Source organism: Cupressus sempervirens, chromosome 11, assembly GCF_028749045.1.
Source record: "Cupressus sempervirens isolate cs-2001-9-10 chromosome 11, ASM2874904v1, whole genome shotgun sequence".
In the NCBI taxonomy this organism is placed as follows: domain Eukaryota; kingdom Viridiplantae; phylum Streptophyta; class Pinopsida; order Cupressales; family Cupressaceae; genus Cupressus; species Cupressus sempervirens.
Genome location: NC_143128.1, coordinates 49,671,136 through 49,743,224, shown reverse-complemented (window position 1 = coordinate 49,743,224; position 72,089 = coordinate 49,671,136). Strand labels below are relative to the sequence as shown.

At 33.2% G+C, this 72,089-nt stretch overlaps 1 long non-coding RNA gene across 2 annotated transcripts; it reads right to left on the bottom strand.

Moving 5' to 3' along the window:
* Positions 1-27,386: 27,386 nt before the first annotated feature.
* Positions 27,387-48,577, bottom strand: LOC149528192 (uncharacterized). Of its 2 annotated transcripts, none has more exons than XR_016359267.1 (3): positions 48,523-48,577; positions 47,694-47,770; positions 27,387-27,438 (listed from the first exon to the last, which is right to left on the bottom strand). It is a non-coding gene; the product is annotated as an uncharacterized LOC149528192 (long non-coding RNA). The 2 variants fall into 2 exon arrangements; XR_016359266.1 differs by lacking the exon at positions 27,387-27,438 and adding an exon at positions 31,908-32,006.
* Between the last annotated feature and the right edge of the window lie 23,512 nt (positions 48,578-72,089).

Below are 72,089 nucleotides of genomic sequence, written 5' to 3'. Positions count from 1 at the left end.
CTTCTTGAATGAATTTCAATAGCCAAAACATAGTCCCAAAAAGAGGATCCCCACTCAACTTTTAGGATGTGGCATGCTTCATCCAAATTTTCTTGTCTGCATAGAGGGGGGAATCCATTCCATGAGTCTTCCCAAAACTTTACTTTCTCTCCACTGTGAATTTCCCAAGTAACATAATTACAAACAATATCCTTTGAAGACATCATAAAATTCCATATGGCTGAACCTAAAGGGGGATCAGACATAGTAAAAATTCTGGAAGGACTTGAGGAATCTAAATATTTTTCTTGCATGATTGAACAACATTTTGCATGAGATTTGGTATACATTTGCCACACAAGCTTGCCCCCAAAAGCCTTATTTCTAGTAGCAATATCATGCAACCCCACACCCCTAGATGCCTTATCATGAGACATTTCAAGTAGAGAGACAAGAGGAAGCTTCTTATTATCTGACAGATTTCCTTTCCATATAAAGTCTCTGATAATCTTTTGAATTTGCAAGATTATAGAAGAGGAAGCATTGAGAATTGACAAATAATAGTTTGGGATAGTTGTAAGGACAGCTTTAACTAACAAAATATGGCCTGACAAAGATAACCATCTAGCTTTCCAAGTAGAGATCCTAGCCCTAATTCTGTCAATGATAGGAAGCCAAAAAGTTGTCTTGTTTGCTCCCGTAAAAAAAGGAATTCCAAGATAAATGGATGGGAGGTGATCCACCGGGAAACCCAAAGTTGAAGAAATCCTCTGAGCCACTACATCATTAGTGTTGAAAATGAAAATTTTGGACTTGTTGGCATTGATTCTTTGACCAAAAACTTTTGAATATAGATCCAAGGCATATTTAATATGGCTAGCTTCCTTTACATTTGAAGTACCAAAAAGAAGAGTATCATCAGCAAATAGGGAGTGGGTAACAGTAATAGATGTAGGAGGAATCAAAATTCCTTGCCATAAGCCCAATTATGAAGATCTATTGATGAATCTGCTAAAAGCATCAGCCATAAGAATAAATAAAACTAGAGATAGTGGATCACCCTGACAAATCCCTTGAGAAGAGGGGAAAAAACCAATTGACTCTCCATTAATAATGGCTGCAAACCAGGCACCAGAAATACAATTTTTTATCCATCTGCACCACTTATCTGAAAAACTAAATTTGGAAATAACTTTAAAGAGGAATGGCCATCTTACCCTATCATAAGCCTTCATCATGTCAAGCTTGACCACAAACCTAGACAACTGATGAGAATTGATAGAATGAAGAGTCTCATGTGCAACAACAGCACCTTCCCATGTTTCTCTTCTTGGCACAAAACCACCTTGATCTAAAGAAGTGATATGAGGAATAAATTTCTGCAACCTCATGTATATAGCTTTAGTAATCAATTTATAAACCATGTTGCATAAAGAGATAGGCCTAAAGTCAGCAAAAGAAGTTGGCTGCTTAACTTTTGGAATAATAGCAATATTAGTTGAATTGAAGCTCTTGATCATCTTGGCATTCCTTCTTGACTCTTCAACCACTGCTAATAAATTAGAACCAATAAAATCCCAGCATTTTTGATAAAAAAGAGCTGTAAATCCATCAGGGCCTGGGGCTTTATCAGGTGGGAACGAAGATACCACTTTTTTAATTTCTTCCAGTGTGAAAGGGGCAAGCAACATCCTATTATGATCTGTTGTAATAAGATGGGGAATACAACTAATAAAATCATTAATCAGATTGTCATCAATAGGATCCAAATGAGGGGGAGCCAAGAGATTTGAAAAAAATTGAACACCTTCCTCCTTAATACCATTGTCATCTTCTATAAGATGACCAGATACTGAGTGCTTAATTGAAAAAATAGTGTTAACTGCCCTTTTAACTCTAGCAGTTTCATAAAAAAAATTTGTGTTCTTATCGCCATCTCTTAACCATAGTTCACGAGACTTTTGTCTCCAATAAATCTCCTCCCTATTGCAAAGCTCCTCCCATTCTTCTTTCAAGAATTTTTGCTCATGATATAAATCCGGACTAAGACCTTTTTGAATGATAACTGAATTTACCTTCTCAAGTTTTTTTGAGACATCTTATTTTTTCTTGAACACATTTTTAAAAACCTTTGCATTCCACTCCTTGATCATCCCTTTCATGTAACGAAGCTTTTTACAGAACTGAAGCATCTTAGGATCCCTAAAAGTTGGAGCATTAATCCACCAATGTTTTAAAAGCATAATAAAATTAGGATGCCTGAACCACATGTGTTGAAACTTAAAAGAGCTAACCCGATTAAGACATTGTGATATATTGTTCTTTGATATTACTAACTGGACTAGAAAATGATCTGATACAGCAAAAGGTAAGATTTTAGATTTAAAACTATAACTCAATAGCTTCCATGATTGTGAAAACAAGAACCTATCCAGTCTCTCACCAATTTCTAAAAAACCAATACGTCGATTAGTCCATGTGTATAATCCATTGTCAGGAAAAATGTCACTTAAGTTATTATCTTCTACAAATGAAGAAAAATCTTGGATAGTTCTAATGGGCAAACAAATTCCCCCTTTCTTTTTAGACATTGATAGTAATGCATTGAAATCCCCACCCAATATAAAATTCATTTCTCTTTCTTGCTTAATAAGATTCGTCAGTACAGCCCAAAGGTTCCTCTTATCATTTGTAGATGTGGGACCATATATGTTGAAGATAAAGAATTTCAAATCAAAGTGTTCAACTTTCAGCAACTTCCAATTGGAATCCTGCCCAATAAGAATACCATTAATACTTTTAGCATTCCATAAAATTGCTAAACCCCCAGAGGCCCCATGCCGCTATGCATGAACTGAAAGCCAATTAGTACATTTAGCCAATGTCTTATCAAAAACTTGCTCTGATAATTTAGTTTCTTAAAGAAGAATAATATCTCCTGTTGCAAAATCAAGCAACTGCTTGATCCTACCTCTTTTATCAAAGGAATTGATACCTCTGACATTCCACGTAATGATTTATATTGCTAACATGGAGAACCTCTCGTTCTCCTTGTCAATCTTTTGACTGATGAAAACTTATCATCAAGAGTGGATTGAATGCCAGCATCCACTTCCAGTAGCGTCTTTGCAGATTTTGGCTTTCTACCTCTCTTTTTTGGAGTCCTCCTCACTGTAGTGATAGTAGGGGATTGATCTAATGACAAATGAATTGAGAAATCAAAATACCCTCTATCTGTGTTATTGCCATTTTTTTGAGAGCTTTCTGATTCATGATCAATTGGATTCATCATATCTGCACCATTAAATTCATTCAAAATGTGGTCTTCTTCAGATAGATTAGCCGTCCTCATTTGAGATTCTACACACTCATTGATCTGGCAATAATCTAAAGGAAGCTCCAATTTATTTATATCATTCAAGTGATGGACTACTTCAAGATTAGAAGATGCTAACAATTTAGGTTGTATGAGAGCATTCATTTGACAATTGTCAAATGATTTTGGATATAGGGAATTAGATGTTCCTTCCTGTACTTCATTGGGACCTAGGAGATTATCCACATTCACCAGTTGAGTCGCATTTGGACAATGAGATTGATTAATAGATATTTTATCATCCAGGTGAAGAATTTCCATTATAGAAACTCCTTCCTCAATTGCAATTTCATGAATCAAATCATCTGCAAAAGTTGTTGAGAGAGCTGTGGCTATTTTAAAAAGTTGATGCTGGGGGATCTTCTTACCTTTTAGATCTTCTTACCTCCTCCCCTCTTAGTAAAAACCTTTCCAAAAATTTCCAATTAAATCATCTTTGATTATATTGTATTTCACTTTTAATAGATAATAAAAAATATTGGCTAAAATTTTCTAATGAATTACCCTTCACCTTAAATTGAGTTTTAAAAAAAGTAGTATTTAGATAAACCGGAGTTGGACCAAACTGGTCCATGTAAATAGTAGGATAGACTTCACATGCACTGATTCCTTTTGCATGAAAAGTTTTCAATATCTTCGTAGAAATGGATACATTGAATGACTGTTTCAGATTATTTTTCATTGCATCATTTATAAATGATATTTAATTTTATTTCAGCATTCTCTTATGGGGCATAACTATTGCACAAGCTGGAAGATGTAATGTGTTAGCACAACGTGCTATAGAAAAATGAAAATATCTATTGTCATTAGATATTTCTCTTCATATTATCATTCTCTTAATTTATTGATACTTGTTAATTTACATATAAAATCATCTCATCCATTTTTTCAAGCTCTCATATAGACTCTCTTCATTAAGATAGCCTCCAAGACAATAGAATTTATTCAAATGATAATCAAGAAAAATAAATAAAGATAAGTGTTTTCTTAAATTCTTGAAATACATCCCTTACAGTTATTTGATATATATCAATTATGCTCATTTTCTTTTGTTATTTTTTTTAATTGTTAGACTTCTTCTTGTAGATTTGAAAAGAAAAAGAGATTAATAGCCAATAATTAAGATTAAACATACAACTTCATAAGTATCAAAAAAATTGTTCACTCAATAAAGATTTAAAATAAATTTAAACAAAATGAGATTAAAAATATATAAATAACAAACCATACAAATGTAAGGAAGCAAAGGTGCGCAGAATCGCTTCCTACACTAATCTTTGAGAGGATGATTATGCAAATTCAAGTAACTATTGCAAAGATCTCAAGAAATGCATAATAACATAATCAAAATAAAAAAGAACACACAACACAATGATTACCATGGGGAAACCCTTCTGGGAGAAAAATCCCACCCTCAAAAACTCACACAATGTATTATCAAACCAAGATGATTACAATACACTTGCAATGCAAGTTCTTACAGGAGCGCATCACCACAACTTGAACTCAGAGAGACTCCTGGCACCATTCTTGCAAAATAAACTCAATTACACAAATACCTCCCCAAGCCCTCCTTTTATAGTGATTTTACAACCTGGAAACCACTTATGGTTTTACAAAACCATGAGCATAACTACCATGCCACATGTTACCCATTTTTGACAACAACCAGGTTAAAAATAGTAATCCCGTCCACAATTTTGTCTCTTAGTCTAGACCCCCATAAAAGTCACAAAATGAGTCATCAAGGCTCTAAAAATAGCCTACCTACATTCTACTAAGGAGAAGACTCATTTAACAACTTACTAACCACTTTCCAATGCATAAACAAGTGGAAAACTCCCACAAACTAATTCTGAAATTTTCCAAGAAAAGATTGCAAGGTTGAGACACATGTTTCTCAACATTCTCCCAATTGTCAAACACCTTGCAAGAGTTAGGGGATCTAAAATATCATGGACTTAATTGCTAGGGGCCGAGAGGCCCATAGACTCTGAACACCATCTAAATTTCTTTGTGCTCACAGGCTTAGTTAATGCATCAACAACATTCGCCAAAGTCTCTACCTTTTCCAGCTTCACCTTGCCATGCTTGACCATATCTCTCACAAAATGATATTGTACATCAATGTGCTTGGTCCTCACATAAAAATTTGGGTTCTTCTCTAGGAAAATTGCACTCTGGCTGTCACTATAAATTGTCACTGCACCCTATTTGAACTCTATATCTAAACACAATCTCTTTATCCAGATGGCTTCTTTGCAGGCATGAGTAGCTGCCATATACTCTGCCTCAGTAGTGGACAAAGCGACCATTGCTTGTCGCTTACTCATCCAACTGATTGCACCACCAAATAATGTAAACACATATGCACTGGTGGATCTTCTTCTATCAACATCACCAGCCCAATCTGAATCCACATAGCCTCGAATATCCAAGGAATGCTCACTTCCTATTCCATGAAAATATATTGAGTACTCTGGGGTACCTCGCAAGTATCTAAAAACTCTTTTTACTGCATTCCAATGTGCTCTTCCTGGATTAGACATATAACAGGAAAGTACTCCCACTGCTTGGGCAATGTCTGGTCTTGTACAAACTATAGGATACATCAAACTTCCAATAGCACTCTAATATGGTACTCGACTCATCTCTTCCATCTCCAATGGGGATATAGGACACTGTGAGCTAGAAGCTTTGTTCCGATAGTAACCGGAACACTCAATGGTCTTGAATCCTGCATATTGAATCTTTTCAAAATAGTACCAACATACTTACTTTGGCCTAGCCAAAGATTTTTGTTCCATCTATCTCTTATAATCTCCATTCCCAGAATGTGTCTAGCTGCACCAAGATCTTTCATTTCAAACTTTATTGAGAGTTGAGATTTTAACTCTGCAATCAAACCTTTTCCTTTGCCAATAAACAACATGTCATCGACATACAAGGCAATAACCAGAAAACCATCACCATCAGATTTGAAATATATATAGTGATAAGATTTAGATAGCACAAATCCCAAACTCAACACATATGTATCAAACTTCTGGTACCACATCCTAGGACTCTGTTTTAAACCATACAAGGATTTCTTCAATTTACAAACCAAGATACTTTTACCTTTCACCACATAGTGCTTTGGCTGTGACATGTGAATTTCTTCCTCCAAATCTCCATGAAGGAAAGCAGTTTTCACATCCATTTGCTCGATCTCTAGGTCATAAGCTACTGCAATAGAAAGCAAAAATCTAATGGATATCATTTTGGTTATTGGAGAAAAAATCTCACCATAATCTACTTCCTCAACCTGAGAGTAACCTTTTGCAACCAAACGTGCTTTATACTTCTCAATGCTTCCATCTGAACCCATCTTCTTTTTGAACACCCACTTACAACCAACAGGCTTTTGTCCTTTAGGAAATGGTACAAGGTCACACGTTCGATTCCTCTTAAGAGCTGCCATTTTTTCGTCCATAGCTATTTTCTAGGACTCTAAATCATTCATACCAAGAGCCTCTTCTACAAATCTCAGTTCATCAATGTTAGCATTCAATGCAAATATGCACCTCCAATCATTAGGAGAATACCCATACCTTTCAGGCGGTTTCCTTTGTCTAGTAGATCTTCGAACAAGATCAGGTTCAGGTTCAGGAGGTTTAGGTTCATGATTAGGTTCTCCCTCTTCCTTTGATGATTCAGAACTCGTAGAGCTCTCTTCAACATCTCATCTTTCTAAGGGCCTTGATTCAACTTTATCAGGTGTAGTAGGAAGTTGAATCACTTCTTTCTTTTCTTTAATTTTTTCTGGCTGCACTATAACAGAAGAAGGCTTAGTTCTCTAAAAATAACACTTCTAGAATAAAATACCTTTTGTGCAACAGGATCCCAAAGCTTGTATCCTTTCACACCATAACTATATCCGATGAAGATACATTTGACTGCATTGTTGTCCAATTTTGTTCACTTCTCCTTTGGCACATGAGCATATGCCTCACAACCAAACACTCTCAGATGTCTAAGTGAAGGCTTGTGGCCTGACCACGCTTCCATTGGTGTCTTATCAACAAGAGCTGATGTAGGAGACCTGTTTATCAAGTAGTAGGCAGTGGCTACAGCTTCAGCCCAGAACTTTTGTTCTAGTCCAACACCACTCAAGATACTCCTAGCCTTCTCCATCAAGGTCCTACTCATTCTTTCTGCAACTCCATTCTGCTGTGGAGAATACGGAGTTGTCTTCTCTCTTTTAATACCACAATATTTACAAAATGTGTCAAAAATATTGGAGCAAAATTCAACACCATTATTAGTTCTCAAGCATTTTATTTTCTTTCCTGTTTGCAATTCAACCATTGCTTTAAATTCTTTGAAACGACTGAAAACTTCAGCTTTACTCCTAAGGAAATAAACCCATGTTCTTCTACTAAAATCATCAATGAAAGAAACATAATAAACTAATCTACAAATAGAAGGAACATCAACTGGACCAAATACATCTGAATGAATTAGATCCAAAATACATGAAGACTTATGAGAACTCGAGTAAAACTGAATGCGATTTTGTTTACCATAGATACAATGCTCACAAAAATCAAACTCAAGATTGCAGTCATTCAACCCATCAACAAGGTTCTTATTTTTCAAGGTCCATAGACTCTTCTCACCTATGTGGCTGAGTCTCTAGTGCCATAACATAGTCTTCTCTGCAAGCAACTTTGATTCGGTAGATAGAGCACCCTTGGGTACCCAAAAACCATGACCATCTATTGAGAGAGAAACTCTCTCCTTCTCCAACTAAGTAGTCTTTTCCACAATCTTATCAGAAGTACTATTGCACTCGACTGTGCATGCATCAAGTTGGTGCAATGTACCCAATCTACTTCCTCTTGCTATTACCATGGCACCTCTCACCATTTTTAAACCTTCTTCAGAAAATTGTACATGCACACCCGCATCTATTAGCTTACTAACAGATAACAAATTCCTTGCTAGTCCAGGGATATGCAAGACACCATCAAATCTTCTAATTCTACCATCAAAATTTTTTACACGAATACTTCCACAACCAACAATATCAAGTACTGAATTATCACCCAAATACACCTTACCACCATCAAAATTTTCATACTTACTAAACCAGTTCCTATTAGGAGTCATGTGGAAAGATGCACTTGAATCTATTAACCATGCATTTTCACCTACATGAGTGGCCAAGGCTGCAATGAAAGCAACTCCATCTTCCTTCTTGGACTCAGAATTAGAATCTTGCTTCTTCTTCTTCTTCTTTTTCTTCTCCTCTTTGTAGTCCTTTCGAAAGTGTCCAGGTTTGCCGCAATTCCAGCAAATTGCCTTGGACTTACTAGGGGATTTTGATCTCCCCTTATTTTTGGAGTTAGAATGGCCATGCTGCTTTTCATTCTTGCCTCTTTCTTTTGGTCTTCCACAAACACTCAAAGCCTCTTTGGCATTCAGAGAGACCTTCCTTCTCATCTCCTCAAAAAGTAGAGAACATACAACGTCCTCCATCTTCAAGACAACAGAAGTGCTTCCTATAGCCATCACAAGACTATCCCATGAGTCTGGCAATGAACATAACAAGATTTGACACCTTTCTTCTTCATCCATTGGGACCCCTTCTTCCATTCTCAAGGAACACAACTTCTTCCTCAAGAAAATCTTATTCACAAGTGATTTTTCTTGATAGATCTCACTAATCTTTTTCCAAAGCTTCTTCACGGTAGGTTCTTCATGGACATTAATCAGAATTGAGTCTGCAAGACACAATATAATGAGGCCTTTAGCTTTTCTATCATTCACATCATATTGTGCGGCTAATGTCGGATCTGTGGGCCTCAGCTTGTTCTCATCAATCGCATCCCATAGATCCCAATCAATCAAAAGATCTTCCATCTTCAGCTTCCACATCTCAAAGTTTGTGCCAAAAAACTTTTCAACATCAATTCTCCCTGACATGCTTGCCATCTTTTCAATCCTACAACACAGAAATGAAATGCTTTACACAAGCTCCCACTCAAACCTTGATTAGCTCAAAAAACCCTGTACCCAACATATAGAACCAAAAATGGCCAGGCTTTGATACCACTTGTAAAGAAGTAAAGGTGCGTGGAATCACTTCCTACGCTAATCTTTGAGAGGATGATTATGCAAATTCAAGTAACTATTGCAAAGTTCTCAAGAAATGCATAATAACATAATTAGAATAACAAAGAACACACAACATAGTGATTACCGTGGGGAAACCCTACCGGGAAAAAAAACCCACCCTCCAAAACTCGCACAATGTATTATCAAACCAAGATGATTACAATACACTTGCAATGCAAGTTCTTACAGGAGCGCATCACCACAACTCGAACTTAGAGAGACTCCTAGCACCAGTCTTGCAAACTAAACTCAATTACACAAACACCTCCCCAAGCCCTCCTTTTATAGTGATTTTACAACCTGGAAACCACTTATGGTTTTACAAAACCATGAGCAAAACTACCATGCCACATGTTACCCATTTTTGACAACAACCAGGTTAAAAATAGTAATCCCGTCCACAATTTTGTCTCTTAGCCTAGACCCCCATAAAAGTCACAAAATGAGTCATCAAGGCTCTAAAAATAGCCTACCTATATTCTACTAAGGACAAGACTCATTTAACAACTCACTAACCACTTTCCAATGCATAAACAAGTGGAAAACTCCCACAAACTAATTCTGAAATTTTCCAAGAAAAGATTGCAAGGTTGAGACACATGTTTCTCAACAACAAATAGTATAGGCCACTTCAATATTTTCCTTTATCATATTTAATGTTTCTCTTTATTGACATTCCAAAAAGAAAGTCTAATACATAGAAATCTAATTTGAAAACTAAAGGGATATAATGAAGGAATGAACATGAAAGAGGGAAAAGAAGAGCCAATAACATATAAGTGGAGAGATATTCTAGTGGAGGAACCTATTGAACTGAGACTAATTGATGAATAGGTGCTTCAAGAAGAATATGTTTTATATAATATACATAAGATAGTCGAAATTGCAGCACAACTTAAAATATTTGAGAAGGTCAAGTTAAGAAAAGCATTTTAGTAGAGTTGAAGAAGAATATTCATGAATTTGATGAAGTTGAAAAAATGGAGTAAGAGAAAGGAGTTACTCAACACTTGTTGAATTTTCTTAGAGCAATTATAGAAATTAAGGATTACTTACTAGAGGAATTATATAATAGTTTGGTGGAGAAAAGGTTAATTTATATTGAATAATATCAAAATATTAGAGAAGAATTTATAACTTTGGTTTCATGAGTGATGAGTAGCAAGGAGATGGATTATATGCACAATGCTAGAAGATAATTTATAACTAAGAAGACAATGAATATGTTAATGGAAGGCAATAATAAGGATGTTATTGTTGATAACAATGATATATTAATCAAATTAATCATTGAAAAAGACTAGAAGTACATGGAAGAAAGAAACCAAGGACTAAGAAAATAGAAGATAAATAATTTTCTTATAATCAAATCATTTCCATATTTAAAGAACTAGACACATTCATTATGATAATACCTATAACTATTGAGGCACATGATGACATTGATTTTTGGTGATCCAACCAATTTTATTAGTGCACAAGAATAAAAGAAAGTTTTTACACTAGAGGTAGAACTAAACATAATGAAGCATGATGCATTTGTTATAGAACTTGAAGATAATGTTCCAAATAAGGAAGAGGAAAAATGATAGCATACAAAATGAGATGATTTTAAAATCTTAAGGTTTGGGATATGTAGGAACAAAATATCAAACCAGAGATAAGACCATTTCAAAAAAAGTGATGCTGACACCCACTGTAAATAATACTATGCCCTGATAAGCAACAAATATATCAGTTTTATATCAATTTGGTTTTAGTAGGAAAATGGTATTATGATATGTTAAAAGGATAATTCTTCTAGATGACATCACCTTCGAAGGCAATTGGACAATTGTGTGTAGAGCTGGTTGATAAGATTAATGAGGAAATTAAGAATTTGGTTACATAATTTTGGAATATTAATACTCATTTTTCATTGAATAGTAAAGGTGTTATCAAATATAGGATTTCACATAATCAGTATGAACATCAACATCATCCAAAACATTGGTTGGATGCAACAGAACATATAATGTATGTGTCATTTTGTATTAAATATCTTAATATAAAAATTGGACAAATATTTGAAAGATATAAGCCATATTATGTAAGGTCAAATGAAGATTTTGAAACATTTTATTATATTAAATTTCATCTTGACTATTAGTTTGAATGTTTGTAGAATATATTTATGTTTTGAGGATTCTCTTCCTAGTAGAAAAAGACAATTCATCTTGTATATTTTATGGGAAAAAATAGACAATCCCATTGGTCAAACAAATTAGATAAAAGGAAAATGTGAAACATATGATAATTTGACTTTTTTTCTTTGAAAAATGAACAAACAATTAATGTAACAAATGTGAAAAATTGGAAGAGTTACAAATCTATAAATAATGAATAAAATGAGAAAGATTCAAAAGGTTATATTATGTTGAAAATAAGATAAATATTGGAACATCTATGGAGAAATTTTTTTTAAAAAATTGACCACACATTCATCACATGTACTTTGTAAAATAGAAAGGACACTGATTCCAAGTATTAAGACAATTTTCAACTTGAATATACTCTATAATTCATTGATTTTGTAGAAAACTATACCTTTGTTCATCAAAAAGTAATTCAATCAAAATATTATTTTTTTACAGCTTGCTAAAATTATCAAACATGTAAATTGATTTTAAAATAAAATGGAATGAATAATTTCTTCTGAATTGAACAAAATAATTGTTTGTATATTTTTGTATTTAAGATGTACTATTTTGTTTCAGTTATATCATGTGGTATTATAGCCAGGTGGAGAAGATGATCATTGGTTCATAAAGAAATGAGAAGTTGTTCATGGCTGAGTGCATGTGTGAAGTAAAGATCATAATATGATGGTGAAGGCTAGAACATCTAAGATGATCAGTTCAATTGAATAACACAAGTTTAATTTGTTTTTAATTTCATGAAAAGTAGGCACAAAAAGTAAAATTGGTGGATTTTTAAAAAAGGAAAATAATGCTCTTTTGAAATTTTGTAGAAAGTAGGGAAGAAAATGAATAATAAGAGGTAAAGATAAAAGTGTTAGATGAGATTTTTTTATAAAAATGAAGAATTGAAAGAAAATATTAAGTTTTTTCTGTTAAGAAAAAAAATGAAATTTTAGCAGAGAAACTGAAAAGATTAGAAGATGGAAAAAATGAGATTATGAAACCAAATGAAGATTTGGAAGATAGATGAAGAAATTAGAACAAGAAATTTCTTTCTACAAGAAAGAAATGTTATTTAGTTACATGTAGAGAATGAAAGTTTGAAGTAAAAGAAATTAGTAAGTAATGATTCTTTTAGTGTGTAAGGTATTTGAATTAATTATTTGATAAAGTTGATAATGAAAAAAATTATTGTAAACATATGTATGATGATGGTCATGTAAAATGTAATGACAATGCAAATAGTTTCAATTATTTTGACAATAATGTTGTGGAAGATTATGAAGAGAATGGGTTTCAAAGGTAAATGTTTGGGAAAATATAAACAGGGAATTATAAATCCAATTAAGAAAAAAGGAAGGCCAATCGATGAATAATAAATCACCTAAAGAAATGAGGAAAATGATATTCATATTGTGGTAGGAAATGAAATACATATAATAGATCTTGGAATCTACGTTCATGGTTGAAAAGTAATTGTAAAAATAGATGTTAGAATAAAGACACAAAGAATAAATGCAAAAAAACTATATTATGCATGGATTTATGGATCAAGATGGAAGAAGGAACTATAGGTACAATCAAAACTTTACTTATGTTTAAATGGTCAAGTGCGAGAGAACATGGAATTTATCAAAATTTGAATGTTTATGGTGGATTGAAAATGGTTTGAGTAAATTAAATTCATTGTCTAGTAAGAGGTCCACAGAATGTGATTTTCTAGGAGGTTTAGAAATAAGGTTTTAAATATTTTTTGCAATAGTTGGACAAAGACAAAGGCATTGGATGAGTAGTTTAAACTTTAGTTTGAGTAAAGTTTTTAGATTCCCTAGCACTTGCAGTAATTTCCTATCCTCAATATGATTTTAGAGATTTATTATTTGGTATACTGATGAGTTTTTGTGGTAAGTAGAAACCACTTAGAAATTTTTTTGATCATGAATGTAGAAGCTTTTGGTAAACTAAAAACCATTTAAGAATTGATTAATGAGGAGATGTGTATGTATCATCAACTAAACACCATTTAAGAATTGATTAATGAGGAGTTGTACATGTATATTGAGGTATAAATTAACGGGAAGTTTTGGAAAGAAATAATTTTTCCCTCATGCTTAGTTCAAACTAAAGTTTATTTGTTCATATTCATGTAAATTGATTCCTCCATCATGCATGGAGTCTACTAAATCTAAATTACACATCTAAGAACTCGGAGTTACAATTATAGTTTAGGTTATTTAAAAATAAAATCTACGAAGGGAAGTTACATGTACAATTCAATCATGGCTCATATATTCTATAAACTTTTTCCAAACTATGGATATATTCAATATTTAACAATATTTAGTCATGCATATATGATTGAACTAAAAAGTAAAGATAATAACAACATAATGCAACTCATAATACTAGGGAATACCTACCCAAGGAAAATCCTTACATGGGAATGGTACCTACAAAATGATCTACTAATCAAAAGTATTTTGTGAAAGATATTGACGTTGTTAGGATTTTATTACATCTGCCTAGTTTATATGTTCTTCTTAGAGGATAGGGCCTTTTGATAAGCCTCAACCCTATTAGGAGTTGGCATTACAATAATAAATTTTGTGTATGAAAGGTATAGATACAAAAACCTTTTGACATTATTGATATCTTGAATATCTAATTTGCACTTAGTGTCACTCTTTACAAGAATTTTCATATACTAACTTTTCTTTTCTATAACATAAAGTTTGAATAATATAAATTTCATTTCAATGTCAAAAGGCATCATACTACTTTGCATACAAAACTCTTCCCTTTATATCCAATTTTTCTATCCTGAAATCCTTTAACCTTCTTCCACACTTCCTAAAACAAAAAATTAATTTATTATAAGTTTTGGTTAACATATAGGATGTTTTACCATAATAGATATATAATTATTTTGGCTATTAAAAAAAAATCCTTAACTCAATTTACCAATGCCTTGCCTTTGTTTTATTTTTCTTGTACATGATTGCAACTGGTGAAACCCTAACAAATTTGTTCATATAGCTCATAATTACATGCACACTTGGGGATATGATCTTTAATTCCCTTACTACCTCTTCTTAACCACACACTTTCCAATTATGTCTCTATGAAGCTCACCAATTGAAAAGGTGTCTCTACTAACAATTAGCCTTTGTTACAGTTAAATAATTTTTGAACTTATCCAAAGCATAACTCCAAAATATGGCTACTAGATATAGCATATACATTTCCATAAATGAAAAGATCATAGTATCCCCTTAGTAAAAATTGCCCAACAATCTCCCCCTTTTTCGTTGATGGTAAGATATGGGAAAATTGGTTTAGTCTCAAAAATTTCAAACTTACTAAATGTGAAGTTCTTCACATGGCCATAAGAAATTTGAAAAAATGTAGATTATTTCTATTTTATAAAATATATTTCATTTTACATAAATGATCCCTCTTACATTATACCTTATGTATTCCTTTGCAATATATACAACTCCTAATTACATTATACAATTTTTATGCTACTACTCCCACTTTGACATAAATGAAAAAGGTGAGTACCAAAATTTATTTACAAGACAAACTTTGGAATTCTATCTTTTTCTCTTCAAGTTGACTGATTTGATAGGCTGTGATGCAATTGGCAAAGTTTGTCTTCAAATTTGTGGACTCCTTGTCCTATGTATATTGGACTACCTTTGATATTAATAATTAATGCACGTAAGCCATAGGATTCTATCTCCACTATATTTAGATCAAAAAATACTATACAAAATAGTTTTGTATCATGACTAACTTGTGATTTGGCTAGTGGAACTTCCAAGAGAGTGGTAAGTGGTTATCAAATGCATTCATTACCTCTTGTGCACTCTTTTCTAGGTATAATTCACTAATATTTACTAAGATGATGTTTGGCAACTTATTAGTTATCTTCTCAATAGTTTCTTGAGTCCTATTGATACCCTTACTTTTCTCAATATTTTTTCTTGTGGAAAATGTTGATTGTTGACTAAACATTTTAATCTCTACATCTCATGTGGTTTCCAAATCTATGCTGCTCATAATGTTAACTAATGGGGACCTGGATGAGATAGGTGTCTCATTACTAGGCTCCTTGGTCTAACAAGGTATAGTTGTAGATTATATCTAGCATCCTACTCTTTGGTCTTCTCTCCTACCTCTATTTTAGTTTTCTCCACCTTTTTCTATTTTTCTCTTACCCCTTGTGAAGATTCAATTTTATTACTGGGCTTTAAGATAGGCTTATTTTGTTAAGCTTATGCAACCTCCTTAGTTCATGGATACTCTTCTCACATCTCACCTCTTCTCTTCCATCTTATTTTTATCTAGAGTTGGAATAGTCTATAACATTGTTAGTTTCCAAATTTCCAAGACTCAACTCTGATTGAGTTTCAAATATGTCTATTGAAATATTTGGAAAAGTGTCTTCACTAGTGTCAACTATGATGATTGCTCCCCCTATCATTAAGTTTCCTTTCTCTTGATGTGGCATATCTATCTAAGAAATAATTTCTTCCTATTCAGGTTCATCCAAGATGGTTTCAATATCCTCTATCATTATTGTAGTCTATGGTGCTATTGTAAAAGTATACATCTTTGATGAACTAGGTGACACTATTATTGATGAAGATGTGATATCTTCATTTCCACCCTCTTTAATTTATTCTCTAGTCATAGGTTGACTTGGTATTTTATTAACAAGTTCTTTAGTATCCCATTTTACCTCTTCATCTAGGGCTCCCATGAGTCTCACAACTCTAATTTTGTCTTGCACAAGTAGATTCATTCTATGCATGATCCTTCCCATATGTACATGGCGTTCTTTATATCATAATATTTTCTAACAAATTCTCTCAAAGTTTCCTCTTCCTTTTTTTTTTTCAATCTAACTTAATTTAATCTGTCATATAGTTCTTTTAGAAGCTCTACATGAATGGTAAGTAAAAGCTTATTAAAATTAATCATGTATTGGATTAGGGTTACATCCAAATTTCTTTTCTTATAGGATGAGGGTGAAAGTACAAAGTTGTGTCACCTTTTATGCTGACTAATCAGAATGACTATATTTGAGTATTTCTATCTAAAACCCAATTTTTTTTCAAACATTTGATCTTGTTCAATTTATTCTAGCTAAGTTATATATGGTCTCACACTTTTCCATTTGGAAATGTCTATTAAATGCATGTTTTATAGTAGTCAGTACCAAATTACCAAAGAAATTAAATTATTTTAGAAAATTGACATTTGAATAGCTCTTACTATTTGTTATGATTAAACACAATTTTATAGAGCTCACAGTCAAGAATATTCTCATATAGAGTTCATAGTGTTTTAATCAGATATAATATATTGTAATTAAAAATTTCTACAAGTACACATTTTAACACTCAAGAAGATGTTGATTTTGAGAAAGAAAAAAATTAGTAAATCATATTAGAAAAATTTAAAAGTTATACGACATTCTAGAGGAGAGAGACCTCTTCAAGAATCTATAATTTTTCTTTTGGTTGGAATGGATTTATTTTCAAAAATGTGGTGGGAGATTAAAACTACTGATTTGAATAAGTTGAAATTTAAATCATTATAAAAGAGAAAATATAGGTTTAAAGTCAAATTTTATTTTTTATTGTTCTAGCTACATATATTATATATAGCATAATCTGAGATTGAAAGGAAATAAGTTTATTTCCTTGTAGTTTTGTGGTGGGAACTAGACCCCTAATTTCCAATGGTTTTCAACAACTAAAAAATTATCTTTAAAAAAATAGAAAATTTATCATTTCTTTTTGCAAATAATTAGTAAAAATTATAATCCTAAACTTCATCCATTTCTACTCATTTCATTAGTTACTTTATTTTCAATTTCTAAATAATAATATACGATTTATATCATTGAAGTTGAATAGCTATACTTTTGTTAGCCTTTTCCTTTGTAAAAGGGTGACATAGGTTTGTACTTTTACCCATGGGTATATGTCATAGTATTGTTTTAAATTACCTTCCTTTAAGATAGATTAATTCAAGTTTTCTATTCTAGATTTCCAATTTATCTTCCTTTTATTGATGCCCTCTTGTTGTTGTTGTTGTTGTTACACTTGGACTTTAGGTGGTGTGCCTTGTCCTCTCATTTTATTTCCTTCAAAAGTGTCTATCACCTTTCTTATTTTTCCGAGACTAGTGTTCACCTCTTAAATAACTATTTTGGGTCTAGATGTTTCTACTTTTTCTTGTTTTACACTAACTATTCTCGCTAATCTCCTTGTGCTAGTAGTTGTAGATGATTGAACATGAATTATGCTGACTTCTTTTTTCCTTTGCTTAATAAAGTGTGATAGATGGTCTTGATGGTGGTAATTCAAATTATGGTGTAGGTATAAATAATGGTGTAGTTCTTGGGCCCTCTTGAATTTCTTGTGGTTGAATAACTAGGGCATCTTTCTATCCAACTACTTCATCTTAGATAAAGTTTTTGTGAGATTAGTAAACTCTTGGTGTGTCATCTCTATTGATTTCAAAATATTATCCATTTAGCTATAAACCTTTTTAAATTTTTCTTTATTAATTATTCTCTTATAATTCATCCTCATATTCTCTTTTCAAGTACCAAACCTTAAATTTTAGGATCTAAATCAAAAGTTGGTGTCAATGTGCATATCCTTCAATTGCTTCCTCTATGATCTCATAGTTAAGTGGATCTACATGTATCACTCTAGGCATGACTGACTCCAAGATGGTGAAATCAGTATCTACCATAAAGCATAATTCATATTTCTACTTTTCAATCATAGATTTGGGAATCCTTGTCCTTGGCTTCATGATAGACTAAACAATTTTCACAATCATTTTTTTGTATTTGTCAAATTTATCCATAGAGTTCCCTCTATATAAATCTATTATCTTTTCCATTGTGAACTTATCATCATTACAATTAGAAATGTGTATATATGGAAATTTCCTAAAAAAGTTAAAAAATATATATAGATGATCAATGACTAAAAATTGAATTGAGTATTCTTGGATTTCATTATCTTGTTGAAATTATCTATCAATTAAATTTTCATAATTTTACATAAATTTACTTGAGTCTTTTATAAGCATAATGTATAGTGTGTATATACAAATTTGAATACCAATTCAACTCCTCTTAAACTTGTGCATAACATCAATATGATCTAGGTTCTCAAATCCTCCCTTATATGACATTTCCAATTTGTATATCTTTTCAAATTCATATGAAATGTTATTTTCTCTTAAAGTCTCATACTTGCAATGGTTATAGGTTTTGACGCCCTCTAAATATAAAAATACAAAACATATTTGAGAAAAGATTGCATTAGGGTCATCCTCGACAAGTAGAACATGAGTTTTATTCATCTATCTACCTCCATGATATCATGTAAAAATTATTATTCCATTTCAACGGCTTAAAATTTCAACCACTCTTCAAAACTTGACTTCACAAAAGTAGAATACCCATGACATTGTGATTATAGGGCTTTCCATGTGAATTGATGAAATCTTTCAGAAATATATATTAATTTTATTCTAAGTCATTCTCAAATACTCTTTTTTTATTTTATTTATCGATCATGATCAAATAGTTCAATTTTAACCATTAAATCCTTTATAAATTACTCTTGCATTAATTGTGTTGCTATGCAAGTCTAAAATTTTGTTATCCTTTACCAGTGATATGATTTCCTTTTGTGCACTCACACATAAACTCAAAATTACATGTTCTATTAGTTGTATCTTCCTATTATCCACATAATACTACTCTAAACTTCACAGAACCTAATTCAACCTATTAGGGGTTAAATAATTTTGTTATATCATTTTCACTTTACCTTTTATTTAATTGACTACATAGATATATAAGGGTTTGTCAGCTACTATCATTGACTTCATCTTATTATCAAATGAGTCATTTATATTTCTTTCTACCCATATTTGTGTGCTTATAGGTGTCTTGTCTTTAATAATTATTTTATTGAATTTCTATGCATGCTCTTTTACATTTTCTTGCTATCTTTCATTGTTGCCTTCATTCCTTCTATAATTATGAATCCTTTCATTAAGTGATTTCATTTTATTTTTCCTTGTATTGTTTCCAAATCCATTGAATCTAAAAAATATTGATGTATGTCCACGGTTGTTGTAATTATAACATGCTAATATGACATTGTTCCATATATCTAGGTCCTAATTGACTAATTTGTAATCTATAATCTCTAGCAACATTTCCAAAATTATTGTACTTATAACACATAACTTCATTTGTTATGACATCAGTTGTAACAATAGGTTTACTAGCTCCATGGTTAGTACCTTAATCAATACATACTATAATTCAATACAGGTTTCATACATTCATTAGCTCAATGTCCACAAGAAAATTAATAATAACAATAACCATAAAAAGAGTTAGTATACTTACCTGTACAATCCTTCTTCATGTGACCAATTTTATTGTATGCAAAGAATCTTGTATTAAATTATTTCCTCACTTATCTATGTTGTTAAGATTGTTTAGGTATTTAATTGTTAAGATCTTCTTGTCATTTTTGGTAGCTATAAATATTGAGTAGTACTAAGGTGGGGAGGTGAATTAGTACTTAACTATTTACTCTTTTTAAACACTTCCTTTCTTTTACTGATAATTACCTTTAACATTTAAGTAATAACATTATTCAGTTTGTTTAGTAAATTGATAGTTAAGAAATTTTACCAATAAAATGCAATAAGCTTTTAAACCAAAACATGAAACACACAATAGATTAATTTTGATATTGTTAAAAAAACTTGGTCAAAGGGAACAACTTATCATTGCATAGTAACAAGGTGCTCGATTAAGAGATTTACAATAATGTCCCTTTTAGAATAACTAAACTTTGTTAAAAGTTTCTAATACCCTACTAAGAGTATCAAGATTCTTATTAAAGACTATTATGTTAATATATTTTATCCCACTCTTATAGTGTTCACCCGATTAAAGGATTTACATAATGAGCTCAAAATAGAACATCGAAGGCCATTTTAAACACTACCTTGTAAAAGGATTTTAAAATATTTCTAATCAACTAATTAGGTATAAACAACAAGAGAATTACTTTTACTTTACTTTCTTCTTCTTGATAGGTATGTTGCTTCAACTCATTCTCCATCTTCCAATAAAATATCACTAATAATAGTTTGCAACAATACTACTTCAGTAACTTGTCTCTTGTTTTCAAATTATTCACTCTCTCTTTCTTTTTTCTTACTTCACAATTTTTATTTGATAACCTAATTAGATTTTTCTATTCTAGAATCTTCCATACACTTCTCTTGATCTCTATTAACTATTTTCATACTGTTGGATCTTTAGCTTCACTGATATGCTATGCCTCGATACGTTTGGCAATAACATGTATTACTTCAATAACATTCTTCTTATAGGACATAATATAATATAAATTTTTAACCAACAATGAGAACATTATTAAAATCATACCAGCAAGAATGTGTAGGATTTTGTCGTTAGTAACATCTCCCCCTTTAGCATTGGTTGCAAAACTATGTCTATCAAAATAATGCCAGTACTATGTACGTACAAACTCACCTCAATACTGCTAACTACTCCCTTTTTACTAACTTATCATGCTTTCATCATAGCCTTCACAATGTCTTCCTTTACTGGAGCAATTCTCCCTTATTTAAATAATATTATCTTCCATACATGTCTTTTAACTTCCAAACTTCTCCCACTTTGACAACAATGCCAAAGGTGTCATTATTGATTCATCCTTTACTTTGTGGATTCTGTATAATTCATTGCACTTGTTATACTCATCATTGTTGCATTCCATTTTTTTTTCTATAAATTTGAAATACTTGCAATGTGAGCTTTGACCTTTATTGTCTTCTCAAGTGTATATGTACTTGCTCCAGTTGATTGTTTATCTAAGAATACTTATGTCAGCTCCATTTTTTGTTGCACATGATTCATTTAGAATGAAAACTAGTAAAATTTTTCATCAATGTCATCTATCATCATTAGAATTATCTACATATCTTCAAATCCTTATATTATTACAATTTTCAAGTTGCTATGCCTTTCTAATAAAAATTTAATCACTTTAGTTAGTGTGTGCTTATTGGTTCCTAGCTATAATTTTGTAATCAGTTCTTCCTTCATAGCTTGATAATTCATTATTAATTCCGAAAATATTTGCAATTGTCTTCCACTTCCCATTTCCTTATGAACTCTTATTTTGGTAATAATTGTGATAGTGCATTCAACATTCTCTTAACTAGCTATGATCTTTTCTTGTCCTTCACTCTACTCAACAAATCTTCTCTTTCTTGTAATAGTCTCATGTAAAGCTTCACATTTTCATCATGCAATTTATAATAGGGCCTCTCTAATATTGTAAATGTACTTCCAGTATTGATTTGTGTCATATCCTACAACATCCATGCAACTTGTTGTTCTACAGATTTTTTTTGTTTCCTTGTATATTTCTCACTTGACTAATTTTTGCTTGCTTAGAGGTCATTACTCAGATAGTGGTAGTTTTTATTTTGTTTCTTCTCATGCTTCCTTGGTTTGATTGATAATCTCTTTAGACTTTGGTGTTTTATGCTATATATATTTTTGAGTTAAATTGTTTGCCTTTGTTTGCCTCTTGATTTAATGTGGATTATAGTCTTCTCTACTTGGGTTCTATTTTAGAGGAAGTTCTATAGATCAATAGTTTCTTTTAGATAGAGTTTATAGCTTCTACATGTTTTAGTGGTTTTCTTCATGATTCCCCTTGTTCCTATCTTCTAGAACAATTCCTCTAGTTGGAGGCTTCTACAGTCCTTCACTTGGTTTTCATCTATCTCATTTTGGAGTAGACCTTTTCCCATTGGGTTTTCTCTATTCCTCCATTTCATAGAGATTTTTTGTGATTGGCTACCTCATCAAGCCTTGTTTCCGGGACCCAACTTTGCTTTCAGCATTGCATTGCAGTTTACTTCCTCTTTCTACATTATTTGTAACTGTATTGTTGCTCTTCTTAAGAAGGGGTGTTAGAGAAAAAGGTAATTTAATTTTCTCAAAGGTCATTACTTAGATAGTGGTAGTTTATGGATATTGTTTTTTTACTACTTCAACTTTGTTTCCTTGTTCTTCGCTCACTCCTTCAAGTGTTTAACTCTTCTTGCCTTCATGATTTTCACTCAATACTTTATGTCCACCAATTTATTTTGATAATTCTTCCCCCAACTCCATCTTTCTTATAATTTCATACACAATATCTATAGGGATATCTTCAATGGTAAGGTCAATATATTCACTAACCTCCTCATTCAAATCATAGATTATTCCAATTAGTGGTAATTCTCTATATTATTTTTAGTAATATTGAAGATGATATTCCAATTTCTTTTATTATCTTCTTCAACAACTTTAACCATAACTACAAATATTTAGGCCTTTCTATAGTTTATTTAAAACTTCTTCTCATGTCCATCTAGTATCCTATCTATCTCTTCAACTAGGACATGTGGCTTTACAAAACTGTAACATTCTCTCTCGACCATCTTTTTCCAGTTTATGTACTATAGATTTAAAACTTCTTCTCATGTCCATCCAGTATTCTGTCTATCTCTTCAACTAGGACATGTGGCTTTACAAAATGTAACATTCTCTCTAGACCATCTCGTTCTAGTTTATGTGCATTGTTCCATTTGACTAAGATTATGTTAGATAGTTGCATTGGAATTTATCTTCTAACTTACTTGGCAAGTACGAACATTCGTACATACAATATTATACCTCCCTCAATTACCATATTTTCTTCATTGCTCCATTTACTAGATTTATAGTCAAAGATGGTTTTGATACTCCCATATTTCTTCATTCCCTATGCAATTCCTCCAATAATTATTTTAGGTATTCATTTTGGTTACCTCATAACTAATTGTGTTCTTGTCACTTATCTTTGTGTGCTTGCATGTGATCTTCCCGTGGTTTGACTTTGTGTTCTTCTCTTGGCTTGTGTAGTTGTTGATCTTGTGTGTCTCATGTGTTTGTATTTTGCTATCTATTTTTTAAAATTTATCTTTGCATATGTTAATGGTATATTTTCAATAGTTTTATGTATGTTGCTTCCTTCATCTTTAGACATATTTTCTTCTATAATTATTTTCTTATAATATTTTTTATATGTTTCAAATATTTTGACTCCTTCATCCTTAGTTTAAGCCAATCATTGCTCGATACTTCATAACCAAATGGTGTTACCCATACCAATCTAGGCTCTATAACTTTCATAATGCATAGATGGGTACTTTTTAGAAAGAAAAAAAAAATTGTAATTAATTACAACTTCTAATGGGATCTCATTTCTTTTGGTCATTTTCTCTTATAGTCCTCTAAAGTGAAACCATATTAGGCTATTTTAGTTTCTTTCTAAAGTTTCGAGAAATATATTGATTTTTGTGCACAATCAGCTCACCATCTAACTAGTTTACATTTCCTATGCAAGGAATTTTTTTTCATGTAGAAATATATACTAACCAATAAAGATCCATACTTTATTCCTTGTTTCTTAGTCTTTTTTAGGTTAAACATCAATTGATTTCTCAACATCTTATATGGATAAAACCTTGTGCCTTTAACAATGATTTCATATGCTACTTGTATGGAACCTCCTAGTATTTTGTTGGATTGATTAGCCTAATAGATCTTCCACACAATCACTAGATAAGTGAATATTATGCCTTTTTCCTTGATTGATATTCTATCAAATATTTTCTAATCTATTATGTATCTAACTAGTCCATCAATCAAAATTTTGAAGTCTAGGTCTTCTACACACTTGCATCCATTTCCTAGTAGTCCTATGACACCACTTCTAATTTGTTTGGTGATCTCCACTTTTCTATTTTTCAACCACAAATATTTTGTGTATCCTACTAAGTACTATTTTGATCCATTCTTTGTCAAGAGGTTTGGGTAGATGAATGATATGTTTTAGAAAAAGTTCATCATTTCATGGTTCCTTTGGTATTGAACAACTCTTTATACACCATTCTAATTTCTACATTTCCAAATTTGAGTTGCTTGTTTTGAAGATATATGGTTACACCTTTTATCTATAATACTATTTCCATTATATCTATTTTTTCTATCTTTTCTGCCTTTAACCTTCTTGTACACTTCCCAAAACATAAAATTACTTTGTGATCAGTTAGGATTAACATCGGATATTTCATCCCATAATATCTTAGTAATAATTTTGGTAACCAAAATAAAGCCCTAACATAGTTTGCCAATTCCTTGCCTCTATTTTGCTCTTCGTGTACATGACTGCAGTTGGTAAAACTCTAATAACTCTTTATGTATAGCTGATTATGACATGCACAGTTTAGGATATGATCTCCAATGCTTGCACTACATCATGTTAACTATGCATGTTTTCAATTCTTCCTTTGTGAAGCTCACCAATCAGAAAGGTGTCTCTCTTGACATCTAACCTTTGTTACACTTAGACAATTTTCTAAGTTATCTTCTACAAAGCATAACTCTAAGTCTTTCCCGCTAGATATAGCATATTTTTTCCACAAATGAAAACCTCAAAGTATCCCCTTAGCTAAATTGCAAAGAGTCTCCCCCTTTGGCATTGATGAAACCATATGTGAAAATTGATAGCATATGTTTCCTTAAAAGTTTATTTATTCATATTAATACACAAACATTCCTCCATCAAGCAAGGATTCAATTGAATCTAAACCACACCCTATCAATGCATGTAGATGCATTTAAAATAAAATGCTTATAGTTTAGTTTATTTAAAAATAAAATCTACAAAGAACAGTTACATGTGCAGTTCAATCATAGATCACATGTATAAGTTTGTAGGTTTAGAACCTTGTAGAAGGCTTTAATTCTATTAGATTACTTATATAAATTCTTGTAATATAATTGATTTTAAATAGAATGGAATAAAGAATTTTTTCTATTCTGTAGTAGAGTTGTACCAAAATAATTGTGTATATATTTTTGTGTTTAAGATGTGAAGTGAGTAATTTTTCTATTTTTTCTTGTACTCCTTTGTTTCCCTTCTATCAAAATGGAAACAAGATGCTAAGATAGAATATTGGAAAATATTAGTTGTAATAAAAAAAAAAAATCAATAGTATTAGTAGATGATTTCTCTTCTAATTTGATAAACATAATGAAGAGAAAATGGATTGATAATCACCTACTTTTTACAAATTAAAAGAGAATACAAAAGAGTCCAATCTGAATGAACCTATCTAGTAAATATCTTATAAGTTCTAAACTCCTATAAAGAAGAAGCATGTACACTCATTTACGATTGTTCATGTAATAAAGAAATACCCTATCACTAAGAGTGGGAGAAAATAATTCATTATATTATTAAAGTAATGATGTCCCCTTCCTTATAGTTGAAGTTTACAATTAAAAAAAATATTTTCCTTGATTAATCATTATAGCATTGAATATCATGAATTGGAACAACCAATTTAAGTCCTAATTAAATAAACTTAGAATTTACTCAGAGTTGGTTGTACCCACATTTCATCAACATCATTCATATTAAATGAACCAATCAAGCTGTTGAGATCATATATATACAACTTCAATTCAAATGCCTTAGAGAATAGCCCTTAACCTAGAGTCAAGCAACAAGGTGAGATGTTGAACCCCAAAAAATTAAAAATCCTTGGCCAAGGTATAAGTTAATGGCTCTCATAATTGGGACAGGTGATCAAATGATGTCGTGCTATACTAGTAAATCGCTACAGGGCATGATGGACAACGTTGTGCGTGACTCTACAACAAATTCCTAGGAGCATTGACAATAACATCTACGATCCATTGTGGAGAGCTAGGTCTAATTCACACCATGAAGTAGAGAAGGGGGATTAAACATAGTCCATGGTTAGGTGCTGAAATGCTCCATTAAGACCTTTTTCCCCTCATCGAGATACGAGAATGAAATATAGGAAACATGTGATCATACAAGACTCTCGTTAAACTAGCTCTCAATCACTTTCTAAAGATTAGTTTGAATCTTTTATTTCTATTTTTTATAAAATATCACATGTTATCTCTTTATTGTTAAAGAAACAGTTAAATTTTGTAAGCATGCCCTTGTTTAAATTGTATTCCTCATGTTATTTCCTTTCATCATAAATAATAATCACAATTGAAAATTATCATATTAATAAATTTTTCCTCAACTCAAATACCTAAATAAATACATTAAAAAATTAGTCAACTATTTATTATTATTATTATCAAATTTATAGTTGCTATAGTGAGAACTTATTATTATCTATATATTTGTTATCATTATCTGGGACAAATAAACCAATATAAAGAAACGGGCACAATGTGATGTCCTGAAGCACAACAGAATGAGTGTCCACATGGAGTAGTCACAAGGATTATAAATTATCTTCAAGCATATTATACAGTCAAATGCTGCACTCTGACTTATTCTTCTTGCATAGGAATCCTGTTGTAAATATCAGCAAGGTTAAATGATGGAAACTATCAACACTAAGGTTATTGGAAGAAGAAGATAGCTAGAAACTACTAAAGTCAAATATCATTTAGTTTACCAATTAATAAAAGTAAGACTTGTTAAAGAAATTGAGCACCTTGAATGATTAACTTGAAGTCTAGATCTTCCCTTGCATCACTATACCATTCTAATTGCAACAAATGGAATATTAGATTCAATAGAAATTGGAGTGAACAAAATGAAAACAGGTCAGATTGATTATGTCAGTCACACATTAACCATATGGTTATTCCAATTTCATCCATTATTCTCAAACATCTAAATTTAATCAGCTAAGTTTTGGAATAGATGCATTTTTTTCAAGAAAAGCATTGTAAGTTGGAAGAAATTATTTATATGGTGAGGCTGTCCCTAATAATAACTACATAGGATATTCATAGTAATGTTGTTAATTTATTATTGAGAGGGTTAATGCATACAAATCATAATAGAAACTCTATGAAATAATTAATATTAATCAAAGATATTTTAAAGTTACAATTACTGAAGAAGGTGATCATAAAATTTACAATAAATATGTAATTCTACTACTAGCATATATGTTATTACATATGCATTGTGTCAATTAGAAATATCAGGGAAGGGAATGATAGTAGTTGAGATTGGGCACGTGACATAATAGGATCATATCTTGTGCATTTTCGAATGCCAACTTGAACAATTTCTAAGAAGTAAATACTAATTCCTTCACAGAACTCCTACATCAGCTTTTCTTGACATAGCATGATGTCCAATCTGAAGAACAAAATCAATCAATTTAGGTAGATATGGAGTACCCAAAAGAAAAACCTTGCTATGAAGCATAAATAGTATTACAATAATTGAAAGTACTGATCAAAAAATATTATAATAATTGAAAGAATATAAATAGGCAATAAAAAGTTGGATAATTAATTCTTAAAAGCAAGTCATCTAACAATCTTGGATTCAGAACATATTGAACTTCAAAATAACAAAATTCAAGGGAAGCACTACAAAACTCATAGATAATGACTCTTTAATGAAAACTTTAATGACTCTTCAATGAAAACTTGTTAGTGTCATTTCAGTATACTCAATTCCTTATCTGAGCAGCAACATTATTTTGGATATATAGATAATGACTCTTTATTGAAAACTTTAATGACTCTTCAATGAAAACTTGTTAGTGTCATTTCAGTATACTCAATTCCTTATCTGAGCAGCAACATTATTTTGGATATAAGATATATTCAGAGTCATTCCTTATGTTTTGGGTGTAAACATGAGTGATTCCTAAGAACAAGTACACTAGTCCCATCTCATTCCATTTTTATAAATAAATGTATCCATTTTAGTATGCAAACCAATTAATTCAGATGAGTATATGTAGTAGTTGAACTTAAAATGTTGCTTTGACTTTGAAGCATAAATAATTAACCAAAAGAATATAAATATGCAATTAATTAAGAAGAAGAATTCTTTGCTTTGGATAAGCCACCAAATAATCTTGGATTTAGCACATAGAACATAGTGAAGTCTTATGGAAGTGTTGGCGCGCAATGAAAAGCCTCAACGAGTACAAGAGCAGGCGTACAAATGATATGATAAGGGAACTCGAGTCTGCTGTATCTGAACTGAAGAAGGTGATGGAGGGTGAGGATTCAAATGAAATACCGACCATGGTTGATGCAGCGACTAGATAAACCATGATAATAGGACAACATTTGCAGTCATTTGGTTCGTACTTGATGCAGATTAGAGGAGGTCAAGAAAAGCACAAGATCCCATATTTGAAAAGGGATCGCAGATTAGGATTGATAATTATTGTTAGGTAAATGACCATATTTTAGCATACAAGAGTCTCTAGGATTTAAAGCTACTAATCAGAACAGGTATTTAGTGAAGTTTATGCTTTAGTAGGATATGATGTTGATTATCTAGAACTCAGTCATAACAGAGAATTTTTTCAAGTGGAAGACTAATTTTTCTTTTCTTTTTAAATTTTAAGTTGAATAAGAGCATTAAAAGCCAAAACTATTTTGTAGAAATGATTCGTTAAAATATATATACATAATAAATATAATCAAGAGACGAGAGATGTCTAGAGTTCATAGTAATAATTTTTACCATGAAGTTTTAGAATACTGATTGAAAGTCTGCTAATTCAATTATTCTGCAAATATTCTCCAAGTTAGTTTTTAATATCAAACTGTTGAAGAAAGGGGTTATTGATGAGAATTGTAAGTTTTCAGAATTGTAAGTTTTCAGTAGATTCATTTATCCTAAATGAAATATTATGAATATAATAGGTGATATTTTCTAATACTACTGAAATATCCTAGTCTAAAATAATCATACAAATCTACAAATCTGACCTTAAATTTTCCCATAAGAAATGAGGCAAACAAAATGGTAAAAATGTTGGAATGAGTAATTTCCCCCTCAAATGGAATGTAAAATCATGATAGAAGATTCTAGAAATTCCTGGATAGACGAATAGAGTTAGGTAAAGTTTTGGAAGTCGTAGATAATTCTAGAAAAGTCTATTTGTTCTATGTCAGTCAAATTTAGATGTTTCTAAAAATGATCTAAGACCTCTATAATTTCTCCTCAAATGAATTGTAAAATAATAATAGAGGATTTTAGAAATTCTAATAGGATTACCAGGTAAAGTTTTGGAAGTCAAGACAATTCTAGAAAAGTCTATTTGTATTTTTTCGGCTAATTTAGATGTTTCTAGAAATGATCTAAGACCTCTATAAATAGAGGCATCATGTAATGTTATTGATATGGGAAAAATGGTGAAGGAAATATAATATTTATTTTTGTGCACAACACATTGTGTTGTTTTGTATTACATCTTTCATATTGGTATGAGAGCTATTGTGTGTTTCTACAAGTGATACACACAACAGCTCTAATACCAATATGAATGATGTAACATAGAACAACACAATGTGCTGCCACACAAAAAAATATATTATATTTCCTTCACCATTTTTCCCATATCAATAACATTACATGATGCCTTTATTTATAGAGGTCTTAGATCATTTCTTGAAACATCTAAATTAGGTGAAAAAATACAAATAGACTTTTCTAAAATTATCTTGACTTCCATAACTTTACCTAACCCTATTTGGTAATCTTCTTGGAATTTCTAGAATCCTCTATTATTCTTTTACAATTCATTTGAGGGGAAATTACACATTTCAACACTCCCCCTTAATTTCAACCTCAAATGTTATTACATACAAATTCCAAATCCTTTCTTTTGCCTAATACCAAAATGCCATTTTTCAATAATCTTCATATCTGCTAATGCCTTTGTTAATACATGCCTATCGCTTGCCTCATATGTCACAAATGCCGATAATCATTTTCCTCTTTGATGCCTTGCTCTAATCTACTTCCCAATGCTACTGTACTTCTTCTTACTCTTGAACATTTGTACCTAAATAAACCTTTGAACATTCTTGCAATTCTTTGCCAACTTGATCCTTAGCTCCATCCAAAATCCATTTTTAAGTACTTGTCCATACAAATATTTTTACACTCCCTATTCCAACACATATTTTCACTATGACTCTTTAAGCCACAAATATTACATGGATGACAATACCAACACTTGTCTTCTGTGTGTCCTTTCCTATTACAATTTGAACATTGTATATATTTTTTACCTTGAACAAATTTTCTTGAACTCATGACATCATTTCTTTCATCTGCTGCATATCCTAGTCCTTCATATTTTTGTCTCACTATTGGTAGAATGGATTCTATGATTCCTTGTTCATTTTGTCCTAGTCCTTTACCTTTGTAATCCATTTTTTTCATGATATTCCAACCAACATTCTTTTTATCGAAATTGGTAGTATTTGATGCCGCATTTTCACACTCTTTCTTACATTCTTTATCACAAACAACTGCAATAGATTCATACTTTTCTAATGGTGAATTCAAGTCATATGTACTACATGAAACATCATATACTAATTTTTTCTTCACATGTGTATTTCTTTCAATAATTGATTGATTTAGTTTATCCCTTAACAACTCATTCTCTTCTTTTGGTCTCTTCATTTTGTACTCTAATTCGTCATTTCTTTTCTTAACATCATCAAACATCTTTAACTTTTTTTCTAATTTTTAATCTCTCTATTTGTCATCATCATATACTTTTAATGTTTCTTCTAATTTCTCATTTTTCTATTTAGTTTTGATAAATTCCTTTTCTAAATCTTGAATTTGACACAAATACTCATAATTTTGTTTTCCAACTTCTTTAAAATCCTTTTATCAAATTTGAATTTGACTCTTTAACATTATCAATTCTTCTTCCAAACTATCTTTTTCCTTCTTTACTCTTTTTCCAACTTTCCCCATTGAAACACAAGACTTTAACACACTTTGCTTTGTCTTTTAGAAAATTCTAAATATCTTTTTACTTCTAGAATTAAATCTTCAAACAACTTGAAATAATCCCTTTAGACAACTAGACTTCTCACTTCTTATTAACACCTTTTTCTGATTATGATCTTCCTTTCTTTTAAAGGCAATAGGATAATTTTTCAAATACCATTAAATAATTATAAGAATGTGCACCATACCTTTTTTGCCAACTTTCCCTCTTTCCTTCTTAACACTTCCTGTGTGGTCTTCTTCAAAACAATTATCTTTCTCATAACACAAACAATCCTCCTCCATTTAGTAGCACAACACACCTATCACAATCTGAAATTTTGTACAACCTTCTATCCAATCAGGCTCTGATACCACTTGTAGAAACACACAACAACTCTGATACCAATATGAAAGATGTAATATAGAACAACACAATGTGCAACTACACAAAAAAAAATTATATTTCCTTCACTGTTTTGCCCATATCAATAACATTACATGATGCCTCTATTTATAGAGGTCTTAGAGGATCATGTAATGTAATTGATATGGACAAAATTTTTAATGAAATGTATTACTGCTGCAACACATTGAGTATCTTTCCATTTTAGTTTATTTCGTCCATCCATCTTTCACAAAGTGTATCAGAGTTGCCATGGGTTTCTACAATTGGTATTAGAGATAATTTAAGATCTTGGTCCACCTTCTACAAGTGGTATCAGAGCTAGGGCAAGAAAATCCTGTCACCATTTTTGACAGATGAATTAGTAGAAGTTTTGAAATGAGTAATTTCCCTCTCAAATGAAATATAAAATCATAGTAGAGGATTCTAGAAATTCCTAGATAGACGAATAGGGTTAGGTAAAGTTCTAGAAGTCACAACTAATTCTAGAAAAAATCTATTTTTTCTATGTCGATCAATTTAGATGTTTCCAAAAATGATCTAAGACCTCTATAAATAAAAACATCATGTAATGTAATTGATATGCACAAAATAGTCAATGAAATGTATTAGAGCTGCAACACATTGAGTATCTTTCCATTTTAGTTTATTTTGTCCATCTGCCTTTCACAAGGTGTATCAAAGTTGTCATGGTTTTCTACAATTGGTATCAGAGATAATTTAACCTTCATATCTGTTAAAGATCATGGAAAGGTAAATATTTTAGAGCACAAGGATTAAAATCCTAGAGAGTTGAAGATTACAAAGTCAATGGCTGAAAATTGTTGGTAAGATTTGAGCTTGTGTAAAGCTTTATTAATATTTTTTGTTGAGAAGTTAAGATAGCAATGTAGATAAGGCTAAAAATGAATGATTGTTTAAAGTTATAGTTCTATGAAGAGGAAAATGCATGACTTTATTTGTTTCAGATGTGTTATTATACTAGTTTGTAGAAAATGAATGAATGAATTTTCATGTGTTAATTGGTGAAAGGGGTAAATATTTATTTGTGACAAAAGCTTTGAAGAAGTTCATAAAGAAATCTTTAAAGGATACAATAGTGGATTTTTGAAAAAGGATAAAGTTTGTTTAATCTCTTTTATTTCAATGGGAAGAGTTGGTAGAGTTCAAAAAGAGAAGACAAAGAAATTAGAAGAAGAATTAGTAATGGTGAAGAAACAAAATGTAAGATTATTGTGTGAAAAATATATTTTGTAAAAGAAATTGGAAAAAAGAAGAAATGAAATGGGAGAAGAAAAGTCTAAATTGTTAAATGAAATTAGTGTCCATATAGAAGCAATTGAAGAGCTAGAGGATAGGTTAAAATTTTTGGAAGAAGTACATAATTGGTAAGTCAAAGAAACATGTAAGCTTAGAGAGAAAAATAAAGAATTAGAAGAAAAGTTAAATTTGTCTGATGATGCTGAGAAAAAGAACAAAATTTTACAAGAAAATGTGAAGAAATTGGAAGCGGAAAATATTATGTTAAAGAAGGAATTGTTTACTTTGAAACAAGAGAAACAATGTTTGAATGTGAAACCATTTGTAAGTGATGTATCATGTGACACAAATGATTTGTGTGATTATGCAATTGAGAAATGTGATTTTGCTAAAGCTAAAAGTGTTTGTGATGAAAAGTGTAAGAAAGAAAATGATATGAAGTTTTTAGATTTTGTTTGTTATGATAATAATAGTGTTGGTTTGGAAATTATGAAAAAAATGGGTTTCAAAGGTTTGGAAATTCTAAATATCATATTTTTAGAAACATGTTAAAGATGTGTTGTTGCATATTAGCATCGTGATGTTATGCTATGCTAATAAACTAATTGTTAATAAATTAATATTTTGACACTTCCACAATGTTTTGATTGGTTCTCTTCCACTTTTTTCACAATTGATGATCTGACAAAATTTAAATAGGAAATAGTTCTTACATATGGTATTAGAGCCGGGTTTAAACCTAGGCCCTTAGGCTACTATGCTAATTGTGCCTATGTTTGATAGGCATTTGAATTATCACCATGGCCAGAAGATCTAAATTGAAAAGTGGGTCCAATAGTGGTGCACAGGTGGAGGAACCTACTGAGAGATTAGATCAAATAATGGTATTGTTGACCCAATAGGCAATTTTTTTATAGAAACAAGGCCAAAGGATGGATAACCTAGAGCATGAGGCTCGAGGTAGACACACTAAAGAAGAGGCAAGGAAGTGTGATGAAGATTAGTGCTCTAAAGCCCTATGTAAACAAGAAGTGAAATTGAGAAAGAAACATGAGGACAAGCAGTTGGCTGAGGCTCTTAGGACATCTAAGATAGAGGCAAAGGCAGAAGCTAACCATCAAAGTGCTCTCCTTAATTCTAATAGGATTCAAATAGCAACTGACTTGAGCAAAGATCTCAAAAAAGTGACTCCACCTATGTTTCATGGTAAAGCTTCTAGGGAAGATGCTAACTCATGGATTACTAGCATGGAGAAGTACTCCCTAATTTGAAACTAAATAGGAAAGTTTAGAGTAGTTTGGGCCACCTATCAGCTAATGGGTGAGGCAGCTACATGGTGGAAAAATGTCATGGCTGAAAAGAAGCTCTAGCATGGGGAGGTAACCTAGGAATAATTCTTACAGCTTTTCTACAAATGATGGTTACCTCAATTGTACTATGACAAGAAAATAATAGTCTTCTACAAATTAGTTCAAGGGAACATGAATGTTACATAGTATCATGAGTGCTTTTGTCATTTGGTAAAGTATGTTTGTCAGTATTAGCATGATGAGCTATTTAGAACTTAGACTTTGTATTGTGTAAGGCCCTTAAGAAGTAATAGAGGTTGAAGAATGATTCTTCATATAAATCCTTCAACCCAAACTATAAAAGGAAGTTCTAGGATAATAGGTCATATCAAGATAACAAGGGTTATCAGAATGATAGGCCAAAGGGAAATGGAAAGAAGCAACAAATTAGAAACATGAAGGATAAATGACAAAAGAATTTCAACAAGAATAAGGAAAAATGTAATTACAAAAAAAACCAAAATCCTATAAATGGAAGTGGAAGGAATTGAAATAACCGAGGTGATCAAAATAGGAATGAGGATAGAAGAGGCCCTAGAGTAGGCTATTATGTATGTAGCGATAACCATTTTGCTACTAAGTTCCCACAACAAGACAATAAGGACGAATTTCCTCTACAACAACACATTCATTCTACAATTGATCATAGACAGGTAGATTATTAGGCCACTCCTATGCAAATGACTACCCTATCTCTATCCTTATAGATACTGGTGCTACTAAATATTTTGTAGATCCTAAAATTGTAGCCAAGATACCTGTTAGGGCTGGTTTTATTGATGAACCTTGGACTATAGAGTATGGTAACACGGTTGAACACAAGGTAAAGCAATACTTATTTTTTAGCGAGTTGGAACTCCCTAGCATCTGAACATAGGTCAACTTGTATGTAGCGCCTTTGGGCTCATATGATGTCATCCTAGGCATCAACTAGTTAAGTAAGCATAAGGCTTTGGTAGACTATCAGGATAAGGTTATTAAATGTCTTGATGACACAAGGTATTTAATGACACTAAATGGTGTCAAATGACCTTCGGAGTTGAGGCAAATTTCAGCAATGCAGTTGAAGAAAGTCGAGAGGAAAGGATGTTACTTATATGTTTCCCATGTTAAGAGTCTAGAAGAGACTTCACCTCAATTGGAAGATCATCCTATTTTACATAAATTAAAAGATGTGTTTCCAAATGATATGCCTGAACTACCCCCTAAGAGGGAATTCAATTTCTCCATAGATCTTGTGCCTGGAGAAAAACCTCAATCAAAGGTTCCCTATCATATGACTTCTACAAAAATGTATGAGTTGTATACTCAGGTATAGGAAGTCTTGGATAAATCTTTCATTTTCCCTAGTGTATCGTTGTGGGGAGCTCCTGTAATCTTTATCAAGGGGAAGGATGATACCTTAAGGTTGTATATTAATTACCTCATGTTGAATAAGGTATCCATAAAGAATCAATATCCTCTTCCAAGGATTGATGAACTTTTTGATAAAATGAAGGGATCAACTATATTCTACAAAATTGATTTGAGATCCAAATACCATTAGCTTTGGATTCAGGAGGAAGACATATCTAAGACAACATTTAGAAGAAGATATGGGCATTATGAGTTTGTAGTCTTAACTTTTGGACTGACAAACACACCTACTGCTTTCATGAACCTGATGAACAGTGTTTTTAGAGATTATCTTGATAAATTCATGGAGATATTTATAGATGATATACTAATATACTCCAAAAATTTAGAATAGCACAAAGAACATTTGTGCATAGTATTGCAACATCTAAGAGACAAGAAACTATATGGAAAACTCTCTACGTGCTCCTTTAATCAAACAGAGATCCACTACTTGAGACACATTTTGTTAGAAAAAGGCATAGCAGTGGACTCCACAAAGATCAAAGCCATCTTGAATGGCCAAATTTGGAGAATGTAAGCAAAGTTAGGAGCTTTATGGATCTTGCTAGGTATTATCAAAAATTGTTTGAGAGATTTTCTCATATAGTAGCACCAATTACATCTCTTTAGCGCAAGGATAAAATATTTGAGTGGACGAAAGTGTGTGAGAAAGCTTTTCAATTACATAAGAAAAGGCTTACTATAGCTCCTATATTGATTATACCAGACCCAAAGGGACATTTTGTTGTCACCACAAATTCTTACAATGATGGGCTTGGGGGTGTATTGATGCAGGATGGTAAGGTTGTTGCCTACGAGTCTAGGAAACTCAAATCGCATGAAGTAAATTATGCTCCTCATGATTTAGAGTTGGTTATGATAGTACATGCCTTGAAAATGTGGCAACATTACTTGTTGGGGAAGCCATTTGAGCTCAAAACTTATCATTATCATATGGGGTTGAGGAACATTTTCACTAAACCTAACTTGAATGCTTGATGGAGACAGTGGCTCGAATTCCATAGTGAATATGATTTCAGTATTGAGTATATTAAAGAAAAAGAGAATACAGTAGCTGATGCACTTAGTCATAGGAGACATATTGCTGCTATATCTACATCTTGAAATCCTATGAGAGAGTATATTCTTTAGTACCTTCCTAGAGATGCCCATTATGAATGGGTGAAGTTAGTCTTGTACATTGATGCTTCTGACTCATGGTTTCAAGATTATTTTTTTGATGAAGATGGTGTGCTTAAATACAAAAATAAGATTTATGTTCCCAACCATGAAGGGCTATAGAATGTTGTACTTGAGGAGATGCATTGCACTCCATTTTTAGGGAACATAGGGGTAAACAAAATTATGGTTGATTTGAGTCTTTTATACTTTTGGCCACAACTCAAACAAGATGTGACAAAATATGTGGCCCAATGTTTGGAATATCAGTGTGTCAAGGCTAAGCATGCCCATCTGGTAGGTCTTCTATACCTCCATGAGATTCCATAGTATAAATGGTAGGTTATCAGTATGGATTTTGTACAAGGCTTACCCATGACTTGATATAGGCATGATGTCATTTTGGTTGTGGTTGACAAATTAACAAAAGTTGCCCACTTCATTCCTAGCAGTATGAAGGATAGATCTTCAGTATTAGCAATAAAGTTTGTTTAGGAATTTTCTAACTACATGGTATTCTAGAGACCATTATTTCTGACTAGGACACCTAAATGACTTCAAGGTTTTGGACAACCTTGAACTTTTCTCTAGGTACACACATGGATTTCAATACAAAATACCACCCTAAGACTGATGGACAGATAGAGAGGGTAAATCAGCTGCTCGAAGATTTGTTACACATGTACTACATGTATCAACAGTAAAAATTGGTGGAGTATCTTCCATTGGTAAATTTTTCTTATAATAACTCCTACTATTCTTCCTTGGGTATGGCTCCATTTGAGGCTCTCTACAAATGGAAATGTCACACTCCTATCAATTGGGATAGGGTTGAAGACAAGGTTATTGTGGTTCCTAAGATGCTAAGAGAGATGGAAGAGTGGGTGATTTTAATTTGTAGTGAATAGAAAGAGGTAGCAGATTAACAGAAGAGTTATAATGACAAGAAACACACCTTCCATCAATTTCAAACTAGGGACAAAGTGTATCTAAGGGTTAGGCCACAAAAGAGTTCAATCTCATTCAGCAAGAGTTCAAAGCTTGCCCTAAGATTTGTTAGTTCGTTCAAGCTCTTAGAAGTTTTCAACCCAATTGCTTATTAGCTTGCTCTACCACCTGCTTTGGCCTAAATTCATAATGTTTTATATGTGTCTTTTCTTAAACCCTATGATTCTAAGATATCTCATGTTCTTGACTAGCATGCATTGCAGGTATAGGATCTAGGGGTGACGGTAGTTCAACCCACGTGTATCATTGAGCAACATACCCTTAGGGTATGAGATAGAGATCTACTTCAATACAAGGTCCAATGGGACTAATTTAGTGTGGATAGTGCCACTTGGGAAGATGCAAAGGATTTACAAAAATCTTTGCCCCATCTTTTTGTATAGCTATTTTATTTCAGAATGGATAATAGTTTTGGTATGTGTATACTAAATTTTGTTCTGAAAGCTATTAGGATGATGTCATTTCCTAGTGTGGAAGGATGTCATGTCTTGCCCTAGGATCATTTTCTTTTCTTGCTTATGTGGTAGTTAGTCAAATTTTAACTTGGTCAAAGATGGTCTAATCGTAATTTCAGATAATGAAAGCTAACATCTTAAATTTACCAAAATGAAATGAATTATTTTAATATGAAAATGCATGATATATTAGGTTATGATGATGATGTAATAAGATGTGTTCTTATATGTTGTGAATTAATAGCAATATGATTAATGCTAATGTTTTATTTATTGATGATGATATAATTAGGATGTAATATATTTTTATGATGGATACTGACTCATTTTTGGTTGTGAGTGTTTGAGTGGATGCAAGGATCATCACAATGAGAGTGTGGTTGAGGTAGAGAGGGCTAGATTCTCAGAAGGGGATGCGTCAGATGGCATGCTGCCACACACACACATCACGTAGAATCTCGTGTGTTTGTTTATATTTTTTGTTACATTCCTAAAACTAACCTTGAAGTTTAGAATGAAATTTAGATAAATCATTTGATTAGTTTAATGGAAGATGTTTAGATTAATTTTTAATTTAATAAACTACTAACAAATGAGTTTTTATGTTCATTCAGATATAAATAAAAAGTTCCTTTTTTATATTGAATAGGGACTTAGAAGTATTTCATTTTAAAAAAAAAATGTATATAGATATTTGTGTTCATTAAACAATATGTTTATGTGTTCATTAAATAATATGTGTGCATGTGTTCATTAAAACAAAAACTTGTTTTTGTTAGACCAAAATCTTTATTTCTTAAAAATTTCTAAAACAACAAAAACAAAAACTTATCTATTGCAAGAGGAAAAATATTGTATAAGGAAGCGTTTGGGAAAAATGTTGGATAGCAAACTGGAGAGCATTTTTTTCTTTTTCTTTGTCCTTAGCAAAAAATAGAGAACACATTAAATCTTAGTTTTCCTTATGTGGTACCTAAACTTGGGTAGCGACGATGACAACTCAAGAAGAAAGGATTGGAACCAATGGGAAGAAAACACAGGTTGCTTTCTTCTTTCTTGTTTCTCTTTGTATTTATTGTTGAGTGTGAATGTGAATCTTGTTATTTGAAAGATGTCTTTGGAAATTTAATCTTGTTACTAGGATGTCAAATTGAAAATTAAATGCTTACTGTTGGAATCTTGAATATTTAATCTTCAAATTAAACCCTAGCTATTTTTAGCAAAATTGTGCCCTCTTTGTAACTTCAGTCCAGACTCATCTTAAGTCTGAATTCATTTTGCTACTATTGGAAATAAATCTTGCTTCTAGTTTTCTAATTTTATTTTTGAATGAACCTTGATTTTGATACCCTAGTGTTTGGTAATCTTGTACCGCATAATTACATCTTAGTCAATGCATAGGACCTACCATGGTCTTGTGAATCAAAGAGGAAAAATGAAAACTGATGGTAGTTGAACTTGAGACTTTTTCAGACCATTTTATGTTGTTTATTGGAATCATGTGCAATGTGTTTTTCTCCTTTAAAAACCTTGCTCAGCCGTAGATTGCCAATCAAAGAATATTTAAATTGACATGGGGTTCCTGAATCAAAACCCTACCCAACCCAATTTGATTTCTTTGGAAATTTAATTCTATTCCTTTCAAATGCAATCATCAGTTATTGTCATCTTTTCTATCTTTGTCAGTTTGTAATGGCTACTGAATGGTATGCAACAAGTTCCTTCATGTGGAAGGATAGATAATCCCTATTTCATTTTGTGAAAATAGTTCTATGTGCTTGATGAGGATAGTATATGCATATGGTTGCTATAATTACTTTTATTAGCAAACACAATTCCATTTGGGGTCTATGTCTATAAAGAAATTTGACTTTTTGTAATGCAATATTAGTTGGTTACTTAGAATTTTGAGTGCTAATATCAATATATGTTAAAAACACTTAGTAAATTTATATGTTGAAAACACTTAGCTTTTATTATTATTGGAAATTCCTACCCTTTTCAAATGGGTGCAGACATTGAATCTTGGGTGTTATTACAATTCATCTCCACACATCTATGAAGTTAAAATCTAGAAATTATAGAGTGACACAAGTGTATGTGCATTTTTGATAGAGCCAGACTATTCCCACTAATTGTTGATTATATTTCTAGTACTTAACTTTTCCAATAGTAAAAATTTCTTAGATTATATTAGATCTTTTAATAAAGACACATTTTATTCTTCTATGCTGAAAAGAATAAACCTATGAGTGTTATATAGTGGCAATAGATTAATCACTTCAAGACCTAGACTAAAATTCTGTGGTAAAACAAATCTTCTATTTGAAATGAAAATATTGCTCTTCTTCTAGAATTACATAATAAAAACAATAATCTTTAACATCTTGTTGTAATTCAGTGTGTGTGGGCATGTATTTTCCTTCATGGCTAGGTGTAATGTAGAAATTATGGGAAAGATAGATAGATACTTCACATTTAGTTTCTTCTATATGCTAGTTTTGTAGAATAGATGCATATGTGAGTATGTCACTATGCCTATTTGGTTTTACTACATATGTGTAGATGTGTAGTTTTATTTTATTCCTTGCTACATTTCGTGATTAGGCTACTAGGCACATGATTGCATGTAGTGTGTTTCACGGCCACACTAGATCCATCCGATCGATCTTGTTCTAGGAAGCTAGGCTTCTTGTGCTAAGGTCATAGAATTCTTCATGTTAGGAAGAATCCCGAGGGAGTATTCACTCTATGGTTGAAGAGGTTAAAACACCTAAGCTACACTCTTATCTCAGATAGTAGATGGACAATGTCCTACGACTTTGGAGATAGGATCCTAAAGAACACAACAAGAAAGGTTAACTTAGTTTTGATTATATTTGTTCATTATTTTGATGTACTAATATATGTAATTATAATTTGAGAGCTATGTAAAGTAATGCATTATAAATTCATGTGAGTTGGATCAGTAACTATGGTATTATATTTCTGTCATAAGCATGAGATGTGATTAGTTATCACCATTATTGATGTAATTTTGAACATCATATTTTTAAAAACATGTTAAAGATGTGTTATTGTAGATCAGCTTCTTGATGTTATGCTCTACTAATAAACTAATTGTTAGTAAATAAATAATTTGACTTTTCCACAATGTTTTGATTGGTTCTCTTCTGCATTTTCTACAATTGATGATGTGGGAAAATTTAAATAGGACATGGTTCTTACACACTAATATAATTGTATTTTATTTCCATTGTTTTAAAGTGATTTAAGGGGTTTTAATTCTTTTTGTGCTTTGAAATAAATGTTGAATGGTAGGACGATGGATTTGTTTTAGTGGACCAGAGGAATCCTGGCAAAGAAGAACCCAAGGCTTCTAATACGTAGCCATAAAGGCATTTTTGTAATTGAAAAGAATGATCGCATGTGAAATTTGTGTTACATATTAAATAATAAATGTTTTCTATTTTTAGATAAAGAAATGTTTAGTACAATTTTTCTATATTTTAATTAATTTTGAAAAAATCTTAAATTTTAAATTTTGTATATAATCAATTTTTTAAGTCTTTAGTTTTAAGATGTAATTGAAAACAAGAGCTTTGAATGGTTAAATAAACAAATATGAGTGAAAGGTTATAATTATAAGATTTAATTAGATAGCATTTCTCTCACTACTTTTTTTACTGTGAATGCTAAAAAATTGAAAGAAAAAATGAAGTTGGATATTAATCATTAGCATAAATGCAACTTCTTGTGCATATATTCACAAATTCAGACAAAGTTTATGGGACCAAGTTCTTGAAAACTATTTTTTGGATGTTAAACATTTAAGCAGATAATTTGTATTGCAAATTTAAATCCTCAAGAAATAGTAAGTTAAAATAAACTTATATTGTAGTATCTAATACAATGTTACTTATTGAGCCCTTAATACATTTGTTCATTGATGACAACAGTAGGCTTTAATATTGGCCTATGTTCCCCCCCAAAAAAATAGAATTTATAAATAAGTATGATTTTAGAATTTTTGAAATACTTTTTCATTGAAGTTAATAAATATTCCTTTAAATTGAATTCAATATATGATTTTTAAGGTTGGTAGCTCTTAGAAAAGTAAGAGAGCTAATTATGTAGTGAAACTTATTCAAGATGTAAAGCACATGAAAAAAATAATTGTTCAACTAGAACAACTAACTAGAACTTGCACCTTTGATGGTGCAAGGGGTTACGTTAATAGTCTTATGTACTTCTGAGTATTTTCTTGAGTATGTTCTTTATGTAATATGTTTGATTCAGTTGTGTTGTTTTGATTTATTGTCACACTGAAAATACAAATGCTTTTTCTAAAGAACTATCTAATATAGGCACTCGTCTTTTTGCTTGCATATAATTGTATATGGATTGCTTTTCATTTTTTAGTATCTTTCAAAAGTAAAAGCAGGTTAGATATGAAGATCGTCTATTTTTTTTTACTCTAGATACAGCTGAAAAATGAGTCCTTATCTTTTAATTCCACTGAGTCATCGCCACTCCATGGTGGTCCATTGTAGTTTTCAAAACAAAAAACAACATACATGGACATGTTTGGTGGTTTGGTACCTATTATGTAGACAATATTGTGATTTCAACAATCGCTCCATTGACGAGTCTTTCTCATATCCAAATGTTTGTTGTAAGCATTAAATTTCTTTTTAATATACACATCAACTCATTTCCCTTCCTTATGTCTATCTTATCTTACCCCTTTCTTTACCATTTTCCTCTCATTATTTATATTTCATTTTCTCTATTTATCTTTTATCTTCTCTGTGTATCTATCTATAATATACTATTTATCACCTGACATATCCCTATCAAATTATATCTCTTCATCTGCCCACTCTCTTGTCTCCTCTTCCTATTTCTCTCCCTCTCATATCCTTCTTGTTTCCCTTCCCACCCTCATATGCACACTCTCTCTTACTATTTCTCCCTCCCTCTAATAATCATTTTGTAAATGATTTGGATAACCTAGCCTTCTAAAATGCACTCAATATATCATCTTCATAAAACTTTCTTTTTCTAATAGGCTTTATATCTGCATGTGACCTTGTTTTCTTTCTTGAATAAATATGTATGCTTAGTTTATTTTGTGTATCTCTAACCTTGGTTCACTAGTTCTTTGTAGTCATGAGAAATAATTGTAGCAAAGATCTTAGTTATATTCAGAAGACAAAGATCATCTAAGGGAGAATGATATACTATATTATTATAAAGGCATGCATTCGTAGATTTTAGATATTAACATGCATATCAAAAAAAATTCCCTCGTAGTGAATGCCTAAAGACTCCAGAAGACTCCCTAGAAAGTTAATAATCCAATGAGTGACAATGATAATAGTATGATTAATGAAAATGTGTACGAAAGTGAGCCTTGGGAACTCTTAGGTAATTCAAACAATAAAATAGTCAAATTTATATACAAGGTATCCAATATATTTTCTGTATTTGATTTTGTCCATCCTTTTATTGTTAATGTGTAGAGAAACTATCTAAATAAATACCAAGAAGAAGTATGCAAAAGATAAAAATTCAAAAGGTGATATTTAAAAAAAAATTCTTAACATAATAGATAATTTATAAAACATATTAAATTAAAAATTATAAATCTCAACCAATTAATTTTAACACAAAAATAATAGTCACCTAAATTTTAATTATAAATCTTAATATTACAAAAATTAATTTCAATTTAAAAACTTCTAAATATAATAACAATATATATTTAATAAAATAACATTAAAATAATTTAATATTAATTCAAATGAAATAATATGAAATAATCTTTAAAATATACAATAGGCAAGAGCCTATAACACAACAGTAAATTGTAGGCTCTTGAGTTCAAATCTACTCACTAAATGTAATTGTGTAAGGAAAAAAACTCACAACTATCACCTAGATTTCAAATTAACAAATAATTATATATTTAATATTATAGTCTCAATCCTATGTTGAATACAATTTATATTTTTGGCTTCCATTCATTCCTCTATTTCCCAACAACTTGGTAATGGATGACTATCGCTCGATATTTAATGTGTATTTAATTATTCCTTCTCTTCATTATACTTATCTATGCCTCAAACTATTATTTCCTATACAAAATGGATAGCATAGATATTTGAAATCAACAATTTAAAATTGTTATCTCATCATCTATATTTTTTATCTCCATCTCTCTCTATAATTATGTATCTCTCTGTTTCTATATCCATATCTCTCTCTAATTTGTACCCTCTCCCTATCTAACTCCATATCCTTTCTTTATATCTTTCTTATACACATATACACTTTTTCCTCTGCCCCAATCTCTATCTTATCATACCCCTTTCTTTAAGTTTTAACTCTCAATATCTATATTTTATTTTCTCAATTTCTCTTTGATATTCTTAATATAACTATCTATATACTATCTATCACCTCAAATATCTTTATTATATCTCTTCATCCCCTAACCCCACTCTCTCCTCTTCATCTACCTCTCCCTCCTCCTTCCTATTGCTTTGCCCCTCTCTCTCTCTCCTCTCTCAGTGCAAAACTTTTCACCTCTCTATCTCTCTTTATATTATTCATCTTATTCATTCTCTTCGGCCTCTATCTCCTTATCCTCCCATATATCCATGTTCACCCAATATATAATATAATACTTCTATAAAAAAAAAAAAAAATAAACACTTATAAATCTGCTCTAGTTATCAAATGTATCAATATTTAATTTGTCAAAATATTTCATCTTATCTTCTTAAGATTTCTACATATATACTTTTAATATTGATTTATCTAACCTTAAATTTAAACTCATCACATTCATAAATATTAAAATATACTATAGTTCTTAATTAGAATTTTTATTATAAAAGTTAAGATCAAAGTTAAATCTAACATCATTGTTAGTAGGTACCTCTAAATTTGAATATTTTTAATGGAATGCTCTGGCTCTGAATTAGGTCTAATGAGTTTTGAATAAAGCATGTTACCACTCTAGAATTAATTATAACTATAATAACTTTAACATTTTCTATTCTCACTATTACTTTTTAAAAAATTATAATATTATTACAATTTAAATACTATTGTAGTTTTAAGATATTATGTTATATTATAGTTCAATCTATTTACATTCATCCTTGCCCAGGATTACTTGCTTAAATGACTGAATCACCCACTGTATCACTAGACTGCTTAATCTGATGTGTAAGGAACTGGATCAAGGTAAACGAAAGGTGCCCCTACCAATAATTTTATGCGTTAGTTAGTTACTTTGCTCTAGCTTTTGGCTTAGCTACCTATGTCTCTGCATATGGATATACTACTGTAAGGTATGCTACTGGCCCATATATTTTAGGGCTGCTTATATGTATGCTTTTCGATCTGTCAATGAAACTGCTGCCCTCTAAACTATCTATAGTCGTGGCTACTATTGGTGGTTAATAAACTGGGCGGTGTCAACTAACTATGATTTCGTGGTGCTGGAATAAGCAGCTTTTAGCAAGTAGTCTGCATGTAGAGTAACGAACGTGCTAGTCAGAGCCCACCCAACTATTAAGCCCTCCTACCCCTGTGCATGCATAGGGGGGCGTCGGTTCTTCCTGAATGATATCAGAAGTAGAGGCACACCCACATGTCGATCAACAGGTCAGTTCACAAAGAGCCGGGCGGGAAAAAACAAAATGTTGAACTACATTTAGAAAAGAGATTGAGGATGCATTTCTAAGGATATAGGGTAAAATCTCATACTTGGCAAAAGGGGATGGACTAGTAGTTGGCCATAAGATTGTGAAGTTGAATAGTATAATCAATGGCATACTCAACATCAAAGTGGATTATTGGTGCTATAGAGGAGCAATTGTTGATTTGGTAGACAACCCTAGAAGGTAGAAACTTTTGATGACTATATATGCAAAAAGACTCCAAACTTCATGTTTAGGGTCTTCCTAAGATTGAGAAAAATTCTTTTGATTTGAGCTATGAATTGGGCTTCTTAATTGTTGACATAGTAGAAGATATTCTTGTAATATTTGAACCTTGGTTTATGACTCTATTGGTAGAAATACCCACCTTCACACCACAAGGTGTCCCCAAAATTTTGTGGTAGATTATTTTTACCTAACCTACAACTTGGACTTTTGAATTCTTGGAAAGTTTAAAAACTAAAGGAGAGTATGAATCAATGTTTACCTTTGTTGAGCATTATAAAGCTAGAGAAACTTAAACATCTCCATACATTAATGTAACATATTACAAAGATCTTTACACAATTTTAGATTAGAGAAAATGGAAGGAGGGGAAATCTATTATATCAAATTATATTAGTTTGTGGGTAGGTGAATCCAAAAACTTGATGAGTCTTAGGTATGTGGATAGTTGTATCCACAAACTATGGATAGTTGAATCTATAAACTATTTATTGATTGTTGAATATTTTTTATATAATGAGAACATTTTCTATAAGTTATGAGCAGTTTGGATTGATCCATTTACAGTTATGTCTATAGAAATATGTGAAATGGTACTTAGTGATTCTTGAATAAAAAAACTAATATATTATTTAAAAATTAACTAATCTCAAATTTTTAAATGTAAATTAACTTTTGATAAATATATTATGATTTTAATCAAAATTTAAATATAAAAATAAAGCATAACCATAAAATTAATAATATGAACAACATATGAGTTTATAAAAAAAACTTATGTTTCTAATCAATTAAAGATTAAAAAAATCTTACTATTTGTATATTTAATTGAATTTATCTTGAACATTCTATTATAATTGATTCCAAAATATCATTATAAATATTAATTATTTTCTAATATTCTAAAGTTTAGAAAAAAACATAACTTATTAATATAATTAGAAAATATTCAATTTAGAAGTTTAAAATATTATTTTTTCCTATAATCATAAAATGAGACTTACCTGTAGTACCACTTTTCTATCTTTCCAATTTTGTTTATTCTTGAATAAAGTCACCAAATAAATCTTAAGTTATTTTCCTGAAATATAAACCAGATAAGTTTTCAATATTCTTGACTATAAAGCATATATTTATAAAGAAAATCTTTTATTATGTTTGACCATAATTTAAACACATTTTTAGTTGTAGCATAAATTTCAAATATACTACAGAAATAAATAACAGTAAAAAAGACTACAAAAGATTAAAAAGAACTAAATAATTATAAAGAAAATTAAAACACAATAACACATTATTTTTTATCATCCCCATCCCTATATCATAAACTAAACAAAGTTAAGACAATAAAGTATTGAAAAGTTGTGACTGATTTACCAAAACATTCTGCTGGATGACAAGTTTGTCAAGAAAATCATCATCCTTAATTATTAAGATGACAAGTTTATCAAGATACCCAAAAAAACAACATCACCCAATAGCTCCATGATAAATATTTGTTCCATATAACAAAGCTTTTTTCCGAACTAGTTGACATTAGATTGAAGCATAACAAAACCAGCCTCCAAAGAATCACTAATTACACTAATTCTATCTATGATGAGTTGAAACTATAAGTTGACCCATCTAAACATATTAATTATAGTTTTAAGCCAGAAATTTATGGTAAAACCTCAACAAATTTCGTAGAAAATATGTGAACGCCAACTTCACATTCCGATCAACAGAAAAGTCCACAAATGCATATTTACATTTCTAAGAAAATATATGTATTCAAAACAAATTGACATAAAACCCATTATCTAAAATCTTAGCAGAAGAATAAAATTATACCATATTTTCACCCTAGATACGGATCTGGCAGCCCATCACCAGAAAACCCAAAAGCAGAGAAATCGGTGGTAATTAAAATGAGAACTCAGCAAACTCTGAATTTTCTGATGATGTTAAGGTTTCAAATAAAATGCAAATATTGCAAGAGCACATCCCTGTAGTGCTCACCATAAATTTAGAAGAGCAAAAGAATCACAAAATTTAGATGACTGACTACCAGATAACCGAATAGAAAAACCAACTTCACATTCCGATCAATAGAAAAGCCCTCAACTACACATTTGCATTTCTAGGAAAATATATGTATTAAAAGCAAACTGGCATAAAACCCATAATCTAAAATCTTTAGTGTAAGAATATAATTATACCATATTTTCACGCTAGGCGCGGATCTCGCAACCTATGGCAAGAAAACCCTAAAGAAGACAAATGGGTGGTAGTTAAATGAGAACTCAGCAAACTCTGAATATTTTTTTTCTGTTGAATATTCTGATGATAAAATGTAAATATTGCAAAAGCGCTATCCGCGTAGTGATCACCATGAATTTAGAAGAGCAAACAAATCACAAAATTCATATAACTCAAAATTTACGGCACACACTAGATGACTGACTACCAGATAACTGAATATTTGCTCATGCTTTGCACACTGGAGAATGTTAATGAACCTGAAATATAATACTCACATGCAGCTTATGTGACCGTGATCACCTTCTTCACAAACTTTTTTTTGAGTAGATGTTAAATGGAATGTTAATGATCTTTATCAGTAAGCAGACGCAGCTAATGTGAACATAAATGGCTTTCCAAGTTCATTGTTTTGTATATGGATAGAGTTTATATATATATAGAGAGAGAAAATCAAGAGATATCAAGAGTTCAATTTTAATTTTTAATTATTTAAAAAAAGCTAGTAGCATCAACATATATAAATGGTTCAATTTAGTTAATAAAATATTCATTTTTGTTTATCCTGTCTTTCTTAGATGAACATACTTAAATATCACACATTAAGCAAAACATTAAGTTTAGAAAAAAAATTTCAACTTTTACTATTAACACTTTTAGCCTAGCAATCAAGGCTCAGTATGTGATGTTTAAGCCGTCCCCTCTTAGACACACACCTATACCTCTTGCAATTATTCTCTCTATCTCTATCTCTATCTCTCTATCTATTGCATTCCCTAATTATTTTCTTTACCTATAATCTCTCTTTCTCCCCTTTTTCTCTCTACTTCGTCTTTCTTTATCTCATTCTAACCATATCTCCACCTTAATTAACACACACACACGCGCGCACATGCACACATCCAACTTACATATTTGACCCTCTCTCTCTCTTCTCTTACTCTATATCACTTTGCACATCTCTCTGCCATAAATAAATATTCTCTCTTCCCCCTCCCAAATGTTTCCATCTATTCCATCTCTCTCTCTCTCAGGCCCTAATTACTCTCTTTCTATCTCTAGCTCATCTCTTTACTTATTTCCGTCCAATCATCACTTCACTATAGTTTGTGTATCCCATCTTTCTATGCCACCCCCTTCTCTCTCTCTATCATCTCTCCACCCTATTATATCTACCCTTATCCCTTTCTCCCCATCTCAAAATCTCTTCCTCCTAATGAGCATATTTTTTGTTCCTCTCTCTCTCTCCCCCCCTCCTCTACATATACACATATCAATATCTTTTCTTGTTTTAATCCCTAATTATTGTCATCCAAAAACTCTATTTCATCTCTCTCCCTATAGCCTCTCCCTCTTACTCCCTTCTTCCCCTGCTCTTACCATATATTTAAATTAATTACCATATATCTCTCTCTCACTAATAATTGACCTTTAGTCTATAGTAATTATTGTTTCTCTCTACATCATCTCTTAGCTTCTCCCCCTCCAGCTATCACTTTCCTATAATCATAATCTCTCTCTATCCCTCTCTTTTTATTTCTCACTAATTACACTTTTTCATTCTCTCCCTCCCTTTGCCAACCATATGATCCCCCTAATCTCCCTCTTCCCTCTATTCAAAATTCTAGTTATCCTCCTTTATCTATATCAATAACTCAAGTCATTTATTATCTTCCCTTTCTTCAACTCTCTCACATGCCTCTCTTCTAATTTAACCTTCCTCACTCTACTATGTTTTGAATTATATTGAATTTACTAAAACAGATGGATAATCAAAACCAATCATATATTTTGAAAGAAAAAATAAAAATAAAAATTCTTTCATTGTTTTTAGGAACTCTACACATGTTACGAAAACAATCATTCAGGTTGACTTGGAAAGATCAAGCAACGTCTTTACAAAAGAAAGATTGGTTATTGCGAAGTAATTGGAGTTCTTGTGTGACAGCGCTCCCGTAATTTTTTCAATTGGTTCTATCTATTTATGCAGACTATCAAGAAATGTTAAATTGTTTGGGCCCTATTAACCATATTTCAGTCGGTTAATGGAATCAAAATCAAAATAAGTTGAATATAATTGTACATACTGAATAGACAGTGGAAAAGAGCATTGAATAATAGTGGGTAAGAGCATTGGATTTAGAAGAAAAGTTGCGAGTTAAAATGGTTTATATGTCTTCTTTCATAGAAATTATAATTATCATTCCTTTTAAATCCTGCACTAACCATCCTGTGGAATTTGCACCATTAAAACTGAATAACAACTTAGAAACTAAAATCGTAGACGTCTTTCTTTCAACTAAATCAACACTGCTTAAGGTTTAAAAAGGCACAGTGATGCATCATCTCCGTTGATTGTCTTCCTGCAACCCCTACACAACTAAGGCAACATTGTAAGGGTAACAAGACTTCACACAACTAGAATCTCAATGACGAGCTCTGAATTAGCTAGATCTCCAAAAAGTACAAGACAGTAATTTAAAATATATGATAAAGAGCCTATCACCCAATTTTATTATTTAAGAAGTGGAAAATGACAGAAAAATAAAAGATGTATATCAATTAAGAAAAATGTCTGTAAAACTAACAAGTGTCACATAGTGCATGTTGAAAATTTAATTATAAAAATATAGTGTAAAATAAAATTGATTATATACAATGACAATGTAAAAAGTAAAAAGTAATAATTAACTTTGTATTAATATTATGAATTGAGAAGTAATTTTATAATAGTACATCAAAATATTATTTATAAAGAATATGTATGAAAGAAAATAATTTCAATAAGTTTTCATAACATTATGAAAATTTGAATGTGGTAGTGGATGCCAATGATTGACTTAAAAATAATTTAAAAAATTAATTGGTTAAAATGAGTTTGGTTAATAACTAGCTAAAAAAACTATTACAATAGCATATTCCTATCGGATAATTGATAAGAAAAAATTCAATTTAAATTAACATTTCATATTATAATTAATTAATTATTTTTTTCATTGAAGTATTAGATAGCAACAAAAAGAGATGGGGGCTGACCCCAAGTAACAAAAAGGCTGAAGAATCAACCAAAGGCAACCTCCTAGTTATCTAACCTATGTCATCTTTAAACTTCAAAAAATAGAATATGTCCATAGCATAATTGACTATAATATCAATCCTTAGTCTAATGTGCATAACAGACTATAAAATAAACCTACAACTTCTAAAAAAACACTACTATTAATCAACATAAACATAAAATATATACCCCCAAGGATACCAAGTTCAAAGTATTGAGCATATACAAAAACTTAGAGAAAAAGAAACTAGAACCAAGGCTAGTTGCCCTCTTCCTGCCCTTGCTTGTCCTCCTCCTTTTCCTTAGGAACATGCTTGTCCACATCCTCCTTCTCCACCTTGATCAGCTAGTCCTTCGCTAGGAACCCATAGATGGAACGAGTGGTCTTAGTAGCTTTTCCCAAGTCCTTCTCCTCCTTTGTTAACCTACAAGAAATATAAAGTTATGGCTATAAAGTGCATGGCCTTGGTGGAGAACTCTGCCAAAGTATCAAATCTCTACAATATCCAAGTTTGATTGTCAGCTAGGGCCTTCATAGGTTTCTTGAGCCTTTCTAGTTTTTCCTTTCTATGACTATGCTTCCCTTTCTTCCCAATGTCTTTATTGGTTCCTTTCCTAGGGTAAGTGATATCGTCCCCCCACTCCTAGCTAGGGTAGTCTCCAAGGTGTCAAAGATGTGGGTAGGGCTAAGGTGGATGTGGGCAGGCTTGTTATCTTGAGGTACTCTCTTCTGTCTCAGAGGTTCGACATCATTGTCAGAAGAATCAGAGGTGGAATCTTGCTTGGGGGGAACTTGAATTTTTCTAACTACAGACATTTACTAGTTCTCTTGGTGCTCTATGAACCCTTCCTAGTATTTGAATCTGACTCTATGCAACTAATTTTGACCTCAGGGTCAATTTTGACTTCTAGGAAATGGGTTTTCTTAAACTTCTTGTCGCTAGGTCCAGGGCCTGGGTCCAACAAGACTTGAGGGGTGATCGAGGCTAGAGGGTTAAACAAAAGATGCGTGTTTTGGGCTAGATGATGGGTATACAGTTTATTCATAAGCCCTTAGTGGATCGGGTAGAAAATTTTACCCTCCTCATCTTTCCTTCTTACCTTAAAAATACAATCTTCCAGTGAAAGCAATAATATATATGGGAAGGAAATGTGGTCAATATTCTTGAAGTGATTCAAAATAGGGAAGTAGTAATAATAGATTACCTAAAAGTGGTCCTCTAGGGTGATATATTGCATGATTACATAACAGATGGCATCCCAAGGCTTAGGGAGGGCTTCCCATGAAAACCCTCTGCGCATACATTTTGGTCTTCCTTGAGTTTGAAAAACTTACCCATACTAGCTTCATCATTGACCTTAGTTTGTCTCCATTTCTTTTCTTCCATAGTAAAATATCTAACCCTCTCTATGGTTCCCTCAGAGGTTTCAAATTCCATTCTATCCTTCTATGTCTGGGAGAACTACATTAAGACAATCTCATCCTGCTTCCCCATACCCTCCATATATGTAAAGAGGTTGCCTTCCTACAAGTATACCATTGCTATCTCACTACTATAGATAACTTCCTCCATGCCCACTAGTTTAGTGTGAGAACTAACACCCATGCCTTCACCAATTTCGACCACCAATTATTTTGATGACATAGCCTTTTTGCAGGTATGGTAGTTATCAAAAATATAAAATTAAAAACCTAAATGATAGAAATGAATAGGCTTTTCATACTCATCATAACACTGCAAAGTTTCCTGAGAAACAAATATCCACCCTCCATAGCACATGTGAGCAATCTCTTTCCATCTAGCAATGACTGACACCAGCTATGATATGTGCAAGAATTCAACAACTTGTCATTTTGATTATTAGTTCATTCTCTATATCTTGCTAAATGCCTCCTATGTATTTTTTTTGGTAGTAATCAATACTCATAGAAGTTGAAACATTAATAACTATCATCATATAATCTTCCCAAACAAGCCCTTTATGAATCACCTTTTTTACATGCCCATGTAGAAAAAGAGGAAACTTGCCTCCTCCTCTGGCATTATTGAAAGTACACTCTCTTTTCATCACCACTTACATTGATGATGGCAATAATTTGATGTCCTCCCATTCCACTAGTCTTATGACACCATGGCCAAATTTGGCCAGCTCATCTGCCACACCATTCCCTTCCTAATATATGTGTGCCACATGGATTTCATGGTACTCTTCCATCAACCTTTGGATTTCATCGATTATGATTTGATTGACCAGTTGCTCTACCCTCACCCTTAGAAACCTTAATAATAAGCATGGAGTCCCCCTTAATCAATAGCTTATTGATTCCTGGGGCTCTCGCATTTCTTAATCCTCACAAGAACACTAGGGTTTCAACTTCATCGTTAGAGCCTCCTTCACAATTTCCAAAATAGGTAGCCACCATATTTCCCCTGCTATTATAGAGGACATGTTCCACTACAATGCTCCCCATCATGGCCGAGACATTAAAGTTTAGTTTAAACCAAGAGAGGGGTTGGGTGCCACACCGTCTTCTTCCTAGCCAAGAGTTTAGAATTATCAAATTGTTCCATAATTAGGTCAATATTCCACATGGAGGCCCATTTCATATCTACACCACTTGGGGGGTTTTAGGGGGGTGGTGGTGGGGCATCTAATGCCATATCCTGCTACATTCTTTTATAAGCCTGACAATCTATTGGGCCACCTCCAAACTAGTAGTGTCATGTTCCCTGGAGATCCTATTGTTCCTTTCCTTCTAGATATGCCAAGTGACATATGGGGGATAATTGACCACAAGTTTTTGAGAGATGGGTGAGAAACTAGACTGTTCCAATGAATAAATTGCTTCAATTCACTCTCCATACACCACTCGACCTCCCATAGAGCAAGATATTTTTGCCACATAATCGTGGAAAAAGGATAATGGATAAGAGGGTGTGGAATAGACTCAACATCTTGGAGACATAAAATATAGTAGTTAGTGAGTTTACACCCTCTACACTAGAGATTATCAAATAGTGAGGATCACCCCATGCAAAGCTGTCCACCAAAATATGTTTATCTTTAGTAGGATCCAAGGGTTCCAAGCTCTTCTCCAATCACCCTGGGCCACCTCCCACCCCCCCTTTATAGAGAAAAGGTAAGTAGACTGAACTATAAACTCCCTCAATGGTGTAAGTTTCCACATCAAGGAGTCTTCAACCAAATCAAAGGTGATCCTATAGGTATGAATAAGGTTCGGTAGCTCCTTGAAAAGCCCCACCTCCATAGGCTAGAGGTTCTAGAAAGTAACCCATTATCTATTAGGGGTGATGAAATTTCAAATTTGAGGGCCAAACAATCTATCACACTTTACACATAGCAGTAAGAACTTAGTGTGCACAAGTGGGTTATCCAAATTCCATTTATCCTCCTAGAAGTCAATTTAATTACCATTCCCCATAATCCAATGACAATCATTTTAAAGGGCCCTTTTAGTTTTAACCAAATTGTTCAAGATCTTGGAGCCTAAGGGGAGATCTTGTGCCCAAGAAAATTATTAGGAAGACAATTCTCCAAGATACTTAGCTTTGAAAATGTTACACAAGCTATCCTGGGAGCTCACCAAATTCCAACCAATTTCGGTTAACAGGGCCTTATTGAAGTTTCCTATTCCTCTTAAATTGAGACCTCCAAAAGATTTTGGTTGACAAACTTTCTCCTAGCTAACCAAATTCATTCTTGACTTCTCTTCAGTGCTAGACCAAAAGAAGTTCTACTGGATTTTATCAATAATGTCTCTAAACCTACCCAAAATTTTGAAAATAGAGAGGAAATACACTAGGATGCCTTGTAGGGTGGCTGAGAGGAATTGGAGTTTCGTAGTATTACTCAAGATTTTTCATTTCTAGTCTACCAGCGTTTTTTGGAATTGTTCAACCAGACAATTCCAAAACTGATTAGGGACTTACTTTATTATAAGTGGTAGGCCTAGATACATATCAGGGATAGATGCCTCTTGGAAACCAAGAATGTCTATCATGTTTTCTCTTGAAATGGTAATGGTATTAAAGAAAAAGACTTTTCTTTTCTAGTAATTTATGCACTGACCAGATATCAATGCATACTAATTTAGGGTGTCTTTTCATTCTCTAGCTTCAGGGATGGAGGAGATCCTAAATAAGAAGGTATCATCCACAAACTATTGTATGATTTGTGGGGGGCATTGAGAGGTAGGTTTAATACCCTTAATTCTATTAGAGTTACTCAAAGAAACTAAATTTCTCTTAACACTTCCGCAACAATAAGAAAAAGATAGGTATATAAGGGGTCACCTTGGTGAAGACCTTGGGAGGAAGAAAAGAAATTGTCAGGGTCTCCATGACATCATTAATTATAATACTATTAACCTTCTGATTAAAGCCAAGTTTGGCTAGAATAGAAAAGAGGAATTCATGCCTTACCTTATCATAATCTTTGGAGATATTTAGTTTAAGTGTCATACCTAGTTTCTTAGATCTTTCCATAGAGCGTATTACCTAATAGGTGGCTCTAACTACATCAAGAATCTACCTCCTAAGCATGACACCATTGTGAAAGGGGCCAGTGAATCTTTCTAGGAGGAGTTTGATGTGATTCACCATAACCTTAGCAAGCACCTTATAAATAGTGTTACAGAGGCTGATGGGTCTACAATTTTCTAATATCTGAGGATCCTTTGTCTTAGGAATGTGAACAATGAAGGCCTAGTTAAGTTCCTTCAAGAGCTATCTCATCTCAAAAATTTCATGAGCAAGATGGATAATGTCATTCTTGAAAATGTCCTAGAACTCTTGGAAGAAAGTAGGAGGGAACCCATTAGGATAGGAGGCTTTATATTGGTCCATACTAAAACCAACCATTTTGACTTCATCTTCTTTAACCTTGCATGCCATCTTCTCATTCATATGATCATTTATCACTAGTTAAAATAGCCTAAGGATATCTCTTTAGATGTTGCTATTAACCTGGGCTATCGGGGGTTGTATATTTCCTAGAAATAGTAATTGACTTTATCCTCTATCTATTCCATTTCAGTGACCTTGTGGTCAGTATCATCCATCATGTTAGTTTGTGGTCACTGATTAGGAAAGTACTGTACATACTTCATAAATACTTTGGGGCTAAAATTAGTTTGGGCCTTATTTTATCAAGATTTTGGGCTGACATGTAATTATTAATTATAACCCTAAAGTAGTTTAATACTTGTATAAAAAGGGCTTAGGTTTAGGGACTATTTTATAAGGTGATCCAAAATTGGTTCTTGTGGCGGTATTGAGCTATAAGGGATTATAGATTGCATTTAGGTTGTAATTACTAGATCGTAATAATATTGGACATGATTTTTGGTGGACATCGCCTAGGGATTGGGTGAACCATGTTAAATCTTGATGTCTTGTGTTCTTTTGTATGTGATCTATTATTTTGTGATATTATTTATATTTGCATGTAATTGTTATTTATATCTGTAGTTTAATCCTAAAATGTGGTATTAGAGTGAGGTTATTTTTTAGTTATCCTCTACAGGAAAGTCTCATAGTTGAGTTGGAGTCTCATGGTTGAGTGGGAACGATGGAAAATGAGGGTAACCTAAGGGTTGATAGGTTTAATGGGCAGAACTTCTAGTTATGGAAGATGTAAATAAAGACTATCTTTATCAGAAAGATTTATGGAAGCTGTTGGAAGGAAAAGCCAAGAATAAGGGATCTATGTCAAATGAGGAATGAGATCTTTTGGAAATAAAGGCACTTGGTAGCATTTGATTATGCTTGGAACCATCGGTGGCATTTAATATTACTAAAGCAAAGACAACAAAAGAGATGATGAAAACCCTAGTGATACTATATGAAAAGCCCTTTGCTTCAAACAATGTATTTCTCATGAAGCATTTATTTAATATGAAAATGGTAGAAGATGGATCTATTATAGATCATTTAAATGTATTTAATACTATTATTAGTCAATTATCTTTTGTGGGTATCAATTTTGGTGAAGAAATTAGGACTCTCTTGATTTTGTGTTCTTTGCTTGAAAGCTAGAATGGTTGTGAGTAATTTTGTTCCTAGATCTAGTACCCTAAAATATGATGATTTGATCAATATTATTTTGAGTGATAAAACTCATAGAAATTCTTCATGCAAATCTACATTTGGAAGTGTTTTGAATGAACAAAGTCAAGGTAGAATAACTAAGAGAGGAAATAATTTTAGAAATTGTGGGAAATCAAGACAAAAATCAAAGTGGAGGAGGTCTCAAGCAAGATAACTTAATGCCTATTGGTACTATGGGAAACCATGGCATAAAAAGAAAGACTGTTAGAATCAAGAGAAAAATGAAGAAGATAGACCAGATGGAGATGAGGAGGCAAATGTGGTAAGTAACAAATGTGAAGAGGATGCTTTGCTTCTATCTTTAGAAAGTGTTGATGATTCATGGGTTTTAGATTTTGGTGCTTCATTTCATACTACACCTTATAGAGGTTATTTCATTGATTATGTCCAAGGGGATTTTGGGCTTGTTTATTTGGGGGATAATGAATGTTGTTAGAATGTTGGAAGGAAAAAAGTTAAGATCAAGTTGTAGAATAAGAATCATTGGCTACTACATGAGGTAAGACATGTTCCAAAGCTAAGTAGGAATTTAATTTCTATAGGACAACTCGGTGATGATGGTTGTGTAGGTACTTTTAATGATAAAAATTGGAAGGTTTTAAAAGGTTCCCTTGTTGTAGAAAAAGGTGTGAAAGTAGGCACCTTATATATTTGTATAGGTCATATTGTTCCTTCTACTTTAATCATTAAGAGAAAAATGAATATTCATGAACAATTGTTGTAGTCGAGCTAGGAGATCAAATAGTTGATGTAAATTTTCATACAATGCTATGGCACAAAAGACTTGGGCACACGAGTGAGAAAGGTATGAAAATACTTTATTCAAAGAAAGTTTTACTAGGTCTAAAATGTTTTAATATGAATTTTTATGAAAGTTGTGTGTATGGAAAACAAAAGAGAGTGAGTTTTGTGAAGACTAGAAAGGAAAATAAAAAGGAGAAATTAGAGCTTATGCATACAAATCTATGGGGATTGGTCTAGGTGTCTTCCCTTGGTGGCTCTCATTATTATGTTACATTTATTGAGGATGAAACTAGAAAAGTATGGGTTGATTTCCTTAGATAGAAATTTGATATATTCCAAAATTTTAAGAAATGGAAACCCTTGGTTGAAAATGAGACTGGTAAGAAATTAAAATATCTTGAATCTGGTAATGGTGGTGAGTATTGCAGTTATGAATTTGAAGATTATTTCTCTACTAATGGTATTTATAGATATAAAATTGTTCCAAGGACACAATAAAAAAATGAAGTGGCTAAATGCATGAACATGACAATAATGGAGTGTGCAAGGAGCATGAGGTTGCATGCTGGGTTGCCCTTACCCATGTGGGATGAGGTTATCAATACTACTATATATTTGATTAATAGAGGTCCATCTACTCCTTTGGGTTGTGGTATTCCAGAGGAAGCATGAACTGGTAAGAAGGTGAGTTATTCTTTTCTAAAGACCTTTAGTTGTGAAGCTTTTGTTCATATAGATTCTGAAAATAGAACCAAGCTAGAATCTAAGTCAAATAAATGTGTATTTTTTGGATATGACATTAATGAATTTGGTTATAGGCTTTGGGATTTTGAAAATCATAAAACTGTAAGAAGCAAGGATGTCATACTCAATAAGAAAGTGTTGTACAAAGATCTATTGCAGAAACATAATAAGAAAGAAGATGATTATGTATTGCTGGATGATACTCGAAAAGATGATGTTCTGGCTATTCCTCATGATGTACAACAACCACAAAAATAAATACCACACAGAACAGTGAATGTTAGATGGTCAACAAGGCAAATTAGACCTCTAGAAAGATTTTATCTATCTTTGTATTCAATTTTACTTACTGATGCTAGTGAACCTGAATGTTATGATGAAGTTGTGCACATGGATACTAAGATTCAGTGGGAGTCTGCAATGAAAGATGAAATAGACACTTTTTCAAAGAATAAGACATGGGATTTATGCAAGTTGCCTACGAGTAAAAGTGCTTTACAAAATAGTTGTGTTTATAGGTTGAAAGAAGAGATTTAAAGCTAGGTTAGTTGTAAAAGTATTTGCACAGAAAAAAGAAATTGATTTTGATGAGATATTTTCTCCTATTGTTAAGATGACTTCTATTTGTACTATTTTAAGTCTTGTGGCTAATAAATATTTGTACTTAGAGAAACTTTATGTTAAAAAAACCTTTCTTTATGGTTATTTGGATGAAGAGATATATATGGCTCAACCATAGATTTTTGAGGTCAAAGGTAAGGAGAACTTAATGTGAAAATTAAAGAAAAGTTTATATGGCATGATGCAAGAACCTCACCAATGGTATCTAAAATTTGATAGTTTTATGCATGAGAATTGATATAATAGGTGTCATTCAAATCATTGTGCTTATTTTAAGAGGTTGGATGATGACAGCTACATTATTTTATGTTTATATGTTGATGATATGTGTGTAGCTAGGTCTAACATGGATCATATTACGAGGTTGAAATGCTAGTTAACACATGCATTTTCTATGAAGGATTTGGGGTTAGAAAAAAAATCCCTTGGTATGAAGATTTATAGAGATAGGGAGAAAAAAAAATTGATGCTATCTCAAGCTAATTATGTTGAGAAGGTGTTGCAATGTTTATCTATGGAGAATGCTAAAGCTATCAACACACCTTTACCTAGACATTTAAAGTTGACTAAGAAGATGTGTCCCAAGACACAAGAAGAGGAGGATAGGATGTCCAACGCACCCTATGCTTCAACTATAGAAAGCTTGATGTATGCTATGGTATGTACTAGGCCATATATTGCACATGTAGTGGGAGTCATTAGTAGGTATATGAGTCATCCAAGAATTGAGCATTTGAATGCAGTCAAATGGATTCTCATATATCTAAGAGGAACATCCAATAAGTGTTTACAATTTGGGGGCTCTAGTAGTGATTTATAAGGCTATTTTGAGTTAGATTTGGGAAGGCATATTGATACCAAGTGCAGTACTATAGGTTATATCTTTACTGTTGGTGGGGTAGCCTTGTGCTAGGTTTCTAGGTTATATAAAGTTAATGCTTTATCCATTATAGAGGAAGAGTATGTAGCTACTACAGAAGTTTCCAAAGAGATGATATGTCTTTATTTCTTCGTGGAAGAATTGGGAGACCCTTAGAAGGACAATTATTTGTTTACAGATAGTTAGAGTGCCATTCATGTTGTGAAGAATTCAGCTCTACATTCCAAGACCAAACACATACAATTGTTGTACCATTTCATTCGGTTAGTTTTTGAGGATGGACAAATAAAGTTGGACAAGCTACATATAAACAAAAATCTAATAGATATGTTTACAAAGGTAGTAACAAGGGGAAAGCTAAACTCCTCTTCAGCTTTGGTTGGTCTTCTAAACTGGACATGAATAAAAGAACAATAGAGTTTAGGGTGTTTTGATCTAGTATGAGCCTCATGGAGTAGAAACACAACTACAAGATCAATCTCCAAGTGGGAGATTGTTAGTTTATGGTGATTGATCAAGAAAGTACTGTACATACTTCATAAATTTTTTTGGCCTATTTTATCAAGATTTTGGGCTAACATGTAATTATTAATTATAACCCTAAAGTAGTTCAATACTTGTATAAAAAGGGCTTAGGGTTAGGAACTATTTAATAAGGTGATGCAAAATTGGTTCTTGTGGTGGTATTAAGCTATAAAGGATTATAGATTGCAATTAGGTTAACATCACTAGATCATAATAATATCAGACTTGCTGTTTGGTGGATGTAGCCCATGGATTTGGTGAATCACATTAAATCTTGATATCTTGCATTCTTTTCTATGTGATCTATTATTTTCTAATATTTTTTATATTTGCATGTAATTGTTATTTCCATCCATAGCTCAATCCTAACACATTAGACTATTGATAATTTCTCCCTTTTTCCTTCTCGAGGCCAATCTATGGAAAAAAATTGTGTTTTTTTCTCCCTCTAACCATTGAAACCAAGATATTTTTTTCTAGAACACTTACTCCGTATTCAAGAGGGTTTTGCCTTCATCTCTACACTTCCTCTCCTCCTACCACTGCTCAATCTATGTGTTTCTTTGAATAAGTTGCATTTGGAGAGATTCCTTCTTTTTTTTGAATAGCCTTCTTTTCCTTGGAAATAATCCCAAACAAGGATTTTCTCCAAGTTCCCACCTCCTTTCTAACTCTATCCATTTTCTTAGTAATTCAAAACATGAATGTGCCTTCCACCAGTTCCTTCCACCATTGTGCAATATAGTCTCTAAAATCAACATGCAAGTACCACATAATCTAATACCTAAATGACCTTCATCTAGTTACCTTTTGAGACCAGAAGAGAAGCAACATTGAACGATCTGAGATGGTCCTTGGATACACCTTAAGGCAGGTTTAGAGAATGTGCCATCTAGAGGAGATAAGAGCCTTGTCATGTCTAACTTGAATCAAGTTTTTCCCTAGTCTTTTATTAGAAAAAGTAAAATAATAACCATGGAGATCAATATCAATCAGATTATTTAATTCAAGAAATACTCCATGTCCTGCATGCTCTCCAAAAAATCCTCCAAACCCCATAATTTCTCTAAAGGGTAAAACAAGGTGTCAAAATATCCCATACACCAAATTTTCCCCTATCTCATGGAATCAACCACAGTGCTAGCCTGATTCCAAAAAATAAGCCTACCATTACGAGTGTTGGGGGCATATAAATTAAGAGTAGTCTAGCTACAAGATTGGGTACTGTCATAAATATCCATACCCATAGCCCTGTTAGGATTCCATGTCATAGAAATGCCACCAGAAGCTCCATTGGCATCGCTAGAGGTATATTTAGCACATGGTCACATATAATTAACCACTCTTGCTAAAAATTGCATAGTCATTTTCACTTCCTGCAAAAGAATCATATCAATGTTAGGTTCAATGATCTTCTATTTGATTTCATACTACTTCTTAGGACTATTCAACCCTCTTAAATTCTAGGATATGATATTCATCTTTTATGGTTTTGAGTTTCCTTTAGGGTTTTTTCTTTCCCATATACCATGTCCTTTATTGCTTCCTTTTGATAGATGTTCCTAGTTGGAGGTCTCCCTACCCTTATAGTTGAACCATCATCTGCCCTATTCTGCACCCTAATATTTATCTTCAAAACCTTTCATTTGACATCATTACTTGGGAACTCAAGGTTTGGGCCCTCAGAAGTAAGGGAAAAGAATTCCATTATACCTAGCATAGAAACCACAAGGGTTTCATTAGCAGGTGGAGAGCCAATCCCCAAGTCATGGGGTGGAGTGCATTAGCTCCCAACCCCCATAGGAGGCATTTCATTTTCTAACAAAACCTCTCCCAAATCCTACATCTCTAGGTTTTGTATGTCCAAAATCTCCCCTTCTTCATGAGAAACAACATTCCTCTCTTCATATTGAACAACAACTAAGTCATTCATTGAGGTTCTTAGTTTCTGACTCATGCAAAGGGTTGCATTTAGCCAAGGCTTCCCCACACCAATTTTGATGGTTTCCTAGGTTTTTGGGGCAATAGCCCTTTTCATAGATTTTGAGCTTTCAAGCACCTCTACACCTAAGGATGAGACCTTGTTCTTGAGTTTCTCACTCATTGGGCATTCCACAAAGAGATGTCCAAAGTTGTCATATTTATGGTAGAAAGAGCAAAATTCACATGCACCAATAGCTGAAATCATGTTCCCCATTTAGACATTAGGTCAACTATGGTTGGTAGGGGTTTTTTCATTCTCACATTCACACAAATCCTAGTGAAACCTAGTTTGATCTTTAAGATAGTCATTGGGACTAATTTTATGAACTTCCCAAAGGAGGTGCCAATCCATCTAAAGATACACTCATCCTAGAATTCCAAGGGAAACCCAAGTAAGAGGATCTAGACAAAAGTGGATCTATAAAGATCACTCTCTAGGTGAAAACCTAGTTTCCATTTTGCCAACATCAAGTGATGTTTGCCAAAGTTCCAAGACCTAGCCATGAAACTGAATAAGAAGAGGGCCCTAGTAATCACATAGATGGAAATAGAGCTCTTAAGTTTCCACTTTTTCAAGCTCCATTTTCTAACCATATCTACCATAGGTCAGAAAGAGATAAACTTTTCTACCCTATAGAAATTGACTCCACCATAGAATCAAGAAGGGAGATTAGGGGTCCTGTGGGACCTGAAGAAAACATGGGTTTAGCCCCAGAATCAATAGGAGTATTAGATCCAACAACAACCCCCAAAATTTTTTACATTGGGGCCAATATTATCATGGGAGCACCCAAGAGTTTGGGGCACAAAAAAGCACATTCACTAGGACCATCAGAAGAGAAGTGTCCTCCTAAAGGAGGATGTGGCCATTCTGGGATTTCATAATCAACTCAAAATCTAGGCAAATGGGGGTTGGTTCCAATGGAAGGGAAGAGGTGAAGGGGGGAACCATCCCTCCAAAGATTGAGAGGTCATGGAGGCAGGAAGGAGTTTAAGGTAGAAAAAAATGTAGGGCGATGAAGTTGTAGAGTTGATTAAATTTTTTGGTCAGAGTTGAGCTTATCAGTTTTGGGTTGTTCTAAATTTTATTTAAAAATTATTTTAAAAGCATATGAACTACACAAAAATTTGTTTGTACATTTTTGGGGTCTCACTTGCGAGACTAAAGAGCCTCTTGACTAATTGTCTAAAATAAATTAGATTATCAAGGTTGACTATCTCTATGTAAAAACAAATTACTATAATTTATGTTTTTAGATTTGTTTGAATTAAATCAAAAATATATAAAAGGAAAATAAAATTTACAACTATAGTTGTATGCATTTGATTGATATTATTGTTAATTACATATAAGATTCTAAGTATACATAGTTAATCTTGGTTTTATACTATTTTATTGATAATATCATTTTATTCAATAAATTTGTTTCTAATGAGATTAACCAATAAAAAAATTAGTTATTCATAATTTGTTTTAATAATCAAGTTGTTAAAAATATTTCTCATTGAAGATATGATTGATATTTCATTTTATGCTATAAGAATTATAGTAAACAAAAAAAATAAAATACAAATATTATATCTAATCATTTTCTTGTTACAAAATAGTGAAATCTAGTTAAAAATATTGAAACATAGTTTATACAAATACAACAAGTAGGTGCAAAAAAGAGTCAATAAAACATAGAAAGAAACACACACATCTTTTAGATCAAAGACACGAGACAATTTCAAAAAAAATACCACAAAGATCTATCTATATAGTCCATGAAAATGTAAAAGCTTTTGAAATTAAAAGTAGTTGAAAATAGGGGCTAACCCATGAAACAAAATGTTGCATAATAACTACAAGTCTAATAAAACACACTAACCTATTACCTTTTGCTCACCCGCCAAAGGTTTAAATTTTAAATGCTCAGCTCGTCTAACGGCTAGCCACGGAAATATTATTTTTTATGCCAAGATCGGACCTTATGATGTATTTCGCAGCCCGCAGGATCTTCTCCGTCAGATTTCAGCAAGATCGACGATCGATGCGATCTTGTCATTAGAGATGCATGAGAGTTAGCATCAGTGACATCGCACCCAATTGACACATGTTTGGTGGGTCTGGCAAGTGAGCTACAACGGAGGGTGGGTCAGGAAAGTTTTCTAGCACTGCAGGCGCTTTGTCGCTATCGCACGCCGGTCTGAAAATCTCCATGGCGACATAGTGCCCGGCGGAGATGCTCACATCGGCGGGCGACACGTTTCCACGGACCAAAAATTTCAAAACACGGCAAGGCGCCATGGTGCCAACGAAAAACCAATGCTTTTTTTGATGGCGACATAGCGCCCAATCAGAAAATCCACCGTGGCGAGGAAGGGTCAGGAAAATGGGTCCCGTCGGTACTCTGCAACGTAATTTTCCAGCCTGGCATCAAGATGGTGAATTAGATGTAGCCACGTATTCATCAGTGGGGTCAAGGCGATACAGACCCTCCGAGTTTATTTTCTGTTTGGGCGCTATGTCACCAAGTCAGAGTTCAATCAGCATCACTAGTACATGGAAGGGTAGGATCTCCACCATCAGATCGATCCAGATTAGCGGATGGTGCCATCTCGCTATGGCAGAGATGCACGGGTTTTAACATGGTGACATAGCGACCATCCGCCACATGTTGGCAGGAATCAGGTCTTACCCATCAGCGTCAGGAGAATGAATCAAATGCCGACACGCATTTAGTAGGCCCAGTAGTTTCGAGAGGAATGGCGAGTCTTCACGATTGTCGGATCCGTAGGGATCTACGACTGGCGCTATCTCGCCATCGAGAACTGCTCGAGAGTTAACGTTGGTGACATAGCGCCCAGACGCCACGTGTCTTGATGGAACTAGGTTTCATGCAGCCAGCACGGTAAGGATTAAGTGATCGTCGGACCAATAGGGAAGTGCCACATATGCCGTGGGCCTAGTGACTTACAAGGGAAGGGAGTTGCGAAACTCCATGATCGTTGGATCGAGGCCGATCGATGGTAGGTGCCATCGCGCTATGGCGGAGATGTACGAAGGTTATGTTGGCGACATAGCGCCCGACCGAGAAGTGTGCCGGCAAGCAAGTTTACGACGGGCTAGTTTTGTGGTGGGAAGAGGTCAGGCAGCCGAAAAGTTTAGAAATGTTCGTGGGGTGCCATGGTGCTATCGAAAAACTCACGAGTTTTTCGTTGGTGACATAGCGCCCAAACAGAAAATAAACCATGACGGACTCTCAAGCCTGATGGGACTGGAGGACGGGACAGGTGGGATGAGCTATCTAACGTCATTGCCTCGTGATTGGTCAGGGTGGTACCTCATCTACCATGGTGGCATTTTAGAATACGCCATGTTTGCATCAAAGGGTGAGATGGCAGTTGGGCGCTATCTCGCTATGGGAAGGTTGCCTCGATTTTTCCATAGTGACATAGCACCTTAGTACCATGTGTTAGGTCAGTGGGGCCAAGTGTTAGGGAATTCACTAGAATGGTGCTACGTCAGGCCAATGAAGGACTGCCACATATGCCAGATCAGAACATAGACATGAGGTGGCATTAGATATTCAACACAACCAGCACGTTGCAAGGGCGAGTTCTACACCATCAGATCTGCGAAGATCAGCGGCGAATGCTATCTCGCCATGGAGAAACTGCGCAAATTTTTTGATAGCAAGTTAGCGCGCATGTGCCGCGTGTCCTCCTGGGCTTGGATTTGGATGCATAGTTAACATCACAGTTATGATTGACAGTTAAGTTGCCAAGTCAATGATACAGTCTGGTTGGGGCATCGCAGTCACAATTTGGTACCACCACGGATAGAGATAACTGTTGGGCGCTATGTAACTATTAGGAACTTCAGGGCATGGCACCCATAGCGACATAGCTCCTAGTTAAACATAAAGGTGTGGTCAGCGCATGAAGAGGACTGCCAGGGTGGCAAAGGGGAGGAAAGTGATTGCCCCACGTGGCCCAGTCAGCATGTGGACCTGGTTGACCTTTTTTGACCTTGTTGTTTCGTGAACCAAAAAGGATAGAAATCATTTATTTATTTTTGCCATGGATCTAATTTCATAATCAATTGCCACCAACTCAGAGTGAATATCAGGTGCAGAGGGACACTCCATCTATCCAGTCGATCCATCTACCATGTTAGGGAATGTTGTTGCGCCGTTTCTATCTTCTCCAGGCTCTTTCTCAGAAAGATATGAGATTTCTTGGTATGCAAGCCAGGATTCAATCAGATCTTCGATTGGATTCTCAAGATGGGAAGTTAATGCTAGTAGGTAAGAAGTGAGTGTGACACAGAAATCTTTAATTATGCCTGATTTATAAAGACAATTTGGTGACTTGTTCTTAGGGTCGCCTCTTCCTAATTTTCTCTGCTACTGCTTGCAGACTTGCAGTGTAGAATCCCTATGTCTCTGGGCTACATAGCATCCTGTGTCATTTTCTTCAGTGGTCAATGTGTATGTGCTTCATTTTGCCTCTCATTGATGCATTATTGAGATTAGTGGTCCACATACTGTATCTACCTTTGGCCTATTGGATAATATACAAGTGAAATCTTCTTTTCCTGGTGTCATTCAGTTGGTTTTCTAATCCGTATGTGATTATTGATCGATATAAGTCTGGACGTATATGAATTTTGTATGTTACCCTAGTTCTGTAGTGCATATATGGGCAGGAATGAGTTTGAACACTTTGTTTTGGTGCATCACCACCTTTGATTAGACTAGGTAGATTTGCTTTAACGCTCTCTTTCTCCCTTTCCCTTCTGAGAATAGATAGGTGCACCCTGACAGTAAGAGGAAGTTGGCCTTCTCTGGAGACTCAACCTTGTAATTCAAGTCCCACAGCTTGGAGGTTGTTTCCATGTTTCACTAGGTTGTCCTCGTGCATAAGCCTTGGACAGGGGTGCAAACCTAAGTGACAACAGTTTTTGGCATGCCCGGTGGGACTCATATCAGAAGATTTCAAGTCTACTGGTATCAAGAAGAAAGAATTCTAGAGATAAATGCTGAAGAAGTAGTGCTGGCTTCAGTCTTTGAGCCTTTAAGAGGCTGGTTCTTCAAGTACTTGGTGACTCCGAACATCAAAAAGTTTGGTTCCAGACCAAGTTTCAGTAATTCATGCCCAGGACAGAAACAAGGGCGTCTTCTAGAGGTAAATTTCAATATCAAGAGCTTTCTATTTCAAATCCTAGGAGAAGAAGGACTAGAACTTCATTATCACCAGTTAGGGGTAGAATAATAGTTGATATACCTGTAAGATCTGTCTCTACTCCCCCTACTGTTCGAACTCAGCCTAGATTGCCATCAACACTCATCAATAGAACACTTGTTTATATGGCATAGCCAAGAGTTCATCCTTTTGCCACCTTTGATGGTGGAAGTCCTCTGTTGTTAGCCCAAAGACATGATATACCAGTAGCTGCACTAAAAAGCATACCTTATTTTACTGGTGAAACTTCTATTTCCCCCCTAGAGCATATCCAAGAGGTAGCGAATGTCTGCAATATTCATGGTATTACAGAAGATGATGTTGCCGTCAGACTTCTAGCCTCATCTTTAAAAGGAAAAGAATTACAGTGGTATAGAGGCTTAGCTCATGGTTCCATAACTGATTGGGACAGACTAGGAGCAGGATTATGCAAACATTTTGAGGATAAGAGTGACCATTTGTCACTACTAGAGTAGCTGACTACAATAAAAAGAGCCCCCCATGAATGTATGACTGATTTTAATTACAAATTCCAAAAGACATGGGATAGAATACCTACTATAGTGAAACCTACCCCTGGTAATGCCTTCTTGCATTACCTTAGAGCTTTCAACAGTGACATTGCCACCACAATCCAAACTATGGGAGGATATACATTACCAAATGCTTATGAGACAGCTATAAAAGTTGAGAATATCCTAATACAAGGTGGAAAGTTGGCTCCAAGGCCTCCTATGCCTTTCTTTCCTGATGTTCCCAACCACCAACCAGAAATAGCCCCTCTTCCTACAATTTCTACGTCACAAGCCCTTACTCCAGTTCCTCAGGCTTCCACATCCTCAAACGGAATAGATGAACTCAAGGAAATGCTCCAAGGTCTAGTGCTGAACACAGATAAAAGAGAGAAGACCCTGGATTAAAAATTACAAGAGCAGGGGAGGGAGTTGAAGGACCAAGGGAAGAGATTAGAGGATAGTTTTTCTCTAATACAAAAGATGAGTAACAAGGTGGTGGTCTTAGAAAGGCAGCAATCCCAAAGTGGCAAGCCTCCCCAATTGCAATATCAGGCTACAAGTGGTGGTAGGCCTCCTAATCAGTGGAATAGCTCTTTTGATCAGAATAGGCAGAATAGTCATGCTTCTGCTTCAAGCTCAAATCAGAACAGAGCTATAGTCCCTCAAAATAACTTGGCCCAAGACCAAGATTTTTGTCCTTCATGTAACTATTCTTATACCTACTGCCTATGTCAGAAAGCAGAATCTTATTTGGCCCTAACTGTCCAGGAGTCCATAGTAAAGCAATCACACAAGGAAGATCATCCCAAGGAGGCCTCATATGTTCAGAGGCAGGGTGATTGCTCTTTTATGAATCACCAGATGGAGGAGCATTGTAATGTAAACCAGGATTCCATTGCTCATAACACAAGAAGCAAGAAGAGAGCTATGGAACATGCTGCTCCTCCTTCTCCTAAGCAGGCCTCAACTTCAAGCGTTATACCTAACACACAAACAAAAAATGAGCAAACAAACACTTCACAACAGCAAAGGCAAGGTCCAAGAGAGGAGAATGCAAGTGATCCCTATGTTGCTCCATCTCAACCTCTCATGAGTGCATCTCCCAAAGTTTCTACCAAAATTCCTAATGCACCATTGAGTGTGGTAGAGCAAATGAAGAAGAGCAATGTAAACATTTCTATGTGGGATGTTGTTGCTACCATACCAATGCAGAGGAAGATGCTGCAGCGAGAATTAGAAAGGATTGAACCCAAGGATCAGTCATCTACCATGGAGAGTGCCACTAGTTTAGTACAACCAGCAGGAGATGTGGAGACAAATAAAAAGGTTAGACCTCCTTCATTTTATGTTTCTCTAATTATAGGGGGCAAATTAGTCCATAATTGCATGATAGATTCAGGGGCTAGTAGCTCAATAATGCCTAGGTGTGTTGCTGATGCTTTAGGGATGAAATATGAGCCCATTGTTAGGGATATGTTACAACTAGATGGGAGTACTGTCAAAACCGTAGACATCCTTAGAAGTGTGGAAATGGCCCTACATGCATGCCCTGGTTGTACTTTGATTCAAGACATATCTGTTGCTGAGGTTAAGCCCTATTTTGCCATCTGTATTTCAAGAGACTTCACTGCTCAAATTGGTGGATTCATATCTGCTGATTGGTCTTATATGTCATTCAAGACCAGATATGGGGCCAATGCTTCAATAAGAGCAGAACCTCAAGCCCTTCATCACACTGAACCCTACACTCCCAACTTCATCAATATGAATTTCCCTATCCTAGAGATGGACAAAAATAACATAGTAAATGAGCCTGTCACTTCCATAGCAGAGATTCCTAATATCTTCTTAGATGAGTGGGCAAATACATGTCAGTTTGAGCCTATGCCAGAAACTCTTGAGACAGGCCTTAGTACATATTGCATAATAGAGAAAGAGGTTCAAGTTCCTGACCTTGTTAGGACTAATGATGACATAAATGGAGTATGGAGTATGTACTTTGATGGCTCAAGGAATAGAAATGGATCAGGGGTTGGTGTTATGTTGATCTCTCCTGCACAAATAAGATACTACTTCTCTTTTAGGTTCCAATTTAGTTGTACCAATAATGTGGCCGAGTATGAATCCTTGATCCAAGGTCTCCTACTTTCCCAAAAGAGGGGAATTCAAGCCTTGAAAGTATATGGGGATAGTGAGTTGGAAGTGAACCAAGTGAGAAATCAGAATATCACCAAAAATGGCCTGCTCAAGTCTTATAAACACAGAGTCTGGGATTTGCTTGAGGGTTTCCAAGCATTTAATATCCAAAGCATTCCTTGGAAAGAAAATAAATATGCTGATAGACTTGTAGCAGTGGGTGCATCTTATGATGTGCCAAGGAATCTTGAGGAAGAAAAGAAACAACAAATAAGGGTGATGGTAAGGCCTACTATTCTTGATAATAATACTCATTGGCAAGTGTTTGAGTCTGATGAGTGAATTGTGAGCTTCTTGCAGAATGAAGCAGAATTTTCAGAGAGAAATCAGTCAAGACTACAACATCAATATGGTGTTCAGATCATTCATCTTAGTTCCAACAAGCTGCCCAAGGGTCTCATTACCTTGGAGAGTGTCTTTAATCCTGATGATCAGTCAAGGGATAAAGGAATGAATCTAGCTGCAGAAAAGGATGACCATGCCCCAGTTACTATTGCTGATGGAAAATCTCTTAACATGGGGAAGGTATGTTT